General features: G+C 45.8%; 7 protein-coding genes across 15 annotated transcripts in view; 4 read left to right on the top strand and 3 right to left on the bottom strand.

Moving 5' to 3' along the window:
• Positions 1-244, bottom strand: part of NDUFA2 (NADH:ubiquinone oxidoreductase subunit A2) — a 4,034-nt gene extending 3,790 nt beyond the window's left edge. Inside the window, exon 1 of the mRNA XM_023752163.1 lies at positions 92-244. Coding sequence (XP_023607931.1) covers positions 92-202 — 111 coding nt within the window. The 5' untranslated portion in view covers positions 203-244. The remainder of the gene's footprint in view (positions 1-91) is intronic.
• Positions 245-339: 95 nt separating this feature from the next.
• On the top strand, positions 340-14,176 carry IK (IK cytokine). The gene is made up of 20 exons (XM_023752162.1): positions 340-492; positions 1,053-1,119; positions 4,005-4,097; positions 4,758-4,817; positions 6,118-6,285; positions 6,443-6,569; positions 7,610-7,683; positions 7,788-7,834; positions 8,689-8,852; positions 9,928-10,036; positions 10,364-10,403; positions 10,569-10,788; positions 11,037-11,055; positions 11,525-11,603; positions 11,879-11,959; positions 12,209-12,266; positions 13,309-13,397; positions 13,599-13,707; positions 13,876-13,910; positions 13,998-14,176. Exons 1-20 carry the CDS (start codon positions 477-479, stop codon positions 14,023-14,025), a joined length of 1,683 nt encoding a protein of 560 aa, XP_023607930.1. The 5' UTR covers positions 340-476; the 3' UTR covers positions 14,026-14,176.
• A 3,468-nt stretch (positions 14,177-17,644) lies between these two features.
• On the top strand, positions 17,645-22,746 carry WDR55 (WD repeat domain 55). Its single transcript, XM_006086484.3, is given in 8 exon segments — positions 17,645-17,929; positions 19,673-19,773; positions 19,859-19,946; positions 20,066-20,245; positions 20,335-20,434; positions 20,521-20,595; positions 20,597-20,691; positions 20,775-22,746. Coding segments are annotated over 8 exon segments (1,137 nt in total). The 5' UTR covers positions 17,645-17,738; the 3' UTR covers positions 21,082-22,746.
• Positions 21,752-24,065, bottom strand: DND1 (DND microRNA-mediated repression inhibitor 1). Its single transcript, XM_006086478.3, has 4 exons — positions 23,933-24,065; positions 23,683-23,800; positions 22,867-23,328; positions 21,752-22,251 (listed from the first exon to the last, which is right to left on the bottom strand). Exons 1-4 carry the CDS (start codon positions 23,954-23,956, stop codon positions 21,752-21,754), a joined length of 1,104 nt encoding a protein of 367 aa, XP_006086540.1. The 5' UTR covers positions 23,957-24,065.
• Positions 24,066-24,331: 266 nt separating this feature from the next.
• HARS (histidyl-tRNA synthetase) lies at positions 24,332-37,159 on the bottom strand. Of its 2 annotated transcripts, XM_006086479.3 has the most exons (13): positions 36,986-37,158; positions 36,620-36,709; positions 32,089-32,208; positions 29,911-30,006; positions 29,121-29,246; positions 28,369-28,476; positions 28,133-28,231; positions 27,801-27,894; positions 27,433-27,560; positions 27,098-27,340; positions 25,400-25,516; positions 25,067-25,213; positions 24,332-24,735 (listed from the first exon to the last, which is right to left on the bottom strand). In XM_006086479.3, exons 1-13 carry the CDS (start codon positions 37,073-37,075, stop codon positions 24,664-24,666), a joined length of 1,530 nt encoding a protein of 509 aa, XP_006086541.1. In that variant the 5' UTR covers positions 37,076-37,158; the 3' UTR covers positions 24,332-24,663. The 2 variants fall into 2 exon arrangements, with proteins under 2 accessions (XP_006086541.1, XP_014309303.1); XM_014453817.2 differs by lacking the exon at positions 25,067-25,213 and having other exon boundaries at positions 36,986-37,159.
• A 56-nt stretch (positions 37,160-37,215) lies between these two features.
• Positions 37,216-49,447, top strand: HARS2 (histidyl-tRNA synthetase 2, mitochondrial). Of its 8 annotated transcripts, XR_002828648.1 has the most exons (15): positions 37,217-37,506; positions 38,914-38,988; positions 39,254-39,373; positions 39,498-39,593; positions 40,854-41,009; positions 41,112-41,219; positions 41,674-41,772; positions 42,086-42,179; positions 42,747-42,874; positions 42,968-43,210; positions 43,660-43,776; positions 44,530-44,676; positions 45,092-45,343; positions 47,645-47,738; positions 49,425-49,447. XR_002828648.1 is itself a non-coding variant. In XM_023752064.1 (13 exons), the coding sequence occupies exons 1-13, from the start codon at positions 37,399-37,401 to the stop codon at positions 45,100-45,102; spliced, it is 1,443 nt and encodes a 480-aa protein (XP_023607832.1). In that variant the 5' UTR covers positions 37,217-37,398; the 3' UTR covers positions 45,103-45,896. The 8 variants fall into 8 exon arrangements, 6 of the variants coding, with proteins under 6 accessions (XP_023607835.1, XP_023607832.1, XP_023607831.1 ...); XR_002828649.1 differs by lacking the exons at positions 47,645-47,738; positions 49,425-49,447 and having other exon boundaries at positions 42,968-43,221; positions 44,530-44,617; positions 45,092-45,145; XM_023752064.1 differs by lacking the exons at positions 47,645-47,738; positions 49,425-49,447 and having other exon boundaries at positions 44,530-44,617; positions 45,092-45,896.
• ZMAT2 (zinc finger matrin-type 2) lies at positions 47,226-54,395 on the top strand. The gene is made up of 6 exons (XM_006086476.3): positions 47,226-47,348; positions 47,645-47,738; positions 49,425-49,548; positions 51,228-51,301; positions 52,085-52,230; positions 53,372-54,395. The coding sequence occupies exons 1-6, from the start codon at positions 47,331-47,333 to the stop codon at positions 53,513-53,515; spliced, it is 600 nt and encodes a 199-aa protein (XP_006086538.1). The 5' UTR covers positions 47,226-47,330; the 3' UTR covers positions 53,516-54,395.
• Positions 54,396-66,843: the final 12,448 nt, after the last annotated feature.

The raw sequence follows: 66,843 nt of genomic DNA, 5'->3' as shown, positions 1-66,843 counted from the left end.
TCGGTGTGGGCGCGGGTTTCTCAAACGCCCGGGAGGTCGAGGTCGTGACCCCGAAGCCCCGAAGCCCGCCCGCCCACTACGCTGCGACTCACCTGACGCCCTGGCTGCCAGGCGAGCGCTGGCATAAGTGGATGCGAATCTCCCGTAGACCCAGCTTGGCCCCGACGCCCCGACTCGCCGCCGCCGCTGCCGCCGCCGCCATCTCCGCTGGTACCCAAGCCCCTGCCAGGCCTTCCGGCCAAGTTCTCCAGACCGACCAATCGCGGACCTCCAGTCCCGCGATAGCTGGGCTGACGTAAGGGGCGGGGCCACGTGTAGCTACTGTAGGGCGCCCCGGTGTCCTCCAGTTTCCTGGCGAGAGTGTGGAGCGCAAGGCACTGTGGGTTGTTTGCGGAGGTGCATTGTGGGGAGAAGGCTGTCGCTGCTCTGTTGTTGTTGGAGACTGAGTGCTTCGTGGCGTTGAGACCGCCGACAATATGCCGGAGCGGGATAGTAAGTATCGGATTATCTGCCCTTTCTCCGCTGAGGAACTCGGGACACTTGGCGGGTTCTTTTGGCTTTAAACCGGGCGTGTGTTCGGGTGGGTGGAGAAGGGCCGGAGTGACGCCTGGAGCCGGGGAAGCCGTTGGGCCCCGAGTGAGGCTGGGCAGCCCAGACTGTCTCTAAGTCTCGTCTTTGCCCCAGGTTACGGCAGATAGAGCTGATCCGTGAACTTTTCTCCCCTTCTCCCCAACCCGGTATCACTTAATTTGGGTTGAGCCAATTTGTCTCTTACGTGGCATCTTAGATGTTATCCCGAGGAAGTCTTTGCTGATCCTCCCGCGCTGGTTTAGGGGTCCCCTCCTCTGGGCCCCTACAACCCTTTGTATTTTTTCCACTTCATTACTTACTGCATTGGATTGTTACTGTGGTTCTTGCCTTTTCTTCCTCACTAGATTGTGAGCAATTTGACAGGAAAGCAAATTTGTATTGTTCACTGTTAAATCCCCGACTTTTGCACAGGACCTGACACAAAAGAGATTGATTGAATTTATGCTAATTCTTTTTCTTAGGTGAACCGTTCTCCAACCCTTTGGCCCCAGATGGCCACGATGTGGATGATCCTCACTCCTTCCACCAGTGAGTGTTTTGACCTAGGACCATGGGGAAAAGGTGGACAATGAGCAGGGTGGAGGTGGAGGTGGTGGTGGTGATGGTCAAAGAATCCTGAGTGTCTTGTCAGCAAGGATGGTCAAAAAATTGTACCCCTTGCCCCTTTAATAGGATCCCTGCAGGCCAGGCCTCTAGTATGCATATAAGATCTTTGGTTAATCACTTCCCGCCCTCCCCCTCTCCCCTTCCCTCTGAGATTCATCAGTCTGTTCCCTGTTTTCCTGCCTGTGTATTGAGTGTCTGCCCCCTGGTAGTCATTGCACGTCATAGCTGTTGGACGGTCGCTTAGGCTTTTATATATATAGTAGAGGCCCAGTGCACAAAATTCATGCATTGGGGGGGGGTCCCTCAGCATGGCCTGCACCCTCTCGCAATCTGGGACCCCTGGCCCCTAACCACTTGCCTGCCTGATCGCCCCTAACTGCCTCGGCCCCCACCACCGTGGCTTTGTCCGGAAGGTCATTTGGCTGTCTGGTCTAATTAGCATATTATACTTTTATTATAGATAGATGCTAGTAATTGGCCATATATAGACGAATGGAATTGTTTGGTCATAGGATGTACACATTTAAACCTATAATAATAAAAGCGTAATATGCAAATCGACCTAATGACTGAACAGCAGAACAACCGTCTGATCTTCCAGACAACCACGCTATGACATGCACTGGCACCAGGCCAGCCAAGGCGGGTGCGATGCAATTGGTTGGGGGGCCCCACCATCGCCCCATGACCGCCCCGCAGAGGGAGACCCAGGCCACCCTCTGTGGGGCGATTGATGGGGGTGGCTCCATGATCGATCACCCTGCAGAGGGAGACCCAAGCCACCAGCCAGCGGGGCGATTGGGAGGAAAGCGGGGGGCAATCGCAGAGCCCCGTGATCCAGTCGCCCCAAAGAGGGAGGCCCAGGCTACCCAGCTGGCAGCTCTGCGGTGTGTGGGCAGGGGCCTCCCTCTGCACAGTGATCAATTGTGGAGCCCCGGCTGGGTGGGCAGGGCCCACCAGCCAGCGATGCTGTGGTGGGTGTGCAGGGCCAGCCAGCGATTGCCCCACAGAGGGAGACCCAGGCCAGCCAAGCAATCGTACCCCATGCCTGTCTCCTGCAGAGGGAGATCAGTGGCAGGGGAGTGGGGGCACTGCCGCACAGATGGCAAGCAGTGGCAGTGGTGGGGGTGGGGCCAGCTACTAGCAGGGTGGGAGTTGGGGAGGTGGGGCGGGGGAAGGAAAGCCCCAATAGGCCCTGATCGCCGGCCAGGCCTAGGGACCCTACCCAAAGGGTCCTGGATTGCAAGAGGGTGCAGGCCGGGCTGAGGGACACACACACACACACACCCCCACACCCCGTGCACAAGTTTCATGCAATGGGCCTCTAGTTTTAATATATACTGTCAGATTGCCCTCCAAATAGATTCTAGTTACATTTTATCAGCAGTGTATGAAACTATCCACTTTTCAAATTCTCTCTCATAGTTAATTTATCAAATGTTTTTAAAAATTAACACTGAAAAATAAATAAAAATTAGCACTCTGGCCCTAGCTGTTTTGGCTCAGTGGATAGAGTGTTGGCCGGGAATTGAAGAGTCCCAGGTTCGATTACAGTCAAGGGCACATGCCTGAGTTGTGGGCTTGATCCCCAGTAGGGGGTGTGCAAGAGGCAGCCAGTTAGTGAGTCTCTCATCATTGATGTTTCTATCTCTCTCCCCTCTCCCTTCCTCTCTGAAATCAATGAAAATATATTTTAAAAAAAGTCAGAAGAGATTAAGTCTAAGATTAGAAATCAACTCTTTGAGGAAATAAGATAATAGTTTTTTTTAAAAATATATATTTTACTGATTTTTTACAGAGAGGAAGGGAGAGGGATAGAGAGTTAGAAACATTGATGAGAGAGAAACATTGATCAGCTGCTTCCTGCACACCCCCTATTGGGGATGTGCCCGCAACCCAGGTACATGCCCTTGACCGGAATCGAACCTGGGACCTTTCAGTCCGCAGGCCGACGCTCTATCCACTGAGCCAAACCGGTTTCGGCAAGATAATAGTTTTTTAAAAAATTAGCACTCTGATGCATTAGAAGTGGCATGTTTCTTTGTTTGGTTAATTCTCTCCTGAGGATTTTTTCCGTTGATTTTTAAAAAATATATATTTTTATTGATTTCAGAGAGGAAGCGAGAGGGAGAGAGATAGAAACATCAATAGTGAGAGAGAATCATTGATCAGCTGCCTCCTGCAGGCCCCATACTAGGGATCCAGCCCATAACCCAGGCATGCACCCTGACTGGAAATTGAACCATGACCTCCTGGTTCATGGGTCTCATAGCTTGACACTCAACCACTGAGCAATGCCGGCTGGGCTTGCCATTTACTTTTTTAGAGAGAGTGGAAAAGAAGGAGAGAGAGAGAAAAAAAAAAATCCATGTGAAAAAGACACATAGATTGGTTGCCTCCTGAACATGCCCCAATGGGGCTGGGGATTGAACCTGCAACCCAGGTACATGCCCTTGATTGGGAATTGAACCTGAGACCCTTTGGTGCTTGAACTGATGCTCTAAGCAAAACTGGACAGGGTATGGCATGTTTTTTCTTTTTTATTGTTTAGTGATTTGAGAGATAGAACAATATTGATCTGTTGTTCTACTTATTTATGCATTCATTGGTTGATTCTTGCATGACCAGGCATGGAACCTGCATCCTTGGCCTATTGGGATGGTGCTCTAATCAACTGAGCTACCTCATCAGATGGCATGTTTTTGTTTTAAGTTGTATTTTCTTATTTCCAGTAAAATTAGCCATTTTTTTGCATATTTTTTTCCAAATCTTATTGGATACTAATGTTTAAAATCTTTGCTTTCTAGATCAAAACTCACTAATGAAGACTTCAGGAAACTTCTCATGACCCCAAGGGCTGCACCTACCTCTGCACCACCCTCGAAGTCACGTCACCATGAGTAAGCTCTGGGGTGATCCAACCTGTCTCCCATCTCCTTCCTACAGAAAACCTACTGATCTAGGTGTCTTAGGAACTGGAAGGCTAGTTCTTTTTGAACAAAGCCTGTGGTTCTGATTCTTTCTTTCTGGAGATTGAAGCTCCGTGGAGCCTGGCATGCTCTGGGATTCCCTTCTTCTCAGAATATGTTCCATGAACCACTTGTACTAGAGTTGCTGCTGGTGCTTAAATAGGCAGATTTCTGGGCCCATTCTAGCCCCATGGACTCAGATTTGGAGGCAAATATTTTGGGGTACATAATTTTAATAGTCCTTTAAGTGGTTACAATCCTCTCTAAAGTGAGAACCACTCACCTACAAATATTAACATGGATCTTTTCTGATTGAAACTCTTGCTTTGGCCAGTGTTCTAGACCAGCGGTCGCCAACCAGGTGTTGTACGGACCACTGGTGGTCCATGAGGTCCAAAAGGTTGGCGACTGCTGGTTTAAGGAAACCTTTGGAGCAGCGGTTGCCAACCGGTGGTCCACAGACCACTGGTGGTCTCTGAGGTCCGAAAGTTGGCGATGGATGTTCTAGACCTTTCTTCACCCCTCACGGCCACTTAGGGTTTCTGGGGCTGTGGTAATATTTTGCTATCAGTGAGTTTCTTTCTCTTCTAGGATGCCAAGGGAGTACAATGAGGATGAAGACCCAGCTGCACGACGGAGAAAAAAGAAAAGGTGAAGGAAGGATGGAGGAGTGTGGGTTTTTTTGTTTGTTTTTGGTAAATCTTCATGAGGATATTTTTTCCCATTGATTTGTAGAGAGTGTGGAAGGGAGACAGAGAGAGACATCGATTGGTTGCCTCCCACGTGCGCTCCAACCGGGGCCAGGGATTGAACTTGCAACCCAGGTATATGCCCTTGACTGGGAATCGAACCCACAGTCATTCAGTGCAAGGGCTGACACTCTATCCATTGAGCGACACTGGCCAGGGCAGTCTTGGGTTTTAATTTGGTCAGTGTCACATGGGTGTTTCTCTCTCTTTCTCCCCCTCGCTCCCTCCCTCCCACTCTCTCTTAAAAGACTAGAGACTGAGGTTTTCCTTTTCATAAGACTGCTTTCATGGTGGAGAGGAGTGATATGTGGAGTGGTAGTTTAGGGTTTTGGAGTCAGCCTGTGGTGTTTTAATCTCCTCTTTACCAGTTTCTAGCAGAATAACCTTAGCATTTTGTTTAACCTTTCTAATCCTCAATATTATGGGGAGAATAGAGCTAGTGATAAAAACTTTTATCAGGTTGTCATGAGGATCAACTGTGGTAATACATGTAAACACAGTATCAGTGCCTGGCATATAGTAACCACCCAATAAATCTTGGCTGCCATCATCATCATCATTATTTACATGATACTAAACTTTCTGGACCTATACTTTGCTTTCCTCTCTTCTGGGGGAGGACCAGCAAGGACTGATTTATTTTCTGTTGAAATTTGGAAGGAGATAATAATTGGGATGACTTCATGGTTGCCCTATAGAGATTCAGTGATATAGAGTTGGGTGGCATTAAAGAATTCTAAAGTGACAGATGGAGTGTCCTGAGGTGGTAGATGGAACAGTGTTATATATGAGGTGGAAGGTGCTGTAGTTGTGATTTTGAGGACTATCAAGAGGTGACCAGCAGTTCTATCACCATAAATGAGCTTTCACTATAGAGAGTTGGATAAAGGTATAGGGCAGTGATGGCGAACCTTTTGAGCTTGGCGTGTCAGCATTTTGAAAAACCCTAACTTAACTCTGGTGCCGTGTCACATACAGAAATTTTTTGATATTTGCAACCATAGTAAAACAAAGATTTATATTTTTGATATTTATTTTATATATTTAAATGCCATTTAACAAAAATCAACCAAAAAAATGAGTTCAGAGGTGACACGCGTGTCATAGGTTTGCCATCACTGGTATAGGGAAACAGGAATAGTACTATTGATGTTGGGATAGCAGCTGGTAAGCTTTACACATTTGCCTTTCTCTGGTCATAGTTATTATGCCAAGCTTCGTCAACAAGAAATTGAGAGAGAGAGAGAACTAGCAGAGAAGTACCGGGACCGAGCCAAGGAACGGCGAGATGGCGTGAATAAAGACTATGAGGAAACTGAGCTGATCAGCACCACAGCTAACTACAGGGCTGTGGGCCCCACTGCTGAGGCGTGAGTACCATGGGGGCCAGGGTATGGTTTCCTCGGCACCCCAGAGTCATATATTCTTCCTCACACTTTCCTTGCTATTGAGCCCACATCAAGCCATTTCAAAAGGCATTTGCCACCCAGAAAGGACTGTTCTAATGTGGCCTCTTTCATTATATAGGGACAAATCAGCTGCAGAAAAGAGAAGACAGTTGATCCAGGAGTCCAAATTCTTGGGTGGTGACATGGAACACACCCATTTGGTGAAAGGCTTGGATTTTGCTCTGCTTCAAAAGGTGAGTCTTGGTGTGAGTGAGTGGAGAGTGATACTAGAATGGTGAATGCTCTTGTATGGGCCTTCCAAGGTGAGAAGGGAGACTACTGTTAGTTCAGACTCTCTAGAACAGTGGTTCTCAACCTTCTGGCCCTTTAAATACTATTCTTGGGGGGGAAAGGGGTGTGGGGGATGCGGGAAGAGACTGGACAAAAATCGTGCACCTATGGATGAGGACAGTGGGGAGCAGGGTGAGGGCGGAGGGGGGGGTGGCAACCGGGTGGAGGGGAGCTATGGAGGGGGAAAAACAGGAACAACTGTAATAATCTGAACAATAAATATTTAATTAAAAAAATAAATAAATAAATACAGTTCCTCATGTTGTGACCCAACCATAAAATTATTTTCATTACTACTTCATAACTGTAATGTTGCTACTGTTATGAATCGTAATGTAAATATCTGATATGCAGGATGGTCTTAGGCGACCCCTGTGAAAGGGTCCTTCGACTGCCAAAGGGGTCGCGACCCACAGGTTGAGAACCGCTGCTCTAGAAGATGGCCCCTCTGTAGGACTAATTGCTATTTATTCTTCAAGTCTCAGTTTCAATTTTCTTTTCTTGGGGAAACCTTCCTTGGTCACCGAAGTATGGTTAAATTCCTCCACTCTTTACCTCCCACTTCCTGCACCCTTGCATACCTCTTCTGTTTCACTTTTTGCAGTTATCACACTTTGTTGTTTAATTGTTAAATTTGGGGTCAGGTTCGATTTCGGTCAAGGGCACGTGCCTGGATTGTGGGCTCAATCCCCAGTAGGGAGCGTGCAGGAGGCAGCCGATTACGTGCCTGGATTGTGGGCTCAATCCCCAGTAGGGAGCGTGCAGGAGGCAGCCGATTAATGATTCTTTCCCATCATTGATGTTTCTATCTCTCTCCCTCTCCCTTCCTCTATAAGCTGCATTAGGGCAAGGATTATATTGTCTTGTTTAGTATTGAGTTCTTGGTTCCTGGGGCAGAGGATTATATTGTCTTGTTTAGTATTGAGTTCTTGGTTCCTGGGGCAGTGTGGTATAGTGTAAATATAGTGTAATTGCCAGCAAAGAGAAAGAGGAGGAAGAACTAATGGAAAAGCCCCAGAAGGAAACCAAGTATGTAAATATCAGGGAGAACTTGAGGGTTTAGATAGGTGGGACATAAAGTACGAACACATTTGGCCAAAAAAAAAAAAATTTTTTTTTTTCTTTCTTTTCAGGAAAGATGAAGATCCTGAAAATAAAATTGAATTTAAAACACGTTTGGGTGAGTACAGAATTTCTACACTAGTGGCTCTGCATTCTGGATGAATTGTAGGGCATTTAGTGCTCTGGGAGGATATGCTTCCCCGTTCCCTCAGCTTATTTTCCTCTTTTGTTGCCCCTAAGCCAGCTACTTCCAATAAAATACTCTAATAGAATTCAGACTTGGACTTAGGTATTTCATATGTTATTAATGCCTCCTTAGTTAGGTTGGAAGCTCTTTCAGATTAGGGCTTATACTTTAAGGGAGGTAGCATTATTGCTGATTACAAATTCAGAATTTGCAATCTGAGAGAACTGGGTTTGAATCCTGATGATGACACCACACTAGGCAGGTGATTTTTGGCATCTGTGTTCATTTCTCAGTGTCTGTTTGTCCATGGCAAAATGGGTTAATGTTCATCTCATGGGATTATTGGGATGAAGAGAAGTAATATAGGCAACATGCCTACTAAGAGCTGGTTTTTCATTCATCATCAGTATCACTTTAAACCTCATTCTTATTCCTCACAGGGCCCAATACAATGATAGGCTTATAGTGCCCTTGAGAAGACAATGGGGAAAAGTGGATAGGAGCTCAGGCTTTGGAGTTAGACTGCCTGAATTTCATTCTTTGCTTTGCCACTTGGTAGCTATATGACTTTCAGTAAATCACTTAACTCTCAGCCTTCGTGTTCTCATCAGTTAAAGGTGATAATAATGTCCGCCTCACGGGGCTGTTGTGAAAATTGAATGAAGCAAAGCAAAGCATGCATAGCACTTGGCATGATGACAGGCACAGAGTGAGCACTCAATAAATGGCAGCTGCTCTTATAGAAGGTTCTCATTGGCTCTTTGCTGCTCTTCCTCTTTCCATAGGCCGCAATGTATACCGCATGCTCTTCAAAAGCAAGGCATATGAGAGGAATGAGCTGTTCCTGCCGGGTCGCATGGCCTATGTGGTAGACCTGGATGATGAGTATGCTGACACAGACATCCCTACCACTCTTATCCGCAGCAAAGCTGACTGCCCCACCATGGAGGTGAGTAACCCAAATCCTGAAAGCCTTGCACATGAGTCTCAAACCTGGAAATTAGCTTTAATTCTGCCTCAGCCTCATGGACCACATTTAACCCATCACCAAGTCCTGTTTACTTTTCATCTCCTAAATTTCAATTGAATCTATTCACTTTTCTCCATCTTCACCAATAACATTCTAGTCTAAGCCATCATCTCTTGCTGGAACTGTTAAAAGTGGCTCTTGGCAGGCACCCGGCCACAAAAAAAAAAAAAAAGTGGCTCTTGCCCTTGCCCGGTGCTCAGTTGGTTGGAGCGTTGTCTCACACACCAAAAGGTTGTGGGTTCAGTTCCTGGTCAGGGTGTGTATTGGAGGCAGCTGATCAATGTTTCCTCCCCCCCCCCCTTCCTCTTTCTCTAAAATTAATAAACATAACCTCGGGTGAGAATTTTTTAAAAAGGCTCCTAATTGGTTTCATTTCCACTCTGGTTTCCTTCTAATATTTTATTTATTTTTAATTATTACTGAGATGAAATTCACATGCCATACAATTTGCCTTTTTAAAGTGTACAGTTCAATGGCTTTTAGTATATTCATAATATTGTGCTACTATTATCCCAATTTTAAAACATTTTTATCACCCCCAAAAGAAACCCTGTACTTTGTAGCCATCACCTTCCACCACCTCAATCTCTCCATCCCCATTTTACACATGGCCACAGGAATCATCAAAACAGGAATTTTTGTCTCACCACAGTTTCAAAGCTTCCATTGACTTCTCACTGTTAGAATAAAGAGCAAAATTTTTATTGTGGCCTATGAGCCTTTGCATCTTTTGGTCTTTCCAGCCTTTTTCACCTTGCTTCCCTGTTGTTGGTTTTCCAGTCATCCTGGATTTCTTGAATGTGCTAGAATCACTTTTGACCCAGGCCTTTGTGCATGTTGTTTCATCTCTTTGGAATGTCCTCTCACAGCACCTCCTTTCCTAGTCTTTACCTACCTAATTCTAACTCATCCTTTAATTTGTTTAGTGAGTGAATGAAAAAGTGAAGTGATTCCTGCTCAGTGGAATAACTTTCTTGTTTCTTGGGGTTTTCAGGCTCAAACCACGCTTACTACAAATGACATTGTCATCAGCAAGCTCACCCAGATTCTTTCCTACTTGAGGCAGGGTACTCGCAACAAGAAGCTCAAGAAGAAGGATAAAGGTAACCTGACGGGTTAGGAAGAGAAACCTTACCCCTGGAGGGGCATTTGAGGATGGAACCAAGGTCTCCTGGAGCCTCTGTCTCCAGAACATTGGGAGGCTCCTGGGAACAGAGGAAAATGAGAGCAATGGAGCATCTATGCATCCAGTTTCTGTCTGTCTGACCCACTCAGGAGGCAGTGGTTAACTCTGAGGCATGAGAAGGGAAAGTCTGGGTAGTGTTTGTTGTCCCACCTTCTAAACAGGTGTTTAAAAGGGCATTGAGAATTAGAGAGCATGGTGGGGCTGAGTGGGGATTAATGAGTCTTTCTCATTCTTCACATTTTAGGGAAACTGGAAGAGAAGAAACCCCCTGAGGCTGACATGAAGTATGTATCCTAGCCCATCATCTGATCTGAGGGAGGGAGGGAGGGGGCTATGTGCTTCGTGTCTTCAGCATTTTGGGGAGGCCTTGTTGTGAGAATCTAGAGAAATGGCCAGGGAAAGTGGAATTAATTGTGTGTGATTTTGACAGCTAATCTCTGTTTTCCTAGTATATTCGAAGACATTGGGGATTATGTGCCCTCCACAACCAAGACACCTCGGGACAAGGAGAGGGAACGATATCGGGAACGGGAGCGTGATCGGGATAGAGACAGAGACCGGGACAGAGAGCGGGAGCGAGAACGAGATCGGGAGCGGGAACGGGACCGAGAGAGAGAGGAAGAGAAGAAGAGGCACAGCTACTTTGAGAAGCCAAAAGTGGATGATGAGGTGAGATGTGGCCCCTAGTACCAGGTGATAGTGCTGCCTATCTCTGCCTGCCCGGCCGGCACAGGACCTCTCTGTTATATAGGCACCTCATGGCTTCATGGAAGCAACTGGGGGTCAACTAATCCAGGATAGGAACCATCCTGGAAATGGGGACAGCGGAGGGTAGGGAATTGATTCAGACTTGGGGGTAGAGGAGGAGTGGGAATCCCTCATGGTGATACTGACCTCAGTTTCTATTTTCTTTCCAGCCCATGGACGTTGACAAAGGTAAGTTGTGTCCAAGGCATCTGCATTAGCTCCAGCAGTCCTGCTTTCCCCTGGGCTAAGAGTTGGACCTAGAGCTCATAGCTGGCAAGGGTGGGATTGGGGGACTTTCTGGTCCTGGGTTCTCATAAGATTCCTGGCTTGCTATATGGAGTAGACAGAAGATAAGTCTGGAGTTCCCTCCATCTTGCTGGGCAGTGACAGGGCATATCTGCTCTATTAGATATAAATTCTTCAGCTGTGGAGTCTTGATATGATGTGAGGCAGGTTGAATGGGCAATATTCTGAGCACACTACCCCAACTCAACCAGAGTAGTTCATTATTATTTGGGATTTGATTAACATTTTGATAGCAAAAAGATTCTATTGCTTAAAAACTGTTTTTATGAAAGCTATAGGTTGAAAGGGTGTTATAGGGAAGAGGCTGAAATTCCTCGTTTCAGTGTCTTAATAGAATTCTCTTTTCCCCCAGGACCTGGATCTGCCAAGGAGTTGATCAAATCAATCAATGAAAAGTTTGCTGGTTCTGCTGGCTGGGAAGGCACTGAATCATATCCTTTATTTCAATATGTTTTGGGTTTCAGAGAATTGTTCTCTTTTCATTCCAACTCTACCTGCTTCCCTACTTTCTCACCATCCCACTCCTTCCCTTTTGTGTTGAATTTTGACCAGGATGAACTCACTGTGACTTTCCCCTTTCTCAGAGAACCCATTCAAGTTCACAGTTATCTCCTTAGAGTTTTCATGTTGAGGCTTTTAGTCCTTGGCCCTTCCTGGTTGAAGCTTTTCTGCTACAGGCAGAATTATTTTCTTTAACATAGCATATGCTGAAGAAGCCCGAGGACAAGAAGCAGCTGGGAGATTTCTTTGGCATGTCCAACAGTTATGCTGAGTGCTACCCAGCCACGTACGTAACAAAGAAGGGAGGCCGGGATGATTAGAGAAGAAGTTAGAGTGGAGGGGTTGGGTGAGGTAGAAATTTGATTTGCTGGGATCCAGGGGTACTTCCTACTTGGATGAACTATTCTCTTTGGCTCTGAGTAGGAGGTCTAGGGGGTGGTCATTCCTGGCATATAGTCTCTTACTTGAGTAGGTGCTCAGATGAAGCATTGGAGTCTGGGTCAGCACCATCTGTTCAACTGTTGGTTCTCTTTAGGATGGATGACATGGCTGTAGACAGTGACGAGGAGGTTGATTACAGCAAAATGGACCAGGTATGGAGTTTGAAGCATGGGTGAGGGGTCTTGGGCAGTTACTCTTTAGTACATGTCCCTTTCCCCATTCCCAAAAGATCTGTGTTTCATTAACTGGTCCTCACTTCTCAGCTGCAGTAATAGGAGCACCAGCATTGTGGGGTCATGGACAGCTTAACTATTTCAAAGTGTTTCTACAAAAATAAAATGAGATAGAGCCAAAAATATAGTTCTTTTTATTTCCTACAAAGTGCCAGGCTTTGATTTCTATTCTAGGCAGTAAGCAGGTTTTTAGTGCACAAGAAGAAAGGGCTAAAGAAATTGCAGTCTTTTGAAAAATGACTGATTTTATTCTAACCAGCCAGTGTTGGAATTTTCTTCCAACTCTTAAAACCCAGCAAACACCATTAATGGTAAAGAAATTTCATCTACTTTTTCCTTATTCTCCCTGCACTACAATGGTTAAGACCGTTGGTTAATTCCATCTTGGAACCTTGCTTAACCCTGACTCTGCCATTTATTAGTTTTGTGGCTATGTCAATTTATTTTACTGTGTATGCCTCAATTTCATCATCAGGAAAATAGAAATATATTTTCTCTTAATAGAGTTTTTGAGAGAATTAACACTCCGGTGTGGGGTGAATTTCCCGCCAAAATATAAGATGGCTCTGTCTTTTGGTTTTGTTCCATCCACCAAAAGGGTGGATTACAAACAAATATTTGGTAATACGCAGTTACAATCGGCCCGAGTTTACACGTTTCCCGCACTCCACCGCAAATCTATATGAACCGAGTTAAAGACGGCTCCCGCGGAGTACGCGCAATTCACGCGAGCCGACTTAACTCGTTTCCCCCACTCCAAGTGTTAAATAAGATAGGTATTTAGTATTCAGAAAAATGCCTGGCACATAATAAGTACATAGCAAGCATTTATTATTTATTAGGGTAGAATTTATAAATGATGAAATCAGAGACTATGGAAGAACCTGGCTTAATCAGGGACTAAAATTCCATTTCCACTGACATCTCTTCCTTCTCCCTTTGCCATTTTGTCCTGCAACAGGGTAACAAGAAGGGCCCCTTGGGCCGCTGGGACTTCGATACCCAGGAAGAATACAGCGAGTATATGAACAACAAGGAAGCTTTGCCCAAGTGAGTTGGTACTAAATACAGCCAGGATGTGAGGAGAGGGATGGCGATGGGTGGGCTAGCTCACACCAGGTTGGAGGGTGTGGTCTGGCTGAGACATTTTCAAATAGCTTTCTGCTCACAGGCCCTCTGGGAACACCTTGCTACTGCTATGCAAACTAATGTCTCTGTTGTCTTCCCTCAACTGCCCTTTTTTCCCCTCAGGGCTGCATTCCAGTATGGCATCAAAATGTCTGAGGGGAGGAAAACCAGGCGCTTCAAAGAAACCAATGACAAAGCAGAGCTGGATCGCCAGTGGAAAAAGATTAGTGCAGTAAGTGGGACTGCCTCTCTGGTGGGAGGGGTTCAGCTGGGAGTAGACACTGGTCCATCAATCCAGGAATAGGCCAGGGGCTGGAGAGCCATGGAAGTAGAGAGATCAGCCTTGAGCCTCAGTTGGACTTAAAGTGGCAGTGTAACTATCGACTGTAACTTCTTGCAGATCATTGAGAAGAGGAAGAAGATGGAAGCTGATGGGTGAGCAGCCTTATTCATTCTCTATGGGACTGGGGAATTGCTTACTTTATTTGATCTTAGGCTGACTCATTTATTCTATTACTGCAGGGTTGAAGTGAAAAGACCAAAATACTGATCTCCAGTTCCAACTCCAAGAGTCTTTACAAGGACATGCTTCCCACTGCTTGCTTTCTACAATTCCCAAAAAAGTTGCAAGGTGTTTGTTTGTTTCTGATGTATATATTATTGTTTAATCACTTGGTTCCATTAAAATTGGTTAACCTGCAGTCTTTTCTATATTGTGCACCCTCCACTCCAGGGCCCCTGAGGCACCAAGAAGGATATTAATTTTACTGATTATAGAAAATCACATGCAGAAAGTCAGCTCAGTCCTTTCCTGAGCTATGGTTCTAGATATCTTGACAGTAAGAATGTTTACTAGCTAGGTGCCCAGAGGAGAATGGATAAGAGATAGATGGTTGGTCTCAAATGTCAGACCCATTCAGGCCCATTTGGGGCCCGACTCTTAGGGCAGAGATTCCCTGGGAATTAGGGTGAGCCCAGTGGGCTGCCAGTCTAATCGCAAAGTTTGCACAGCTGAGTGCTAGGTGAAGGCATCTGATGAGAATCACTGGTGGGAACAAAAATCTTTTATGCAATTATGTCCTCCTGGGAGCTTTAATTTCAAGCACACATCACTGCTGCCCTGGCTGAAGGGATACCTTGGGGAATCCCTGTGCTAGGCCATTTTGATGTGCCCGTCAACACCCTGAGAGGTTTACTAAGGCCAGATGGGCTCCCTGGTCTCCAAATCAACTCCATCCCCACATTTTTCCTTCTCTCTGCTCATTGCCAACACTTTCATCTGGTACTTACAAATAAAGGTCACCACTTTCGGACTGGATCCCTACCTGCCACTGCTTATTCTAAGCCTAAAATTTGTGGGCTCACCAGGTCCAAAGAAAGATAAAGGGCCATCTTAGCCATTGCCTTTATTCTTGATAGGGCAGGGGCACTTAAGAGATTGAAATTGAGCCTTGTCTGCAATAGCACCTAGAATGACTAATTTCAGACAGTGACACCCAGCTTTCATGGTTGTAGGCAGTGGTCCTAATTAGGAAAAAAGACAGAGACCTGGCTCAAAATAAGATACCTAGAGTATCACTAAGATAAGACCTGGGGGTTGGTCCTAGCCGGTTTGGCTCAGTGGATAGAGTGTTGGCCTGTGGACAAGGGTCCCAGGTTGAATTCTGGTCAAGGGCACATACCCGGGTTGTGGGCTCGGTCCCCAGTAGGGGGTGTGCAGGAGGCAGTTGATCAATGATTCTCCCTCATTGATGTTTCTCTCCCTCTTCCTTCCTCTCTGAAATTAATAAAGATGTATTTTTTTAAAAAGACCTGGGGGTTGACTGTCAGTGTAAAATCAGTTTTTGCAAGTACTACCAATCTTCATGGAAGTGACTGGTTGACAACACAGTGACAAGGACTTCCAACACACACAGAAACTTCCAGTCGCACAGAGGGCATGCAGTCTCTCTGAGGTCCCTAACCTCACTCCTTCGGCTTCTCTTTAAAAAGGTTGGGAAATCAGCATATCAGATGTCTTAGAAGGCTTCATACCACAGTGATGTGAGGACGTTCTCTTCAGCCACAGGAGTTCCTTCTCATCTGCCCCACCATAATGGGTAGTCACACCCTGGCCATATAACTTTTTATTTTTCCAGGCAAATATTTTTTAGCAACTTCCTCCCCTAAAGCACAGTGTGCTCCTCTTTGTGGAACCTTTGTTAACTGGGATGTCCAAAACAACTGCTGTGCCCATTTTCCTCTTCAGCAACTGCCTGCTCTGAGCACAGCTGGCCCGGCCCACTGAAGGTCTGCAGCCTAGCTATAGGAATGGGCAGGGCGCTGTTCAGCCATGAAGATGTCGCGCACAGAGGGCAGCAACTTAGGCATATGCACACGGGCTGCCTGCCCTCCACGACCCACCGTGTGAAATTCTTGTGGCATAGGCTTTTGCTGCTTCCTGACCAACCTGGCTGACACTGGTCATGGTCTTGGATTTCACCACGCTATGAATGACTGGAGTGTGTCTCTGATCCCGAAGGCATTAAGTCCTTAAGGTTGTGTGACGTGAACAAAAAATTAGGTTCTATTGAAAGTAACCTCACAGGGTCATCTGATCATAAATGGGCAGGTCATAATGGGTAGTCACACCCTGGTCATATAACTTTTTTTCCCAGGAAAATATATTTTTAGCAACTTCCCTAAAGTATTTCAGGAGCCGATGAAGCTCTCCTGTTCTTTTTTTTTCAATTAACTAATAAATACTTGATTAGAACCTTTGATAACTTACATCTTACCAGCACCCCTTCTGCCCGGCTCCTCCAAGGCTCTGAGAGAGGGAGGCTCTCTCATCTGCTTCCTTTCACCCCGACTTTCCCAGTACCCTCTGCCCTGGGTCCCATTCGGGCTGAGTGACACTGACACACAATGACGTCAGGGGAGGTGGCACACTGACTCAGTTCCAGGGGCCCAGGTCGGGGTGCTCCCAGTCCTGCGCCGAGTTTGCCTGGGTTTGATTTGGTCCTGGGGTGATTCCAGCCTTGCTTCTAGGCTTGCTGGGCAGAAACAGCACTAGTCTCCTGAACATCTCCAAGGAGGGGAGCCTGGTCAAGCGCATGCCCACAGGAGTTGTGTGCCAAGCCCAGGAAGGGGCCTGGGAGAGCCCTCTGTGCACTGGAGTGAGGAGGAAATAGCACTGGGTGACCTGCCCTGTGGCCCTGCTGGCGATGCCGGCAGGGCTAATGTTATTGTGTCTGCACCCGAGGGAGGGGGGCCAAGGTATAGGGTGCCGGTTCTAGGTTCCTGGGGTACACCAGCGAGCTGGTACCCGGTAGAGAGGCATAGCATAACTGAATTTGAAAAGCCTGGTGTGGTTTTCAGAGGCGAAGAATTAGCCTCCGGGTGGTGGCCAGGCTCACATTCCAACAGCCTCGGACAGCAGAGAGCGAGGTGGCACCAGCCAGGTCAGACCTGCCTAGCAGCTGCCTGAGAATCGGAGGGGCTCCCCGTGAGTGCAGGAGAGGGGGGCTGTTTTCCCAGATAAGCGGTCACAGCAGAGTTTGGAGGACCAGCCAAAGGCTGGGATTCAGCTGGGGCTGCACCGGATGGAGGTCCTGGTCCTGGATGGACGTCTGGGCCCCAGGATGGAGATCTGGGACCCGGGTTGACGTCTGTGCCCTGGATGGAGTTCTGAGTCCTGGAAAGAAAGTCTGGGTATGGGATGGTCTGGTTCCCAGATGGAGACCTGGGTTCTTCAATGGACATCTGGGTTCTGGGATGGAAGTCTAAGCCCAAGATGGAGGTCTAGGTTACGAGTGAGGTCTGGGCCCCGGATGGAGATCTGAGCCCTGAATGGAGGACTGGGTCCTGGCAGTGAGGTCTGGCCCCGGATGGACGTCTGGGTCCTGGCAGGGAAGTCTGGGCCCTGATGGACTTCTGGGGCCTGGATGTAGACTGAGCCCTGAATGGCGGTCTGCATGGGTCAGGATAAGGGGGAAGGAGAAATGCGACTAGAGAGGGGATTGATGGTCTTCGGCCATCTAGCTGGTCTAGGTATCAGTGGCGTCAACACAGGAGCTCAGGGGACCTTGGGAACCTGGCCCCTAGAGTCCGCCCCGCCCACAACAGCTGCGGAGACCCGCCTTTTCCTGGTTACGGAGACGCCCCGGCGCCACTTCCTGTCCCGCCCCCCCAGGCGGAAGCGGTGCACCGGGCTGCTTACTCCTGCGGGTTGACGGCTTGGCACGCTAGTCAACTGCGAGGCGGCTCGGAACCCCCCGGTGCATGGATCACACGTGCGACGAGAGGGCCACGGAGGATAGGAGCGACGAGGAGGACTCCGACTCCCCGGAAGTCCCGGCCCGGACCCGGGACACCCCTGAAGACATCGTTTTGGAAGCGCCGGCCAGTGGGCTGGCGTTCCACCCGTCCCGCGACCTCCTGGCGGCGGGGGACGTGGACGGGGACGTGTTCGTGTAAGTGCGCGCCGGGGCCGGGGCGCGGTGGGCTCGGGGGCTGGCAGCTCCCCTGGAATGGAGCTGGCGGAGAGAAGAGTGCAGGGAGAGAAAGAAAGTTTGCAAGACTCATCTGGTCTGATTCGTTCATTAACATTTGGCTTTAAACAAGTTAGCACACAAATCTCTGAAAAGAGCTGAAAGGAAGGTGAAATGGCTGTAATGTCGTGACGGAGCCCAGAGACAGTAAGTAGCAGGATAAGGCTTTCAGGACAGATTATTATACTGAGCCTGAAACAAGCTCAACAGGGTCCCCTTCTTGAGCTTCTTGCTTTAATTGCTCTTTTGAAAACACAAATCCTTAAATAGTTTACCGTTGCTTTTAGGATTAGGTCTAAACTGATTGACCCTCTGGCCCTTGCTCGCTTTCCCCTTTGCTTTCTATGCTCATTCATCCTTATCTTTATAATGTATCTTGAAGCCTCAGCTCCTTTCCCCTCACTTGTACCTCCTATCTCTAAGTTCTCAGCATGTCTTCACTCTGTCCCCATGCCCCTGACTAAATCAGATTACTTACTAGGTGCTGCCTTGGCACCAGATGTCTTTTCCTCATAAACTTCATAATGGTTTGTAGTCAAACATAAGTTTGTATACTTATTTGAATGCTTGTCTCATTTACTTAAAAATGTGTCTATTAAGCAGCTTTTTCATGCTAGGCACTGGGATAGAGCAAACTTAGTAGAACCAGTTCTGCCCACCTGGAACTCACTGGCAATTAAGCACTTAATTCACTCGGCTGCTTTGAGGATCTGCTCTGAGCATCTGCACTGGGGATGCTCTCTGCACAGGTGCTTGCCTTGCTGAGTTTACAGGCTGGTGCTTCTCTGTTCCACCTGCATTTTGATCCTGGCTCTTTTTCAGTGTGCAGTCACAATGTGCCAGAATTAATTTTGGATCTCCAGCTCCTACAGAACTGGAGTGCAAGATCCCTGTTTTACTGATTTTTACATTTCCAACTTCTGGGGCTGCCCTTCCGTTATTAATTTAACGAATATTTCTGGGCCTTCACAGTGGTCCATACCTAATCTTTCCCCAGGCTGGGGCTTGCAAGGATGATTTAAGAAGGGTGGGGTGACATCACAAAGTTGCAAGCAAATATCTATCAAATGAGAAAAAGATTTCCAAATATTTGAAGCTCATTGAAAATGGAAAAAATGGGATGGTAAGCTGTTACGGCCAAAGGTGATCCTGAGTGGCGGGGTGAAAGGATTGAGAAAAGACAGACAAGAGAATAATAGCTGGGTCTCGGTGGGACGCTGCTCCCTGAAGAGGAGACAACGCCAGCGCCCACAAGCCGTGTCTTTATTTTATAGCAGATGCCACGAGGCAAAGTAGGGGCGTGATCAAGTCATTTACAGTATTCTCGTGTTTCAACCCTACTCAACTACATGCACCTGAACTCTATCACAAGGCACGTGGGGCTACGTGTTCGGACCATAGGTTCAAGCTTACAACCATAGCTGTTGGCTATGATTGTGCTGGGAGGGCCCTGCCCTCCAGCTGGGACTTGCACGTGGCAATGAGAGGACCCTGTCCTTTCATTAGTCCGAGGCCTGAACCTGGCCAAAACACCGTAACCGCGCCCCACAGTAAGCTCCTTGGGCTTAGGGGTGTACTAGCAGGAACTCCTAGGTAGGTGGAAGGTTGACTAGTTGGTACACCCCAGGCAGGGTCTGGGGTCATTCACTCTCCATCTCTCTCCAGCTTTTCTTACTCCTGTCAAGAGGGAGAAACCAAAGAGCTCTGGTCCTCAGGTCACCACCTCAAGTCCTGCCGTGCCGTGGTCTTCTCTGAAGATGGGCAGAGTGAGTATTGGGGAAGGCAGCCAGCAGTGTGATGGTGGGAGGGGAGCAGTGAGCAGCACCATGACCTGCGCACCTTTCCCCCCAGAACTTGTTACTGTCTCCAAGGACAAAGCCATCCACGTTCTAGACGTGGAACAGGGCCGACTGGAAAGACGCATTTCCAAGGCTCACGGGTAAGAGAAGGCAAATGTGTTGAGGCGAGGGTAAGACTAATTTTTTAGTCTTGGGTAAGGACTTGCAGCTCCCTATTGGGACAAAGATGCTCTAAGAACAACTGCATCTATGTCTCTAGTGCCCCTATCAACAGCCTGCTGCTAGTGGATATGAATGTTCTGGCCACTGGGGATGACACAGGTGGCATCCGGCTCTGGGACCAGCGGAAGGAAGGCCCCTTAATGGATATGCGGCAACATGAGGAGTACATTGCTGACATGGCTCTGGACCCAGCCAAGAAGCTGCTGCTGACAGCCAGGTACATCCTCAAAGCTGCCTTCCCTGTGCTAAATGTCTCCCCCTTAATGGCAGCTTCTGGCCAAGCCTGCTGCTCTGCTTTCTCTGTAGTGGAGATGGCTGCCTTGGTGTCTTCAATATTAAGCGACGCCGGTTTGAGCTGCTTTCAGAACCTCAGTCTGGAGACCTGACCTCTGTCACAATCATGAAAGTACGGCTGGGCACGGTGGGATGGGGTGTGCAAGGGACTTGGTCTGACAGAGCTCTGCAAACATGGTTTATCCTGTTTCCCTGCAGTGTGGGAGGAAGGTGGCCTGTGGCTCCAGTGAAGGCACCATCTATCTCTTCAATTGGAACGGCTTTGGGGCCTCACGGTGACCGCTTTGCCCTGAGAGCCGAGTCCATTGACTGCATGGTTCCAGTCACTGACAGTCTGCTGTGCACTGGGTCTACCGATGGAGTCATCAGGTGAGAGAAGCGGGGCGCTTAGGGGCACGGGAAGGGTAGGCGCCCCACCAGCCAATACCCAACACTCTTTTCTCTCCGTCCAGGGCTGTGAACATCCTGCCGAACCGAGTGGTGGGCAGTGTGGGCCAGCATGCCGGGGAGCCTGTGGAGGAGCTGGCCCTCTCCCACTGCGGCCGCTTCCTGGCCAGCAGTGGCCATGACCAGTGCCTCAAATTTTGGGACATGGCCCAATTGCGGGCTGTGGTGGTGGATGATTACCGTCGGCGCAAAAAAAAGGGAGGGCCGCTTCGGGCGCTGAGTAGCAAGGCTTGGAGCACCGATGACTTCTTTTCAGGACTGAGGGAAGAGGAAGAGAAGGAGGAAGAGGAGAGGGAGGATGACAGTGACTGAGGGGATGAGTTGAATCTCAAGACAGGTCCTCACTGGGCAAGAGTCTTGCTTCCTGGGCTGGATCCCCAGAGGCTATGAATCTGTCATACCCTCTTGTACAGCATAAGGAGATGGGCAAATAGAGGCTCAGGACTGTGGGGAAGTAGAGCTGCTCACTCTACCAGTGGAAGACAAGCCCACAGCTGGGGCAAGATAGCACGGACACAGGTGTACACCAACCAGGGGTTTAATATAAATACAACCAGCATAAACAAACAAACCAACAGTACACATACACCAAAACCAAAACACCAAGTGGTGGGGACAAAAGGCAGGTTTCTGACCCTTTGGCTCAGCCATCCCCCAAATAAAAACAAAGACAAATCAAGAAAATAAGTGAAGATTCGTGCTAAGCTGTGGGAGGAGACGGAGTGTGTGTGTCACACAGAGAAAGGCCAAGGGATACTCTGGGCTGGGAGAGAGAGGGCAAGGTCCCTCACCACAACTTAGCCAAATCTGAGCTGTCTCCAAGTGCACTGGGGCTGGGCCCCAGCTGGGAGGCTGTGTCAGGCCTAGGGCAGGGCCCATGCTCCTCCCGTTTTGGGGACCAGATGGTGGCTGCCCAGACCTGCTGGGTTGGGGACTGACACAGGCTCTGCTGACTTGTTCAGGCTGCCTGCAGAGGATGGGGTTACTGCTTAACCATGGTACCTGCCTCAGCTCCAGGAGACCACAGGGCGCTGGCCCCAGACTCGCTCACTGCCCCAGCACATGAAAGGAGGCTGGCCCCAGACTTGCTCAGTGCCTCCAGCAGCCGTGCAGACACAGCATCCTTGGCCACCTCATGCCCATCCTGCCCTTCCACGGTTAGCACAACCCAGATGAGGCCACTGAAGGGCACTGGATGCCCAGGGATCACCACCTGGTACCAGAAGTGGTGCCAGCCAGCAGGGCCCGTGCCCAAGCACTTGGTGAGGAACACTGGGCTACCCAGCTTCATCCGTTGGCACAGCAGCTGCAAGGCAGTTCGAGCCCCTTGGGACGCTAGCTTGTCCCTAGCGAGGGCCAACCCGCTGCCTTCTGGCTGTAGGCACCTCGGCGAGGGCCCCACAAGCTGCTGGCGGAGTCGGTGCTTCACGTCTGGCTTGAGCCACTCCACAGCCACCTGCTCTCCACAGAGGCGTGACTGCCCTGTAGGAAAAAGGCAGAGACAAGGACAGGTCTTAGCCCTGCACCCAAGCCCTGTGAGTCCTTAGGAGTCAAGTCACACAATTACCAGGTGATGTGACCTCTGGCAAAATAACAAGGCTTCATTGTGTTTGTAAAAAGGGTGCAGTAACAGCTACCTTCTAAGTTTTCTTGGAGGAGTACTGATTGGATGCTGGCTTTATCTACTGCAAAACCATAAAACTACCAACCTTTACTGTGAATACTTGCCAAGAATCAAGGAATGTGCTAAGCATCCAGCTTAATTCTCACAACAGACAACAGTCTCAGTTGGACTGCCTTGGGCAAGTCCCTTTCTTAAAACAATCTTCTCTAACGAGGGAGATGTTGTATATTTTTCATTGGAATGTTGAGGGTTAAGTTAGGAGATAACACATGGGAAGTATTAAATTTAGGTAAGTGGTAGTACCATTGGCAATTTTAAGAGCTGAGTTCAAATAAATAATATAAAGTTGCAAATTCGGGCATTCTTGGCCTTAAGATCTTTCTACTTTACCCGCCCTACTGACGTGTGGAGGTAAAGTTCCTGGCAGAATACTGTGGCTCCAACCAGCGGCCCCCAGCAGCCTCCGCCCCTACCTTCCATCAGGGCCTTTTTGGCCATGGCCGCTGCACGGTGCGAGCTGAACTTGAGCAGTGCCATCTGCGTGAGCGCCAGTCCGGGGCTGGGCAGCAGCAGCGCCTCCTGAAGGCCCGGACCCAGCGGCTGCAGCGCGAGCAGCAGCGCGCGGCGGGTCAGAGCCGGCGGCAGCCCGTCCACGCTCAGCTCGCACTTCTCGGTGCTGAGGCACACGAGCAGCGGGCAGGAGGGCCGCAGAGGGTGGTTGTGCAGCGTGGCGATGGCGGCCTGGGCCCCGCGCCGCGAGCTGTAGCGGGCGTAGGCAAAGCCCCGGTTCAGGCCGCTGAAAGTCATCATCAGGCGGAACTCGTAGAGGCGGCCCGCGCGCTGGAACAGTGGGATCAGCTGGTGCTCGTACACGTCCTGGGGCAGCCTACCGATAAACACCTCGGACCCGGGCGGCGGCGGGCTGCCCACCCAGCCTGGGGGGAGGGGGTGGGGGAGGCACCGTCACCCATCCGGGTGTTCCGGGCTTGGGCCCAGGAATCCGGCGCGGGTGGGACCGTGTGAGCATGCATCTGTGAAATGGGTACAACACCCGTACCCCGAGTCGTTGGGATAACTGGGTAACTGAATTAAAATGGGGCTGGCACAGAGTGAGTACACCTTAAAGCTGGCTCCTTGGAGGGGGCGGGCGGGTGGGGCACGTCTGCTGGGGGAGGGGTTAGCGGGTAGTTGGGGGTGTCTGGCTATGGAGACCCCGAGTGGGCGCCTCCCCCAAGGGGCTCGTCGAGGCCAGCGCAGCACCCCGGCAGGCGTCGGGCTGGACTGTGTACCTGGGGGTGGCCCGCCATACTTCCTCTGCCCGTTCACTTGCACCAGGCGGATACCCGTCTCCCTGACCCACGCCTCCAGCGCCGCCTTGTTCTCTGGATTCACCCTCTCACACCACAGCTGCTGGGGAAGGGGCAGGTCGGAATGGCGGATGGCCGTGCCCGCCCCCACCTCGCCTGCGGTGCTGGGGCCCCAGGGCCCCCACTCCCTGCGCAGGTGGTGCTCGTTCACCCCTCGTCGGCAAGCGCTTACCTCGTACTCCCGTTTGGGCTGCATGGCTCTGGCGTCGGTCTGGCGTCGGTCCCTTTTATAACCTCCTCCCTATCGGCCTCTGGAAGCTTCCCTACCCCTCCACCTCCCAAGCTCGCATTGGCTCCGAGCACGACCCCGCCTCCCACGGGGGGTGGGAGTATCCGCCGCACGTGCGCCGCGACCCTCAGGTGAAAGCTAGGAACCCTAGCGGTTGAGTTTGCAGGCAGACTCGGCTCCTGAGAAATGGCTGGCACCACGGAGGGAAGAAGGACGCAGGGGGCACCCTTCACCCCGGGCAAGAGCCTGCTGTCAGTCTTTCTCCCCATTTCCCACCGCTAAAGCGGCCAGACTCTGACAGGGCAGGAAGGGGCCACTAGGGCCATAGCGACACAGACGGGCTCCAGTGGTTGATATTTTATTGCACCTTTGGTGACGGGTGGTGGGGAGCAGTGCCTCCTCCTGGTGGAGGGCCTGCAGAGGGGGCCATCTCAGGCCCGGTCCTTGTAGCCTAGGGGCCAGACTGGATTGAGCCCTCAGGGCTTCCTATGGAAAATGGCACAGTAAAATTACCTGTGATTATCAATAAAATAATAATAAAAATAAAAAGTCTCTGTTTTGACTACTCTTCAGGTTTCCCACTGGAAGTGTGCGAAGAGGTTGAAGTATATAGGCAGAGTTTTGTCTTGGCCTTAAATAGTGCCCGTCCACTTTCCTCTGACAGTTCGCTCAATTCAGCAGATGCAAAGGGGCGGGCTTGTTCTCCTTTTGATTTCCTTCACAAGGTCTTCTCTTCGGACATCCACCTGGCCAGGATGGGGGAAGAAAGTGATATGAGCAGCTTCCACTCCACTGCTCCCTGAGTGCCCACTCCTCCCTCTGGTCATCAGGTTTGGCTCAGCTGAGAGCAGGAACCCAGAACATTCAGGGTGGACAGTGCTTCTTGGGGGAGCCAGAGACACAGGGTGTTTGTGGGCATGGAGTCTTACCCTACCAGGATCCTAAAAACAGGCCCTTACATCCTTTACAAGTGTGTACTTGCAAGAACACCAGGCTTTTGCAGGGTCTTGAATGGGCATTGGCCTGCTGAAATGGCATACATTCCCTGTCCCTCAGCCTTCCTGCCCACCTACTTACCTCTTCTCTGCTGGCCACTGAACGGAGCTTGATGACCCCGTCCTTGAGCTCCTGCTCACCGATGATGGCCACCAGTGGGATGCCTGCCTCCTCACAGTACTGCAGCTGGTTCAGTAACTTTGGGTTTTTCTTGTAAAGCAGCTCAGCCTGCAGGGGACCCGGGCAGAAGATGAAGGCTGACTTCTGCATTCCTCAGGATCAACCTCCTGGGGCCCAACCTGTCACCTAGCTCTGAGTTCCGCCCCAAGAAATCGCAGGATAGCAGGGTGAGCTTGTGTTTAGCCTGTGCCCAGCATTCCCGTTTGCTGCCACCCGGGGGCTTGCCTCCTGTACCTTGATCCCAGCATCCCACAGCTCTGAGACGAGCTTCAGTCTCTCCTCCAGCAGCTTCTTCTGTGCGGATGCCACAAGCACCTGTGTCTCTGTAGTCCGTACCTTCTCCTCCAATGCCTGGGGAAGGTGCAGATAAAAGTCAGAGAGCTGGGCTACCCTTCGTAACACCGTCAAAGAGCAAAGAGAGCAGGCCCTTGTCAGGATCCTGAGACCAAGCCCAACTCAGCCAGCTCCATCAGGGCAGGGGCCCAGTCTTCTCATCCAGCAACTGGGCATAAGGTAGCTCTTAGATCATATAAGAAGTAAATTGGCCCTAACCAGTTTGGCTCAGTGGATAGAGCATTGGCCTGTGGACTGAAGGGTCCCAGGTTCGATTCCAGTCAAGGGCATGTACCTTGGTTGTGGGCACTCCCCCAGTAGGGGGTGTGCAGGAGGCAGCTGGTCGATGTTTCTCTCTTATCGATGTTTCTAACTCTCTATCCCTCTCCCTTCCTCTCTGTAAAAAATCAATAAAAAATATATATTTTTAAAAAAGAAGTAAATTGACTGGGCCCAGCCAGTGTGGCTCAGTGGTTGAGCGTTGACCTATGAACCAGGGGGTCACAGTTCAGTTCCCAGTCAGGGCACATGCCTGGGTTTTGAACAGGAGGCAGCCAATCAATGATTCTCTGATATTTCTATCTCTCCCTTTCTCTCTGACATAAATAAAAATATATTAAAGAAAAAAATAAACTGACTAGCTTGTACATCTGACGTGCCAGAATAAATTACCTAGGGCGAGGGCAAAGGTAGCTTATTTATAGAAACTTCTAGCTTATTTCCATCTACCTTAAGGGCCCACAAGAACAGTAACACAGAAGTGATACTGTGAGCCCATCAGGCAATCCAATCAGCCCTAGCAGTTCTATTCCCACTTACTATCTGCCAGTTGAGAGGGTACAGCTCATCGGGTACAACCCAAGGTGTGTGTGGAGAGGGGGAAGGGAGGATGCTGCTGCTGCCCCTTGTCTTTTTCTGGAAAACTATTTTCATAGTTCCTACAACATAAGATGCCTGTTGGAACAGTGACCTTAAGTGGGAAACATGGGTGGTTTCCACCTAGAGAAAAGGATGGAGCAGTGGGAAGGTTACTGCCAGAGCTTTCTCCAGGGGATAAAATGCAACCAGCCAGTTAAGAGCAGCAGCAACAAAGGTGCACTTGAGGCCATGAGGGGTTTCCCTGGTGGTACTCCTGGTGCTAGAGTCAGGACAGCCATCTTAGGATCTCAGGGCCTCAGACACACGCTCCCCCCTCAGAGACTATCACAGCATGGTTAGGAGCAAGACTTTACAGTTAGACTGCCTGGATTCAAATGGACTCTGTCACTTAAAAGATTCATGACTTTGGGGTATTTAATCGAAAATCTTTAGTTCTCTAAAGATAGTAAAAGTAGCTACTTTCAGAAGGCTGTTGTAAAAATTTTACCACCTAGATTCCTGACAGCTCTGAGGGAAGAAGGGACCCAGAACAAGATATTTTGTGAAAAAAGAATGATCAGAAATCCATAAAGCTGTCCTATAATGGGGTGGGAGTCTGTGTAGTAGTGTCCATCTTTTCTCCATTTCTCTGCAAAGATGCTCCTTGCCCAAAGTGACCCCCCGGGGGATCAAAGAAGATAGCCCAGTTGCCACTGCCTGCCCAGATTGTCTTCTACTCACCTCTAGCCTCTGCTCCACGATGGAAAAGATCCGCTCCACACCAATGCTGAGCCCCACGCATGGCACCTTGCGCCCTTTGGGGTCAAACATGCCCACCAGGCCATCATAGCGGCCTCCAGCAGCCACACTGCCCACACCCAGGGGCTCTTCCCCTGCCTGGGCTGCGGCCTGTAGTAGCACCGCCTCATAGATCACTCCAGTATAGTAGTCCAGCCCTCGAGCAAGGCTCAGGTCGAAGGAGATCTGTGGGGACAAGAACATGTCAGTACCAGATGAGGATCAAGGACCTGAAGCCCCAGAGCACAGCGAGGGCTCCCATCCCCAACCTGACTCACCTTGTCAGCAATGCCAAACAGGGTCAAGTACTCAAACAGCAGCTTCAGGTCTCCCAGGCCCTCCAAGGCCTGCTTGTTTTGAGACAGTTTAGGATCCTGGAGCAGCTGTTCCACCAGGGATACCCCACCTGGGGAGACAGATTTGCAAGAATGATTGATCAGAAGAAAAAATTAGGGGCTGTATCTTTTTGCCTGGATTGTACATGTATGTGTGCTCCCCCCACTCCCCGCCCACTTCCCACTTCTCTGTCTCTCTCCCATTCCCTCTGTCTCTCTCTCCTACATATACACACACATGGAGAGAAGAGTTTCAGCTTTAGGATTTAGGGCAGTGGGATGGCTGATGGGAGGCAGGCTTCATTCCTCACCATGCTGCTGGACATAGTCCCCAATGCGGTCAGCCACCTCGGGTGCAAGGCCCTTCTCTCCCACCATCTCGTTCTTTACTTCCTCCCAGGGCACCTGGGCAGACAGAGAGCAGTCAGGGACCCTTGGGCACCTTCCCCACCACGGAACAAGTATGGGCCCTCCTCAGGGGCAGTCTTGGAGCAGAAGCTGCCCTTCAACCTACATCCTAAGGCTAATTTTTCCCTGGCGGGCACAGAGGCAGCCTCCCCCCGCCCCCCCCTTACTGTTGTTTTCCATTTGGCAAGGCAGGGTGGCATCTGGGAATAAAGGAGTCAGATGTTTGGGTCATTACCTTGTCCAGCTTGTCCACTGATGAGCAGATGGTACGGAACTTGCTATCAGGAACCCCACAGATCGCAAACATCCCATCTAGGATGCGCCGATCATTCACCTGCAGGGACCCAAAGCATCTCTTTACATGACCCTCCATAGCTTTGGTCACTTAGGCTACTGGTCCCTCTGCACAAAGACCTTCTCCTGTGAGAGGCCAGGCCCAACTTTGCCCTCCCAGCCTTGTTCAGCTCTGACCTTGACCAGGAAGTCACCTATCTGAAGTGAATTCAGGATCTCACACATGATCTTCAGGCACTCTGCATCAGGGATCATGGGGTCAAATTGCCCAGCAATGTCGAAATCCTGCAGGGAGAGAGGTAGAGGTCCTCGGGGGTTTCTTCAGAGGGGATTCTGGGGAGCTCTGCTCTTGCTCTCTCTGAAAGGCCAGTTTGCACTTATGCATAGACCACTTTTTTTTCATTCTCTGATCATTAGCCCAGAGGAAAACCCCAGCATTCTTGGGTCTCTCACTAGTACTGGTTTCCTTTCCATCTATTGGACTAGTATTCATCATCTCATTCATCTACTTTTGCTATTTCCTCCTACCACTAGAGGGCAACTATACAGCCTTAGTCCTAGTCATTTTCTCTATTCAGAAGCGCTGCCCACCAGTCTGGATTATTTCATACCTCAAATCCAATTTGCTCATCCTTTACTCGGATCCTATCACTGTGGTTTAATATGAAGAGCACTGGACCAAGAGTTTTAGTGCTGACTTTGCCTTTCCTATCCCTATGATCTCTTCATTCTGCTGAGAATCAAATTCACTCATATATAAAATGGGGAGAATAACCCCTGTTCTCCCCTCCCCTTTGTGAAATCTATAGGAAAATACCAAAGAAACCTCAGGGTTAGCATTATCTGGGGCACCCTGTTTGCTCAGGACACCATGAGTGCTCAGCAGATTCCACTGGCTTGAGGGAGGGCCAAGTTAGCCACATACTCACACACTGGTAGAATTCCCGATATCGGCCACGGGTCATGGCTGGGTTATCCCGCCGATATACTTTTGCTATGTGGTAGCGTTTAATGTTGGTCAGTTTATTCATTGCCAAATATCGAGCAAAAGGGACCTGATAACAAGAGTTAAGGAGAAAGCCCCTCCTAGCACAGTCTGGAAGTTGATTATCATCACCAACAGAAGCAAGGGTCTAGCCCCTCCCTGCGCAGGTAAAGCCAACACCCGTAAGATTAATAGCATTTCTGAACATTAAAAAAGAAACAACAACTTTGTGAACATAAGGGGCAGCTGACGTCTCAAAAAAGATTAAGGCTCCTTTCACTTTGGTAGTGTTTCCACCATGGGCTATGCTGAGCACAGCAGGGGCTGGGTACGTGGGTCAGGGAGCAGAAAAAGGGCCCCCGCGTGGGATCTCTGGGCAGATGATTTTCTGGCCTAGCTTGGAGATAAAGGAAATGCTACTGGTCAGTTAAGAACTTTGTCCACTGGACAGGGAAGGGGAGAGGTATTCTGGAACCAAGGCATTGCTGGTAGAGTTAAAACTGGGCCCTGACATAAAGCTGAGGTCTCACTCAGATTTCAGAAAACTTCTAAGGCTATGCTCTGTTTAGCCAAAGTCCTGCTCCTGGTTTAGAGAAATAATCCCCCTGATTGCCAAAGGCGTCATATTTGATCCCACTCATGTCTGGCTATCCCCAAACCTGAGCTAGAAATAGCCCCAGCCCAGTGAAGGCCAATCAACCCAAAGTGTCAAGAGCCCACATTTAGAAAGATACAGTGAGGTCATAGCGAAGGGACAGCAGCTCCCCACCCTGGTCTTTCAGGTCATAGATAAGCTTAGAGTCTTCCCCATACTTTCCAGTAAGTGTTTCCTGAAGAAAACATAAAGAAATGTGGTCACAATGATAAGTACAATTTAAAAGAAGTTTTGAAAACAAAAATTCACTTGTCTATATTTCCTCTGCCCTTTATCCCAATGGCTTATGTTTTTAAATTTAGTTATAATCAAAAGGAGCCCTAGCCAGTTTGGCTCAGTGGATAGAGCGTCAGCCTGCAGACTGAAGGGTCCCGGGTTCGATTCCAGGTCAAGGGCATGTACCTTGATTGCAGGGTACCTGGTCCAGCTCGTGCAGGAGGCAACCAATTGATGTGTTTCTCTCACATCAATATTTCTGTCTTTCCCACTCTCTCTAAAAATCAATGGAAAAATATCCTTGGGTGAGGATTAAGGAAAAAAGGAAACACCGATTTTGTCTTCTGCTTATCACTATTTCCATTTTGTGACAGCTGAAATTTTATTTTTAAAACCCGCATAATATTTCAGTGAGAAGCAGCTCTGTATTCCTTCCTAGGATTACACTGTTAGGTGTTTAGGTTATTCCAATTCTTTAATAAGTTCTATAACATTTAAATAAATATATTTGGGAACACATATTTTTTTCTGAGGGTAAACTAGGGGTGGGTTATTAAATCAATAATCATAAATGTTTTTATGACACCTGAGATTTCAACAATGTCAAAAGCAGTCCTTGCCCAGTAATATGTTCAATAACTTATTTCACCTTCTAATTGCCAAAGTTTAAAAAGCTTGAAAAGTCCGTGTTGTAGAAGCAGAAAAACTCGCACATTGGTTGGTCTTATAGGCTGAACTGTGTCCTCCACAAAATTCATATTTTAAAGTCCTATCCCCTAGTAACCTCAGAATGTGACTGTATTTGGAGACAGGGTCTTTAAAGAGGTAATTAAGCTAAAATGAAGTCATTAGGGTGGGCTCTAATTCAATATAACCGGTGTCTGTATAAAAAGAGGAAATGTGGACACAGAGGGAAGATGCTGTGAAGATACAGGGAAAAGACACCATCCACAAGCCATGGAGATTCCGGGAACAGATCCTCCTCTCACGGCTTCAGAAGGAAACATCTCATACTTTTAGCCGCCAGACAATAAATTCATGTTTTTTAAGCCACCCAGAGTATGATACTTTGTTATGGCAACCCTAGAAAACGAATACAGTTGGTAAAAATATAAATGAGTACAATCATTCTGCTCAGCATTCCATTTCTACGAATTTAGCCTGCAGATAAATGCCCACCGCAGATGTCTGTTCTTGAATAAGACAAAGGCAGTCCATGTCCTCATGGGTCTTCTATTTAAGTGAGAAGAAACCAGCAATACACTAATGCAAGAAAACAGGTAATTTCAGATAGTGATACCTGCTCTAAAGAAAACCAAACAGGTTGCTGTGATAGATAAGGGCTACTTTACGCAGGGGAGTTGCAGAGAATTACTGGACGAATGGCATTTTAATCTGTGATCTGAAGAGAAAATCTGCAATTTCTAATTTCTTTAAAACATCAATATATCAGTACTTTTTAAAAATTGATTTGAGATATATATATATATATATATATATCTGTTGTTCCACTTATTTATGCATTCATTGATTGATTCTTTTATGTGCCTGCAACCTCGGTGTATCAGAATGATGCTCTAATCAACTGAGCTACCTGGCCAGGGCTTGCCATCTCTAATTTTTTAAAAAAATATTTATATATATATATATATATTTATATTTTATTGATTTCTGAGAGGAAGGGAGAGGGAAAGAGAGAGAATCATTGATTGGCTGCCTCCTGCATGCCCCCTACTGTGGACAGAGCTCGCAAACCCAGCACGTGCCCTTGACTGGAATCAAACCCGGGACCCTTCAGATGCTCTATCCACTGAGCCAAACCAACTAGGGCTAGAAGGGTTCTCTTTTGAAAGCCGCTGGCCAAAACCAGGTAAATAAAAAGCAGGACCTCTTCCTCTAAGCCAGCCCCATCCCCTTTCTCACTGGAGAAAACAGTGGTCTTTGTCCACAACAGGAGAGAGACCTTTGGACCTCACTCTCTTGTAATCCTCTTGTTCACATACCCATTCTCCCACCATGCAATTTCTTACCCTTCGCTCACCTTTAGTTCAAACACAGGCGTATCAATGACTTCCGCACCGTGGCGTTTGAAGCAGCTGATGATTATATCAAACACCTTCTCCCGAACTGCCATCTGCCGGGGATTGTAGTCTCTTGTGCCCTTGGCGTCAAAATCAGCCGAAGAATCAGGATGGGATTTAAAAAAAAAAAAAAAAAAAAAAAAAGAACAATAAGATCTATAAATATAAAAGCATGACCTCAGCGATGACAAATGCAAATTTCAATTTTCCTACAGGCCACCGAGTTGTAAAACAAGTACAACAATTCCCTATTAATCACCACACCCATTTGCTATCACCCTTCCAAGTTCCATTTCCTTTTAAGCTTGGTTCTTTTTCCTAGGATTCTTAGGACTCTATTCTTTGAGTTTTCCTAAAAACTCTATTCCTGAGATAACATATTTCCTGCCTAGTAGAAAGCACCTACCTGCTGACAGGCACGTGGCCAACGCAAACTGGCTTAACTAGCTGAACTCCATATTTTACAAGTAACATCCTTTCCCAACATAAAACAATCCTAATGAATATTATTTGTTCTCTAATTTGCTTCTTTTTAAAAAATGTTTTTATTGATTTCAGAGAGAAGAAGGGAGGAGAGAGAGGTAAAAACATCAATGATGAGAGGCAATCATTGATCAATTGATCAGCTGCCTCCTGCACACCCACTGTCCTCCTCTCCACTCTCTACAAAAATCAATGGAAAAAATATCCTTGGGTGAGGATTAAAAAAAAAAAAAAGGCAAATTTTATGTTATGTATATTTTACTACAATTTAAAAAATATTTATTACTCTATCTTTTACTTTGAATGAATCTTTTATCCATCCATGATTTTATGACAGCACACACTGGTTATTGGAAAATATTGGTTCATTGATACTGGTTATACAGATCTTTCAAATATTGGTACACTCACTTCATCTACACTAATCTACACTAATAAAAGAGAAACATGCAAATTGGCGTCACTCTGCTACACCCACCAGCCAATCAGAGTGACTATGCAAATTAACCCAACAAAGATGGTGGTTAATTTGCATACGCAGGCGAGGAGTGAAGACTGAAGAGGCTTGGCTTCTCCGCTGTGGCCAGACCAAAAGCCTGGGTCCCGGGTGCCAGAGGAAAACCGGTGCCAGCAGCCAGGGGAAGGAAAGCCTATTGCACAAATCTTTGTGCAACGGGCTTCTAGTTATATAATATCAGAAAACCAGATTTGTTAATATTACCATAGATCTTAGCAGGAAGGTCTTTAAGTATTGGGAAGCTGTTAAGCTCAAGGTGGAAGTTAAAACTTTTCTAAAATCCTAACTTTCACATGATCACTTAAATTTTATCACTGGCAACAAATACAGTGGGGCCTTGACTTACGAGTGTCCCGACTAACGAGTTTTTTGAGATACCAGCTGTCTCTCAGCTGATTTTTTGCATTGAGCTGACAGAGTAATTTGAGTTAACGAGCTCCTTAATGAGCTCCTAAACGAGCTCAGTCTTGGAAGGAATTAAACTCTTAAGTCAAGGCCCCATTGTATTGTGAAATGTTTTCCTTGAAGTGACAAGGCTCACTTGGTTCATTTTTCTGAAAATGTCTTCTAAATACCCTCAATCTTTAAAGTAATAGTTTATGTTTCAGTTTTTCTTTCAAATAAAAATGGTGTCCTGTGAAAAAAGTAGCTAGTTCAGCTTACAACTCACCTAATGGCACAAGTGTTTTTTGTTTTGGAATGAGGTGGAAGGACTTCCCATTTCATCACACAGAATGTTTTAAAACGTACTCAAGCCCTGTGTTTCAGTGGTTAGAGCACCGGCCCACACACAGAAAGGTCACGGGTTCAATTCCCAGTCAAGGGCAAGTACTGGATTGCAGGTTGGATACCCAGCCCCAGTTGGAGTGTGTGCAGGAGGCAACTAATCGATGTGTCTCTCTCACATTGTTTTTTTTCCCTTTCTTTCTGTCTCCCCCTCTCCCCCCATTCCACTCGCTAAAAATCAATGGGAAAAATATTCTCGATGAGGATTAACAAAACAAAAAAAGTGTACTCAAGGGTTGAGATTCAAAAGAATTAATAATTTTTACTGTTTTGTGAAGGATGTTAAGTGAAACCGATTTTTTTTTTTTTGCTGTGAGTGTATTAAAGTAAAAAACAAAATGATGCCGAAACCGGTTTGGCTCGGTGGATAGAGCGTCGGCCTGCGGACTGAGGGGTCCCAGGTTCGATTCCGGGCGGGGGCATGTACCTGGGTTGCGGGCACATCCCCAGTGGGGAGTGTGCAGGAGGCAGCTGATAGATGTTTCTCTCTCATCGATGTTTCTAGCTCTCTATCTCCCTCCCTTCCTCTCTGTAAAAAATCAATAAAATATATTAAAAAAAAAACACAAAAAACAAAATGACTCGCCCTAACTGGTTTGGCTCAGTGGATAGAGCATCAGCCTGTGAACTCAAGGGTCCCAGGTTCGATTCCGGTCAAGGGCATGTACCTTGGTTGCAGGCACATACCCAGTAGGGAGTGTGCAGGAGGCAGCTGATTGGTGTTTCTCTCTCATTGGTATTTCTAACTCTCTATTCCTTTCTTCTTCTCTGTAAAAAAGTCAATAAACTATATTTAAAAAAACAACAACAACACACACAAAATGACTCTTAGTACAATTTAGTGCCAGTATTGTGATTTGTGCTAAGACACCACGAGCAGTTCTACTCACCAGTGCTTTTGCACCTTCATTGCAAATGAAGTAAAAAATGGCAAATAACATTATGAAAATAATTTTGACCAGAAAGAGCCCTTGCATCATCAATCCTACTGGGGATTAAGTAGCAACTCGGGCATGTTTCGTGACCGGGAATTGAACCAGCAACCTCTTGGTCCCTGGGTCCACACTCAGCTGCTGAGCCACACGAACTGGGCTCCTTCACTTTTTAAAAATATGTCATTTATTTGTTGAGGAAACTGAATCCTTTTGTCCTAAGGAATTGTTCACATTCTAGATTTAGTTACCAATATACTCAATGTGTCATTTAACATATTCGACCATCTCCCATATTTCCTGTAAACTGGTAGTTAGGTCTGAAGACCTGATTAGATTCAGGTTCAATTTTTCTTGGCAAGAAAACTTCATAGGTGGTGCTGTGTACTTCGTATTGCATCACTTAAGGAGGATGTCTCACTGTCCTACTTAGTGATGTTAGGATTAATCATTGCGTTTAAGTGAGGCCAGTTTGATCTTTCATAAATTCCCCATTTATCTTTTCACCTAATAGTTTGAATGACTATTGATGACCGCTGCCTTGAGATTTTACACTGTCTCCTTAACCTTTGAAATGAGGAATAGCTCAATGAATTTAGGAATGCAAAGAATTAACCTTAAAAGGGGACACCTCAACATAAGGAAGACAGATCATCTCCCCTCTCCTTTGGAGTTCAATTTCACATACATTCATTGAAGACCTATTTAGTTCCACGTGACCTTGTCTCAGCCTCTCATTGTAGATAAACTATGTGAATAACTAAGTTAGCAATAAATGCAACAACAGAGATATATGTAAAGTGCAAGGGAACCCAGATGAAGGGGTAAATAGTTCTCTTTATAGAAGTTACAGAAAGTGGGTTGCGGGCACATCCCCAGTGGGAGATGTGCAGGAGGCGGCTGATCGATGTTTCTCTCTCATCGATGTTTCTGACTCTCTATCTCTCTCCCTTCCTCTCTGTAAAAAATCAATAAAATATATTTTAAAAAAAATAAAGGTTAGCAATAAATGCAACAACAGAGATATATGTAAAGTGCAAGGGAACCCAGATGAAGGGGTAAATAGTTCTCTTTATAGAAGTTACAGAAAGTGGCATCTGAACTGAAATCCTGGAAGCTGAGCTAAGAACCTCCAATCTCATCCGACTCCTCCTCTAGTTTGGGTCTAGTCATACAGGTCTCTTCCAGTTCTTGGAAACTACCAAGGTTCTTTCTTGCTTCAGGGTTTCCATACGCTCCCTGGATCTATTTTCCTCATACTCTTCCCTTGGGTATCGCCCACTCATCTGTTAGGTCAGTTAGGATATCACTTCAGTGAAGCTTTCTCAGTCTCCCCAGTTCTCCCATATTTTTTTTTTAGAGCATCCTTATTATTTCTTTATGTCATTTATCACAATGTGTAATGACATTCCCATGTGTGGGATTATCTGCACTAACTGTTTCCTTCACTAGAATGTAAGCTCCATAAGGGCAAGCTATATTGTTCACCATGCTATACCCATTGGTTTGTACAGCGCTTGGCACATAGTTAACACTCAAGTATTTACTGAATGAAAGAAGGAGTAGCAGTAACAGACAGACTCCCCTTAGCACCTGGCTGGCTTAGTTTCTGGCATCACTTTGCCATCCCAGGATGACTCAGGTAGAGTCCAATCCAGCCTGGCACCAGCATTTCAGATAATTCTGTGACCTGGTTCAGGGAATCGGGCATATACGTCCGTGTGAGTGTAATTAGGGACCCTCTCACAGGCTCCCTAAAGAAATGACACTTACCTTGGGGGTTTTGAGCACAAACTTGTGTTTCCCTTCATCAGGGCCCAGCTGTGCCTTCAGTTTCAGTAATTTTGCCACTTCCTCCTCGATCTGTGCAGAAAAAGTAGGCGCTGGGCTGTCACATCTGCAGCTCACCTCCCCCCTCAACCATTCATTCAATATCCCTCCATCAGGATCTGGAACAGATCTCTCTCCCCAGCCTAGCTTTGCTTCTCTCGAGTCCTACCCGGCTACCTCACCACCTAGTTCGTCCTCCTCCCTACCAGCTGGAACCCTTCCTCCTCACACCCCAGTCCTCTACCGACCACCCCGCTCTACCTCCTCCCCGGCCTTGCTTTGGCCCCGCCCCTGCCGCCCGGGTCGCACCTGCTCAGCGCTGGCCTTCTGCTGTTTCAGTTCCCGCACACGCTCTCCCTGAAGTCGCACTAGTTCCTCCAGCGCCGCACGTTCTGCCATCCTGGCTGCAAGCTGGGGAGAACTGATGTCTAGGCCGGGTGGCAGCCGGCACCGCTTCAGCTCGGAGGACTTCCGGCTATCGAGTCGCTGGCCCCCCAGCCTAGAGAGCCTCCGCCGAGCGCAACACCACTTCCGACTCCGACAGGAAATGCCGAAGCCGAGAGGGAACCCGAGAGGACGGGACCCGGGTTGCGGGATTTGGCGTTGCTCACCTCCTTCCTTGGAGCTCGGGCATTGCCTCTGCAACGCTGTGCACGCTTCTTGGGGTCCGACCGGCTTCGTTCTCAGGTCTTTTGCCCGCTGTCCCGGCCTCCCGCCGCGCGATGCCCCAGCTCGGGCTCCTGCACCGGAGGGCTTGGGCTGCGCTGCTCGGCCAGCTCCTGCGGCCTCCCCGGGTTATGTGCCTGGGGGCGGCCCGTTCTCATAGCCAGGTGAGCCAGCCTGAGCAGCTCCTGTCCGTCGGGATAGGCTCCGCGGGTCTAAAGCTTGAGCTCGCGGCCGGTGCTCCAGGAGGAATACCATTGGTTTGTTACTGCGTGCCCACCATGGACTGAGCTAAGTGTTGTAGATGCTTTGTCATTTAATTCCATAGCCATCCTGAGAGGTTGGGGTTATTATTTCCATTTACAGTTGCGGAGTCAGAGACTGCACGGTCAAATGGTTTATCCGCGCACATAGGAAGGGAGCATTTTCATTTAGGTTCACTATTCCTTATTTGAGCCTATTGGAGTCAAACACATTAAAATTCCTTAAGCAAAAGATATGATTATTTCCACCGAGGTAATTAATGACCATAAGTAGACATTTCACATTAGAATTTACCTCAAAATGAGTCACAAACAAACAACCTACATAATCTTAGGTTTTCAGACATTTTTGGATTTGGGGATTGCAGGTTTGGACTTGAACTGCCTTCCCTTGGAGGAGAGAGCCACCAAAGTATAGAACTACCACACCCGCTATATTTCTGAAGGGCATACAGCCTGCTGGTAATAAACAAAGTCACTGATTCTGTTTCACATTAGGAAAGACTCTGTTGTCTTTATAGCAGATGCTTTGTGCTGTCATGAACAGGGTTTAGATCTTTTGTTACTAATTTTCAGTCACAGCATCGTACCAGTCTGGTTTTTTAGTTCAATTAGAAAATCCATTCCTGTTCGTTCTAAGACATGCTCTGTGTCCTTGGACTGGCTCTCTTCTGTCTTCCAAGTTTTTCCCTGTCTCCAAGCCTAATGACCATTGCTACCTTATTTTTTTAAAATATATTTTTATTGATTTCAGAGAGGAAGAGAGAGAGAGATAGAAACATGAATGATGAGAGAGAATCATTGATCGGCTACCTCTGCACACCCCACACTGGGGATCTAGGCTGAAACCCAGGCATATGCCCCGACTAGGAATTGAACCGTGACCTCCTGGTTCATAGATCTACGCTCAACCACTGAACCGTGCTGGCAGGACACCATTGCTACCTTACTAAAAATTCTTATTTTCACTCTTTGAATGGGAACTGAGAACTGGAAAAAATAATACTAATCCCTACCCCTGGATGGTTGTGGTGGGTTGTTCTTTACCTTCATTGTTCTTGGGTACTTACTTAAACTATTTTCAGACAGTTTGTATGGTAAAGACCCGACCTCAGGTGTATTACATATATATTGCAGACACAACATGGGTTTTTGCAGGGGGGACTGAGATTGGAGTAGATAAAATAGTGTTCAGGCTTCTTGTTACTCAGGACCAAAGCTCTTTGCAGGTTGGTGGTCCACGGGGCCAGCAATGTCACTGGGCTGGCCAGTCTTGAGAGGTGCCGCGTCTCACATTCCTTCTTCTGCCAGGTTGCAGAGGCAGTGCTAGCATCCCAACTGAAACCACATCAAGAGAAGTCAAATTTTATTCTCAAGACCCCAAAGGTAACTCGCTTTGCCCCACTTTGTCCCATTAAAGTGCCTTGGAGGACTGCCCTCTGTTCTGCTTTGTTTTACTATGGTTGCAAATATCAAAAAATTTCTATATGTGACACGGCACCAGAGTTAAGTTAGGGTTTTTCAAAATGCGTTATCTGAACTCAAAGGGATTTCAACTCCATGCCTTAGATTATAGATGTAGTTTAACTCTTTGTCTTAAATGGACTTGTTTCCTGTCTTTGTTTTCACTATGGCTACTTTTGGTTTCTAGGGCACCAGAGATTTTAGTCCCCAGCAGATGGCTGTGAGGGAGAAAATACTTGATACAATTGTTAGCTGCTTTAAACGTCATGGAGCAAAAGGGTTGGATACCCCAGCATTCGAGCTAAAGGTAAGTGGAGAAAAAAGTACCAGAACTCCATTTTTTTCACTTGCCTTCGGTTTCCCAAAGGGCTTCTAGCCTCCGTTCTGGAGTCCTCCTTTGAAGTGTGGCGCTTTCTGCTTGACCCCTGCAGGAGATGCTCACTGAGAAGTATGGAGAGGACTCCGGGCTCATCTATGATCTGAAGGATCAGGGTGGAGAGCTATTGTCCCTGCGCTATGACCTTACTGTATCCTTCTGAGTGCTGGAGCCTGACTTACCGCTTTCCAAACCCAGAGGGATGTCTGACAAAAGGGACAAGAGTGACTTTGGGACCCTAAAGGTCCGTTGGCAACAGGGTTTACTTCAGTTTCAACCAGAAAGCCGTTCTGCCAGCAGAGCCTGGCCTGGAGCACTATCATTTAACTTTAATGTGTATCAGAATCCCTTGAGGAAACTTGTAAAAACACAGGTTTCTGGCCCCCAGGCCCCCAATTCTGTAGCTGGTGCAGGGTTCAGCAGTCAGCATTTCTAACAGGCATCTGGGTAATGAAAATGCAGATGGTCCTTGACCTACACTTTAATAAATATTGACATAGAAATTATAGGCAAATTGAGGTTCTGAAGCTTGCTTATTTTGAGATGGTTAAGAATTGATCTGGCCGAAACCGGTTTGGCTCAGTGGATAGAGCGTCAGCCTGCGGACTGAAAGGTCCTGGGTTCGATTCCGGTCAAGGGCACGTACCTGGGTTGCGGGCACATCCCCAGTAGGAGATGTGCAGGAGGCAGCTGATCGATGTTTCTCTCTCATCGATGTTTCTAACTCTCTTATCTCTCTCCCTTCCTCTCTGTAAAAAATCAATAAAATATATTAAAAAAAAAAAAAGAATTGATCTGAATGGGAGGAAATGACCCAGACTTGAAGTTCTTGTGTCATTTTCTATCTGTTTCCCACCTAACTTGTAGTTTTGTTAGGTGGGATTCCTTCATTTGACACTATTCAATATATAAGTGTGGGCAAAAGTAGGTTTATAGTTACAGTACAAATAAATAATACAATAACTAATAAATAATAATATAAGAGCCCAGCTGGTGTGACTCAGTGGTTGAGTGTGGACCTATGAACCAGGAGGTCATGGTTCAGTTCCTGGTCAGGGCACATGCCCAGGTTGCAGGCTTGGTCTCCAGTAGGGGACATGCAGGAGGCAGCCAATCAATGATTCTCTCTCATCATTGATGTTTTTCTCTCTCCCTCTCCCTTCCTCTCTGAAAAAATATATTTTAAAAAAACATCAAAAGATGAAAAATCAAATACAAGAATAAACTATTTCATGTACTCACAACTGTAAACCTATTTTTGCTCACCCTGTATATTGAATGCCAAGTACTGCTAAGTCTTGGGATAGTGGGAAACAAGACAGACAAGGTGATTGTTCTGTGGATGGGATTCAATTGATAAAGGCCCAGTCTTCCCTGATGTCTTTACACTGAGCCTAAGCCTTGGATGCAGTGTCCTTTCTCCTTAACCTATTTATGTGAGGTTCCTTTTGCGCGTTATATGGCCATGAATAAACTGAAGAAGATGAAACGCTACCATGTTGGAAAGGTGTGGCGGCGGGAGAGCCCAACCATTGTCCAAGGCCGCTACAGGGAATTCTGCCAGTGTGTAAGTGGCCTGAAGGAGGCGGCATGGTTTGATAGTTCTGGGGGCCAGAACCTGGGAACTGAGTGGAGACTTTTTTTTCCCTTGTCTTCTTTTTTGCTGTAGGATTTTGACATTGCTGGTGATTTTGACCCCATGATCCCTGATGCTGAGTGTTTGAAGATCATCTGTGAAATCCTAACTGGATTGCAGCTGGGGGACTTTCTCATTAAGGTGAGGTCAGGGCTGGGGACTTAGGGGAAAAGTCTGGATTTGGCCTGATGTTGTCTTAAAACATAGGTGACCCAGACTTTAAGCCTGCAGCTGTAGGACGTTCTAAGTTCAGCTGTTGCATTTTATATATATATATATACACTAGAGGCCTGGTGCATGAAATTCGTGCAAGAGTAGGCCTTCCTTCCCACGGCTCTGGCTCCAGTTTCCCTCTGGCACCCGGGACCCGGGCTGCCCTCAGAGCCCCAGCTTCATCCGGAAGGTCGCCTGGGAGGATGTCCGGAAGGATGTCCAGTCTAATTAGCATTATTACACTTTTATTATTATAGATCTAAATGGTCATCCTGTGGACTTTTCCTTTCTATCTCTTATGACTCAGGAGAGTAGGGACTGTCATTGTTTTGAGAGAAAGGACATTGACAAGGCACTTGGGTTACTTCCATTGAGTTCACAGGTCAACGACCGGCGGATTTTGGATGGGATGTTTGCCATCTGTGGTGTTCCAGAAAGCAAGTTCCGTGCCATCTGCTCCTCCATAGACAAACTGGACAAGGTAAGAAAGAAGACATGTTTCAGTAGATCCTATCAGAGTTTCTGCCCTGCCCTTAAATCTATACCCTTAGAGGAAAAATAAGGAAATAGTGCCTGGAAGTGAGGGAGGTAAGGAGATATTCTGAAGCAAGATCTGAGTTTTGCTGTGCAGTGGGGATTATGGCTGGATTTACTGAGCTGCCTCTGACTTTGCTGACTTTTCTGAGTTTAGTTTTGCTACTTGTGACATACATACTGAATGAAAGGGAGATAGCCTTTTCTGGTTAGAGAAAGAAAGATCATGGGGCAGGGCTAATGTTTGAATATTTGTGCAGATATCTTGGAAAGATGTGAGACATGAGATGGTGACAGAGAAAGGCCTGGCTCCTGAAGTGGCTGACCGAATTGGGGACTATGTCCAATGTCATGGTAAGAACCAGAGTTTCCAAGCTATATGATAGAACCAGAGGGAGGGTGATAATGTGTACAACTTCTACCTCTGAAGAAGCTCCTTTCTGTAGATGTGCTAAGCTCTAGAGCCTGTCTGAATTTAATTCCCCCCCTTTTTTTTATTGTAACCACCTTATGTCTTCAGATGGCAAAGGTAGAAGCAGAGGAGGAGAGTCTGGTCATATGAGATCAGTATCTTTTTTTTAGTGAAAATGAGGAGCCCCCAGCTGGTGTGACTCAGTGGTTGAGTGTTGACCCATGGACCCAGAGGTCACCAGTTTGATTCCTGGTCAGGACACATGTCCGGGTTGTGGGCTCAATCCCCAGTACAGGGCATGCAGGAGGCAGCAGATTGATATTTCTCTCTCATTGATGTTTCTCTCTCTCTCTCCCTCTACCTTCCTCTTTCTCTCTCAAAATCAATAAAAACATTTAAAACATAAAAAGAAAATGAGGAGGACTACCTAGAACACACTAGAGATAAATTTGGATGAAATACATCTGGGTGAAGAGCACAGACCTTATTTCTCCCCACATGTCTCCCAGGTGGGCTGTCCTTGGTAGAGCAAATGTTCCAGGATCCCAGATTATCTCAGAGCAAGCAGGCCCTAGAGGGCCTGGGGGATCTAAAGCTGCTCTTTGAATATCTGACTCTATTTGGAATTGCAGAGAAGGTAAGCTGACTTGGGTATGGACCTCCTGCTGAGCTCTGGGGATCTCAGGGTCCTGAGTCTTGTCTAGGACTGACTGTAGCCTTGTTCCCACAGATCTGCTTTGATCTAAGCCTGGCTCGGGGCTTGGACTACTATACAGGAGTGATCTATGAAGCAGTGCTGCTGCAGACCCCAGCTCCTGCTGAGGAAGAGCCCTTGAATGTGGGCAGTGTGGCTGCTGGTGGGCGCTATGATGGGCTGGTGGGCATGTTTAACCCCAAAGGCCACAAGGTGCCGTGCGTGGGGCTCAGCATTGGGGTAGAGCGAATCTTCTCCATTGTGGAGCAGAGGATGAAGGTGGGTCCTAGGTAAGGGTGGAGTGGGACTGGAGGCCTAAAAACTCTCATGTTTCTGAAAGTGCAGTTGGACAGTTTTTCTTTAAAAAAAAATTTTTTTTTAATCCTCACTGGAGGATATTATTCCGATTGATTTTTAGAGAAAGTGAAAGGGAGGGAGGAGCAAGGTTTGGGGTGGGGGTGGGGTGGAGAGAGAGGCATTGATTGGTTACCCAGGGATCAAACCTGCAACCCAGGCACATGCACTTGATTGGGAATTGAACCCTTTCTTTGCGCAAGCCAAAACTCTATTCTTTGTGCAAGCCAAAACTCGAACCACTGAGCGATATCTGCCAGGGTTGGACTGTGTTTTTTTTTTGGACTGTGTTTCTTATGATTCTTTTTGTCCTGGTTTTTGGGAGTTAACTGGTGCAAAGGAAGTTTTTATTTTAGTTCTTTCTCTTTTATCAGACTTTTGGTGAGAAGATACGGACCACAGAGACCCAAGTGTTTGTGGCCACTCCACAGAAGAACTTTCTCCAAGAACGGTTGAAGCTAATTGCAGAGCTTTGGGATGCTGGGATCAAGGTATGGTGGAGCTAATTTCCAAACCATGTAGGTATATGTGGAATTTAGGCAGCAGGCCCATTTCTACTTTATGCTTAGGTGGAACTCAAGATCTTTCCAGTCTTCACTAGAGTGTCTTCTTTGGGTAGGAGGGCTAGCTACTTATTTCTTTGGAAATGCGCACTCCTGGGTGTTGTAAATGTTTCCCTCCACATCCCGCGTGTTCAGGTTTCAGGATCTGGAAGAGGAGCCGCACACAAATGAAAGAGAAGAGACAAGAGATAATTTGGAAATATTGGGGTGCCGGGGTCCAGGCCCAGTGGGCCAGGGGTTCCCAAAGGTGTTGATGGAGTCGGCAAAGAATGATTTACACGGAGACAGCGTTCATAGCTCTCTAGCACTCTTTAGTCTCTGTGGATCTTCCTGTGCCTGGCTGAGGCCACAGAGAGAGATCCACGAGGCAAGCTGAGCCTTTATTTTATAGTCAGAGATAAACAAGGTAGTGGTTACCATAGTTACACAGTTCTTGTGAGTTTCACTTGTTTTGGCCACTTCCTGCACTTCCCTCAGCCCATTAGCTTCCCAGATAAGATCTGGGGAGCGTTATAAGGTCAAGCCTAATTATGCTAAGAGGACTGTCCCCTCTAAGCTGGGACTTGTTTGTGACTTTGCCAACAGGTCAGTCCGAGGCTTAATCCTATATTGGCTCCCCACACCTGGGGTGGAGTGGTGTGGTCACTTCTAAATCCCATACTTTACCTTCATCCTTTTCAGGCAGAGCTGCTGTATAAGAACAACCCTAAATTACTAACGCAACTGCACTACTGTGAGAACATGGGCATTCCACTGGTAGTCATTATTGGTGAGCAAGAGCTGAAAGAAGGGGTCATCAAGCTCCGTTCAGTGGCCACCAGGGAGGAGGTGAGTGGGGCAGGCAAAAATAGAAGGGACCAGGTGTCTCTACCTTGTTAAGATTCTTTAAGAAATATATTTCTGGCTGAGGAAATATCTTCAGAGTTAATAGTGATAGAGATGAATGAAGACCCATCCTAGGCAACTGTTGTAGCCCATGATACTGGCTGGGTAAGCAGAAGAAGGACAGATGAAATTTCAATGGGTATTTTGAGACTAATTAACAAAATAGATGCAGACCAGGCATTTGAATCCCTTTGGTTTTGAGGACATACATTCTCTAGGTCAGCTTAAAGCCCACACTACTCCCTACTGCTTGCATAAGTAGTGGGGGTGATATAGAGTAACATGAATCTGGAAAATCAGTGGCTAAGGAGCTGTATCATTTTTTAGTTCGTCACATGAGGGTTCTCTTATGTTCCAGGTGGCCATTAAACGGGAAAATATTGTGGCTGAAATTCAGAAGCGACTATTCGAGTCTTGATCCTTTCCTGATTGCTATCTGCTGCTCTTGTAGAAAATGTTTCATCTAGAACTGAGTTCCTGATGGGCTTCTCAACAGCTGGCCAGGATGGGTGACAAGTGCCTCTGCCTCCTCCATCCTTCCTGGGTACAGAAAGCCCTGAGGACGCCTGGGCTATTGTGAGCAGCTATTCTGCATGGGCGCAGATGGCTGGTATGTGAAAGAGACATGCTCTAACTGCAGAGACAGATGACAGATTTCATGTACCATTGGAATGCTGCCAAGAGGTGCTAAGGTGCTTGCTGTGAGCAAGGCTCTGAGAAAGTCACCTCTGGCTGGGAGGATTCTGAACCATTGAGATCAGAAGTCAGATACTTAGCCTTCCACTGTGGCTTCTGAACCAGATTCTGGGAAATTTGTCCACTACCTGCTATTGGCCTGTCCAATTTTTGGGGAGACAACAGTGTATGGCAAATGGCTGCTGTCTACTTTGTTTGAGGACAGAGATGCTATCACAAGGGCATAGCAATGACAATATTGATGTGGTATGTCTCTAGCCCATCCACTGTTAACAATAGTAGGGTGAGGCTGTCTGTTTAATAATTTTGAATATTGAACTTAATAGATGACCTAACAAGATGGAGATTTGATCTTTTGAGGTTTGGGAGACCACTTCTTGTGCCAGAATCTCTGCTCTGTTTCATGTCCTGCCATGGAGGTGGCTATTCTAGAAGTGGTTAGATAATATATTAAATAAAATATTTAATGTAGTAGTTTGGGTAGTTTGTTATCAAGGGATTGTTTTGCATAGAACACAGAAAATGCTTGAGTGTACACTAAGAATTCTAAATCTTTTTTTGTTATTGTTAACCCTCACCTGAGGATATTTCCATTGAATTTTTTTAGAGAGAGTGGAGGGGAGGGGGAGAGACAGACAAAAACGTCGATGTAAGAGAGACACATCAATTGGTTGCCTTCCACATGCCCGTGGACCAGGGCCGGCAGGGATCGAGCCCTTGACAGGAAATGAACCCAGGGCCCTTCAGTCCGAAGGCGATGGGTCTATCCACTGAGTAAAACTGGCTAGGAAGAGAATTCTAACTCTTGAGCAAGGAGTAACCTCCCTGGGGTGATGCTCTGTATTCAGTGAAGGAAGCAGCCATAGTTCCTCCAACCCCCAACTTGGAGATACACTTATGTCACTAAATCAATAGTGAGCCATCTGCCAGAGTTCTTCACCCTAGAGCAGTGGTTTTCAACCTTCCTAATGCTGCGACCCTTTAATACAGTTCCTCATGTTGTGGTGACCCCCAACCATAAAATTATTTTTGTTGCTACTTCATAACTGTAATTTTGCTACTGTTATGAATCATAATGTAAATATCTGGTATGCAGGATGTATTTTCATTGTTACAAATTGAACATAATTAAAGCATAGTGATTAATCACAAAACAATATGTAATTATATATGTTTTCCGATGGTCTTAGGCGACCCCTGTGAAAGGGTCGTTCGACCCCCAAAGGGGTCGCGACCCACCGGTTGAGAACCGCTGCCCTAGAGTGGTGTTGCTAACTGACCTTCCCAAGTATAATTATGTTGATTAAATTTGACCATAGGTTGGCTGTAATCCTCAGTTGAGGGAAAGTGAGTTAACTATAGAGTGATAGCATTGCTTCAAGATAATGAGACAAAGGTACGAAAAGCACTTACATGTGTGCGCTGGGAAGGTGCAGCTTTTGCAAACACTTAGGTGTTGGGGAGGGGGCGGCATATCTTTAGTCCGTTCTGGTAAATAGGGCATCTGAAGCCTTTAATAACAGCGCTTCTGCCTTAAAGGTTCAGAAACTCTTGGCAATGTACGCAAGTTAATTAGACTAGAGGGCACGGATCCGCAGGTCCCTAGTTTGTAAAACAGATGAGTTGAACTTTCAGGGTTGTTTCCGAAGGCTAGAGCAAAAAAAAAAACAAAAAAAAAAACCTTTGCAGGCGCCCTTACTTCCGTATTGCTTCACAGTCCCCATGCGCATGCGCCATTTTATTGACGCGGAGGCGGGGCTTACAAGTCTATTTTAAAAGCCCTCCAGTCTTTAGCTGGTTTACAACGGGAGACGCTTAGCTTATTGGAGGGCAAGCTTGCTTTACGGCCTAAGGTCGCTTTTTACGACATTTTCCGGCTTCCCATTCACTTCGCGGTGAAGATGGCGTCGAGCAGTGGGGTAGGTGTTGTGTGTAGAAGGAGGCTTGCAGCGGGTGGAGGGTATGAGGTGGATTCTCAGCGCGGAATATACTGCACCGGACTGGCTTCCCCACACCTCCTTGCGATTTTGTGGCCCCGTAAGGCCCTGGCGTAGAGTGGAATCGCGGAGGTCTCTCGGGTTGGGGTCCTGAGGCCACTTCAGCCTCCCGGTGCGGTCCGGGGAGCCTTCGTTCTCTAGAGGTGCCGGGGCCGCCGTGCCGGTGATGACGTCCGACACGATTAGCAACGAATTCTGAGGGCTTTTTATCTCCACAGACAAAAAACTTGGACTTTCGCCGCAAGTGGGACAAAGATGAATATGAGAAGCTCGCTGAGAAGAGGCTCACGGAAGAGAGAGAGAAGAAGGATGGTGGGTGCCTGCTCCATCACGGGCTAAGGGTATCGTAGAGGCGATGCAGTGGCTTGGAGAGCCGGTGGGGAGTCGCAGTGCACTTTCCTCTTACCCTGTGTACGAGCCCTGCCTTCCTGGTCCTCAGTGTTTTGTGTTGTGTTTTTTTTTAAATGTATAAAATGAAGAAGGAGATGGACTGAAGTGATTTTGGGGTGCTTTCCAGCTCTGTTGTCCTGTGCTTCCTTGCCCTCCCTGTGCCGGTTCATGTTAGTACTTTCCTGAAAAGAGTGGGATCCTTAATAGTGACAGAAGTCAAGAGGGGTATTTTGCTGCTATGCTTTACTGTTACTGAAGACCCTCTCTTTCTGTTGAAATTACTTAAGGGGGAGAAGAACATTCCTGGCCCAATCTAAACCTTTTCCTGTAGTCTGAGAAGAGTAAGGGTACTAGACTGGGAAGGTTTGATGTTCCTGCGAGTGCTTAGTAGGGCTGTGTTCTGTGCCTTGTACAATGTCAGGGAATTGGCCCACCTCTCCTAGAATAGAGATTGCACTGTACAAAAAGAAATACTTGATTTTCCTCATCTGTTTTCAAACTTGTATGTTCTTCTTTCACTTTACCTCCAGCCACCTTTTAGTTTTTTGTTTTGTTTTTTTTAAAGATATATTTTATTGATTTTTTACAGAGAGGAAGGGAGAGGGATAGAGAGTTAGAAACATCGACCAGCTGCCTCCTGCACACTCCCTACTGGGGATGTGCCCGCAACCAGGGTACATGCCCTTGACCGGAATCGAACCTGGGACCCTTGAGTCCACAGGCTGACGCTCTATCCACTGAGCCAAACCAGTTAGGGCACACCTTTTAGTTTTTATGTAGCTTATATAATAATAGTGTTTGGCACGTAACAGGTAATTCCTAAATGTTAGTCCCCATTTTAAAGATTTCCCCAGCTTGCAGAAGATTCCATTCTGTGTTATGCTTGGGATATCTGAAAACATTATTGACTATCCTTGCTCTTTTTTTAAAAGGTTGCTTTTTGTGAAAATTCAGAACTTCTCCCTTCAATTCAGTTCATCAATGAGTAGAAAACATTGCTTTTTGACTTGTTAGCTATAAAGTGAAGAAATGCTGTAGTGAGTTAAGGATTGCTTATCTTTTTTCCTGTTCATACTCTCCCTATCTACTGCTAGAAGTACCTGTTGTGCCCCTTGCTTCAAGTTTCAAAAACAAAATGAGAGTAAACCTCTGGACTTTGAGTTTCATGCATATCTTTTCCTTTCTGGTTAAGGAGGTGCAATATATTTTTTTATTTAATATTTTGTTTTATTGCTTAAAGTATTATAAAGAGTATTACATATGTCTCCTTTTTCCCCCCCTTTGACATTCCCCCAGCCTCCCCTACCCCCCAGTGTCTTGTGTCCATTGGTTATGCTTATATGGATGCATACCAGTCCTTCCCACCCCCCAACCCTCCCTGGCCTTCCCGCTGTAGTTTGACAGTCTGTTCGATGCTGCTCTGCCTCTGTATCTATTTTTGTTCATCAGTTTATAATGGTCTTTATTATCCATAAATGAGTGAGATCATGTAGTATTTTTCTTTCATTGACTGGCTTATTTCACTTAGCATAATGCTCTCCAGTTCCATCCATGCTGGTGCAAGGGAGCTGCAATATTGAAGGGACTTCCTTCCCCATTATATTTCAGGAAAACCAGTGCAGCCAGTCAAGCGGGAGCTTCTCCGGCATAGGGACTACAAGGTGGACCTGGAATCCAAGCTTGGGAAGACCATTGTCATCACCAAGACCACCCCACAATCTGAGATGGGAGGGTGAGTGGCTTTTCATCTTTCACTGTAGGTCTAATAGACTATGTTGGTTTTAGGAAGTGTTGAGGAGGATTCCTGGGTCAGGATAACAATCTTGTTGCCTGTAATTCCATCCTTAGATTTATTTTTCTTTGTCTCCCAAGATCTCAGGTTAACATTATAATATCTCTTGGAGGGGTCACTCTGTATGCTGCTTCATATTAGCACTATAACTATTTAACATCTTAAAAGGGATAATTTGTTCTCCTGCTGGAAGGAAAGGACTACTGAGGAGATTTTTAGAGGAGAAATTAGGTGGAGCTAGAAGGGATGCTAGGAGCTATAAAGGGGGTTGAGGTTCCTGATTGGCTGTAAAGGTGGTAATATAGATGATCTGGTTGAGTACTTCCTTCCTAGACTAAGACTGTAACCTATAGGAAGACTTGTCCCACAAGAACTCATTTCTTCTGCTCATATTTTTGTCGAGTTAGGTTTTCCAGCAGGAGAGCAACACAGCAGAGTGACACTTCTCTGAGCTACTGTTGTCATTCTTCTCTATATTCGTAATCTATTGCTATGTAAATTAACAACCCCAAATTTAATTTGTTGCAGCATAAAACAACAAAGAGCTCGTAATTTCTGTGGGTAGGAATCTGAGAGACTTACTTAGGTGGTTCTGGCTTAGGCTCTCTCACAAAGGTGCAGTTAAGGTGTGTGCTGGGTCTGTGTTCATCCAAGATATAAGTGGAGCTGAAGGCTGTACTTCCAGCCTCTGCCACATGGCTGTGGTTTGGCAGCCTTAGTTCTTCCTTGCATGGGCCTCTCCATAGTCCTTATCACAACAAAGTAAATGGCTTCCCCAGAGCAAGTGATCCATATGGACAGACTAAGATAGAAGCCATGATTTAAAAAATTTGTTATAACCTAATGTTGGAAGTGAAATAGCATCACTTAAAAAAATTTTTTTTTAATCCTCACCTAAGGATATTTTTTTTATTGATTTCTTTCTTTTTTTAGAGAGAGAGCGTGGAAGGGAGAGAGAAGAGGTTTAGATAGTGACATGAAGGTGAGAGGCACACTGATTGGCTGCCCTCCCCACGTGCCTGGATCAGGGACCAGGGCCGGGGATGGAAATGAAACCGAGGTACATGCCTTGACCAAGAATCTAACCCTGAGACCCTTCATTCTGAGGGCCGACACTTCATCCACTGAGCCAACTGGCCAGGGCTGCATCACTTAAAAAAAAAAAAAAAAAAAAAGCCTTTATTGATTTGAGAGAGAGAAAGAGATAAATATTGATCAGTTGCCTCCTGTACCCTGACCAGGGATGGAACCTGAAACATGGGTATGTGCTCTAACTGGTATTGAACTGGTGACCTTTCGGTGCATGGGATGATGCTCAACCAGCTGAGCCACACTGGCCAGGGCAACATCACTTTTGATATATTCTGTTGGTTACACAGACCAGCCCTGGTATAAATTGAGAGGGGACTACACAGTTTAGAAATATTAGGAGGGTGGGGATCATTGTGGGGCCATCTCGGAGGTTAGTTACCACAATTTTCCAAGAGCTAAGGCTTTATGGAAATGAGAAGTGCCTCCTTCTAAAAAGACTTTTTACCTAAAAATATTAGTTTCTTGATTGAAAACAGTGCAATCCTTACAAACAGATTTGACTCATGCTGTTTCTTTCTGTTTGCTAGATATTACTGCAATGTCTGTGACTGTGTTGTGAAGGACTCCATCAACTTCCTGGATCACATTAATGGAAAGAAACGTAAGGCTTGGAGTTGGTTTGTGGCTGGGGCTGGAATCAGGCTTTGGAGTCGGGGATGGGGTAAGGGTGGTTTCTGTTCGGTCTTTCCTTTAATGCCTGGGGAACTCTCCAGTTGCCTCAGCACAAGTTCTGTTACTTCATTATTTAATGTTTCTGGAGGCCGTGAAGTGAGACACTGTTCTAGGCTCTCGACAAGCCAAACCATGGTTTTCTGGGTTAAGGTGTCCCCACTGACATGCATCTGCTTTAAGGAAATATATTGTTTTAAATATATTTTATTGATTTTTTACAGAGAGGAAGGGAGAGAGAGAGAGAGTCAGAAACATCGATGAGAGAGAAACATCGATCAGCTGCCTCCTGCACACCTCCCACTGGGGATGTGCCCGCAACCCAGGTACATGCCCCTGACCGGAATCGAACCCAGGACCCCTCAGTCCGCAGGCCGACGCTCTATCCACTGAGCCAAACCGGTTCTGGCTGCTTTAAGGGAAGTTTAAAGCCATTTGCATCCTATTAATCTGGGACTGCAGCTTTTGGAATCAAGTAAAGCCAAGGGAGTTTTGTTTTTGTTTTAGCTATAATTATTTTTGCTGTGTGTTTTATGAGAAGATGTTAAAAAAATGTCAGCAGGAAGCATGTGAGATCTTGCTCCCTGGCATATGTTGTCAAATTGACCCAAATAAACTCTTTAAAAATTTCTTAAAGGAAAAAATATTATCAGGAAAAGACTTGAGGGGCTGAGGATGTTATTACCTTACCTTCTTCACTGTTGACCCCACCCAGATCAGCGAAACCTGGGCATGTCTATGCGTGTGGAGCGTTCCACCTTGGATCAGGTGAAGAAACGTTTTGAAGTCAATAAGAAGAAGATGGAAGAGAAACAAAAGGATTATGATTTTGAGGAAAGGATGAAGGAGCTCAGAGAAGAAGTAAGGCTCTCCTGTCCTTCCATCTTCCTTCCCCCAGCTTTGAATAGTATGTTAGGAATCGTGGGGAGGCTGATTTTCTCTGTCTCTCTTTAATTGATTCAAAAGTGAGAGGAAGTGGGAGGGGGGGTGGGGGGGAGAAACATCCATCAGTTGCCTCCCGTATGCACCCTGACTGGGGATCGAACCCAAAACCTGGGTATGTTTCCTGACCTGGAATCAAACTGGTGACCTTTTGGTGTACGGGACAACAGTACAGCTAGCCAGAGGAAGGCTGACTTTCTCATTCCACTGCCACCCCCAGGGTATTAGTCCTATCTCTTGAATTTCTGTATATCAGGGGAAACATTGATTGCCCTTATTTGAAACTCTCAGGAATTGAAGGAAATGGCTCTAAACCTGTCCTTTTTTAAAAAAAATAAGTATATTTTTATTGATTTCAGAGAGAAAGGGAGAGGGAGAGAGAGAGAGGAACATCAATGATGAGAGAGATTCATTGATAGGCTACCTCCTTCATGCTTCCCACTGGGAATTGAGCCTGCACCCCAGGCATGTGCCCTTAACCAGAACCAAACCCAGGACCCCTCAGTCCGCAGGCCAACGCTCTATCTACTTAACCTATCCTTTTTTTTTTTTTTTTCCTGGATTTTGTGGGCCATATTGTTTATACTACATTAAATAAATGTACCTGGTCTCCAAGAGGTTGGGGAACTACACTGGGTGGATCAGAATTCTGTTTCCACCACTTATGGCTAAAAATCTTGGGCAAGTTATATAAACTGTGCTTCAGTTTCCTCCGATTAGATATCTTAATATATAATATACTTAAAGCACTTAGACCAGTTCCTGGCATGTACTACATTCCTCAGGATGTTAGTTGCTATTAAATGGTTTTGCTTTTATAACTGTATTAACTGGAGATGAACTGGAATGTAGGATTGAGAAGTGTTCTCCACAGGCTAAAATTTCTCTTGTCCTTTATACTCTTTACTGTGGCTTTTCCTCTGCTTTTGAAATTTTACTTGTCTTTAACTATTTTCTCCTAAAAATAGAAAGGAATCTTGAAGCTCATCTGTCTTTTTCAACAATGTTTGGCTCAGGAGCCTGAACTGATTCTGAGTGGTTTCCCCCCTCACCCCTCCAGGAGGAAAAGGCCAAAGCCTACAAGAAAGAGAAACAGAAGGAGAAGAAAAGGAAGGCTGAGGAGGACTTGGCATTTGAGGAGGATGATGAAATGGCAGCTGTGATGGGCTTCTCTGGCTTTGGTTCCACCAAGAAGAGTTACTGAGGCTTTCTATGCTTGGCCCTTTGCTGGGCTTAACTTTGAGTGTGGGCGGGGTCATTTTTTGGGGGAGTACTTGGGAAAGTCCTTAAGTGGCAGTGGGTGGGTGTTTATGCTTTCCCTCGACCTTGAGAGAAAGCACAGGAGGCAGAGGTAATGCTGGGGCATATTCCTTTAGCCTCAGTGTATCACCCGCGTCACAGGCCCTCTGCCCATCTGCGTTCCCAATAAAAAACCTTCTGAGGCTGCTTTCCCAAATCTTCCCCTGCATCTTCCCCTCTTCATCTATCCCGTCTTCTCTGAGCATCCTACATTTATCCTGTGTTCTGCCTTTGTTTTAATTTTGGCTCTTGCTTGGCCTGCCACAGAAAGGTTCTCTGGGCCCCCAGTTTCCAGTTGATACCATATCCTTGACCAGCCACTCCCCACCCCCTTTCCTCATCCCCCACTGTGGTTCTCTGGCCACCTGTGCATGCATGTGTACTTTTGCCTGGGTCAGTAGTATGTGCGGATGTGTGTGCATGAATCTGTCACATAGAGGGAGCCTGAACTAGAACCTCAGAGCGTTACTGCTTTGGGGCCTGATGTTCTTGGTTTCCTCAGTGCATGAAACAGGAAATTAAATGGGATGAGTGTTTGGTGTGGATTTTGTCTGTTGAGTTTTTTAACCTTTGTTTTTCATATGTAGACTGTTAAGCTATTCCTGTTTGTTTTATTTTATTGAGGATTACTCGTTTTTGTCTTCCTTGTGAGCAGGCTCTTGGAAGAACCTGTTTGATGCAAAAAAGAAAACGGAAAAAAACAGCAACTCATATGGGAGCCTTTGTGTCTCAGAGGCTGTTCAACATGTATAATAAATGGCATTGACTGGGCCTATTTCACATTTGGTGGGAACATTCCATATTTTTCCCTGTGTATTTTTTTTCTTCCCACGCTGAGGATTTTCCATATACAGTGTATTCTTCTCCCTTCATTTGAGCCCTGTTGCTTTTTCCCCCTTGGTTCCTTCAGCATGAGTTGTATTTTCCTCTAATGGGTTCTCTGTCCAGATGACTCTGAACAGAATTTTCCTATAATTTTTAGCCTCCTTTGATGGTGTTTTAGGAACAGCAGAGCTTCTTGTTGAACTGAGGGTTTCTTTACTACTGCAATTAGGCTAGGCGCAGGGTTACTTACTCTTGGCACTGTTGACAATTTGGGCTGTACAGTTCTGTGTTGTGTGAGCTCCCTTGTGCATTGTAGGGTGTTTAGCAGTATCCCTAGCCTCTACTCAGTAGATGCTAATAGCACCCCTTCCCAAAATTATAACTAAAAATGTCTGTCCCCAGGAGTGGGGGAGAAATCCTTCCAGTCAGCTCCATTGAGAAGCTGTCTTCCCTGCTTTGTTCTAACTTGAGAATTAAATGATATAGAGTGGTTAACTAAAGGAAAAACAATTTTGATATTCCCTGGATCAGGTACTGTGCCAAGTCCCATGGATGCAAAGGGGGAAAAAATCAGTCTTTTAAAACAAAAGTTATATAAACATCAAGCAGGTGAATTCTATAATAACTTCAGCTGGTTCTATACCACAAAAAGCAGGCTCTATTTGGCTTAAGGCTGTCACCATAGGGCTTGATTACATTCTCTGCCCCATGTAGTTCTCTGAAATCCTTAATGTAGTATCAGAACCATCTGTGAGCCCCCAAAGTACCATACTCTTTTCTTTGGACTTCTATACAAAATTCCCTTGCTGTTCAGAATGATTTTTGCCTATATTACTTTTGTTAATCCTCACTGGAGGATATTTTTCCATTGATATTTGGAGAGTGGAAGAGAGGGAGAGAGAGAAACAAATACTGGTTGCATCCTGCACACACCCCAACCAGGGCCAGGGATCAAGCCTGCAACTGAGGTACGTGCCTTTGACCAGAATTGAACATGGGACCCTTCAGTCCCTAGGCTGACCGACACTCTCCACTGAGGCAAACTAGCAGGACTGTTTTTTGCCTATATTATTTCTAATGCTGAATCTTGCCACTGTGAATGTGTCTCAAGGCCTGGCTGAAAGTTTGACACAGTGTTTGTTGCCCAATGGCAGGCTGATTAGTGGGTGCCTTCCTTGTCATGATTATATACTATACAGGTCCTTGTATAAGAATCTACCCTAGTGGACTCGACCCTTTTGCTTCCCCATTCAAGTCAGGCTGAAGAAGATTATCAGTGAGCTGACAACCTTCCATTGTTCACACTTCATTTTTCAGGAAACTAATTCAAGTTGGCTTCAAATCATTTCCCTTCCTCTTTGGTACAGTGGAATCTTACCTTTGGCCACCTCTACTAAAAACTATTCTAAATTCCAGGTTCTCTTAAATTCTCTAGGGACTGGCAAGTGGTTTGAGTCTCCAAGGGGCCTGTCTAGGTCATGGGTATTTGGAGGAACTCAATGTGGTATGTTGGAGAAGGGGAGGAAGGAGAAAGGATGGAAATTTAGGAGCCCAGAGCAATCCCAGAGAACTCAGAAATCTCTGGAAGAGGAACTTCATTAATATTTGTTTTCTAAAATCCATGGGAGGGAACTGCATTCTGGTTGAGGAATATGCCTGTGACTGGCCTACTTGTGTTCATTTGTTCAATGTATGCTGAGATGTTGAGTATGTTCCAGGTCCTGGTAATATCTTCTGGGGCAAGGCATCAAAGCTCCAACTGTTGTGGAATTTATATTTTTTGAAATGTCTATTTACAGTATTTGGGGAACAAAAGCAGTATGGCTCCAAATAATTCTGTGGCTTCAGGCACCTCCCATAATCCCTCCAGAAATTTAAATGTGAAGAATCTTTAGCAAGTCTAAAGTATCCTAAAAACATACTTGTTTACTGAAGCTTTGTTTTTATAACAGTGAAGCATCTAAAATAAAACTGGTTCAGCCCAGCTGGCATGGCTCAGTAGTTTAGCGTCAACCTATGAACCATGAGGTGAGGGTTCCATTCCTGGTCAGGGCATATGCTCGGATCATGGGCTGGATCCCCGCTATGGGGCATGCAGGAGGCACCCCATCAATGATTCTCATCACTGATGAGATGTTTGTATTTCTCCCTCTGAAATCAAAGTATTTAAAAACATGTAAAATAAAAACTGGTACATTTATACTTGACTATAAAGCAGCTATTGCAATATATATTAGATCTATATTTACTGACAAAGATCTCCAAGACATACTGTTAAGTAAACAAGCACAGAAATTGCCCAACAAACTGATCCCCAATAAGCACCCCAATCATGAAACCAAATTGTGTACAGTAAAATATATAGGTTGAGGGAAAGGACTGGAGGGATGTACACTGAAATCCTAACTGGTTAACTGAAGAAAAGTAGGAACTGTGGGAGAGAAGGGTTAGCTACTTACACTATACATAAAAGGGGTTTCATGTGGGATTTAAAATAATTTTAAAAACTAGTAGCAGAATAAGCAATGCTCTATTAACACCTGGGAGAGGAGCTGTAGGATTTATCTGGTTTAGCTGCAAAGATCAAGAAAAGGCCTGAAATACAATTTGAAGCTTGTGAAGCAAGAGTGAATTCCTGATTAGGCACTGTGAAAGTTGATTTGATCACAGAATGACCCCGTGTGGTGGCCTGCAGGAGCGCAGACTGGTGGATCAGGTGACCGCTCATAGTAGGAGAGAAGAAACCCAGAAGCAACTATGGAAGAGCTCACTGGAGAATAGGGGAGACCTGAGTCACTGCTGAGTGTTCTCAGACGGGCACGGGGTGGGGTGGGGGTTGCGGCGACAGCGGATTGGACAGTCTTTCGGTTGGTAAATTATCCTGGATCACTTTTGGTTTGGTCGATTTATTATGACGTATTTCCTTCTTAACAGTGAAATGAATTTAATCAGAGGGCCACGCCTGGGCTGGCTTTAGCTCAGCGGTTCCTTCGCATACAGAACTTCCTACTCGCAGTTGCTCACTTGAGCGACAGCGGTTCGAGACCCGCGGGCGCTCTCCAGCCCTTTTGCTGCTGTCTCAGCTTTTATTTTCCCAGTAATTAGTCTTGATTATTTGTTTTGAGATTCCTCCCATGCCCAAAGAATCAAAGCAACTGTGTTTCCAAACGACTTTCAGTTCCCTTTGGAGCAGAAACCAGGACTCCTTGGAGAAATGCCATTATTGAGGCAGGAAATGCAGAGATGAACTCCAGAGTATCTTATAGTGCTGGAAACTAAGGAAGTGCTAACAAACAAACAAACAAACAAAAAACCCAAGGCCAAACAAAAAAACCTTACTTTTAAAATTAATTGTGGTGTTTAGTAATGCTTGGGCTTTTGTTCCAATAGTTACTATATGATTGTATCTTTTCAAATGTCCTCAAATTCCTTTTCCTTACTGGGGTTATATTATTTTGTCAGCTATATCTTGACTCCCTTCGATTTATTACTTATATTCAGTTATTTTCTTTTCTCCTTTCTCTCCTCACTTCTGTTTTAGTCATATTGTTTTTACAAAAAAATTTCTGTACTATTTTTCTACCCTTGTCATTACTTTTATTTTAGTTGGAGATCTACAACTTAATATATTTAATGCTCACCATCATAATGCTGTCTGCGTTTTCCCCCTTCCCCCATTAAATTCTTAGTTGGATGAGCCCATTCTCTAGTAAATCCTCAAGAGAGGCTTCTGGGCACAGTGTTTTGAGTTCTTGAATATTTATGTATTTATTTAGTCTCTTTCCCTTCCCCCTTAATATCTAATCAAGTTTCTCTTACTAATTTTCCATCCATTAATTACTACCCTCTGCTCTTGGTTTTTGTTTTTAGTACAATTCTGGGACAGGAGTTTTAAAAAATTAATTCATTAATTTTATCATGCCCCCACCTCTCCCTCCTTTGGCAATCATCAGCTTGTTCTCTATATCTATGGCTCTGTTTTGTTTATTCATTTGTTTTGGTGATGGTGGTGTTTTTTATTCCACCTATAAGTGAAATCATATGGTGTTCATCTTTCTCTGTCTGACTTATCTCACTTAGCATAATATCCTCAAAGGTCCATCCATGTTGTGAATGATAAGATTTAATTCTTTTAAAAAACATTTTTTTATTGCTGAGTTATATTCCATTGTATATATATACCACATCTCCCTTATCTATTCATCTAGGTTGCTTCCATATCTTGGCTATTAAAAATAATGCAGCAATGAACACAGGTGCATATATCTTTTCGAATTAGTGTTTTTGTTTTCATGGATAAGTACCCAGAAGTGGGATTGCTGGATTGTATGGCAGCTCCATTTTAATATTTTGAGGAATAGCCATACTGTTTTCCATAGGGCTGCACCAATTTATAACCCAACCAACAATGTATGAGTTTCCTTTTCTACATGTCCTTGCCAGCACTTGTTTGTTTGTTTATTTATTTTCAAACTGTAAGAAAGTTTACTTAGAAAGCCAAAGAGGTAGAAGTGAGTGGTAGAAGAAATGGGCTCAGGAAATAAGTTACAGAGGCAAAAAAAGGGGCCCCTTGGAGCTTAAGGGAGAAAAGAGTAAAGGTAAGGGGCCTAAGGGGAAGAGGAGGAGGAGGGGAAAGGACCAGCGTGCTCCAGGGAGGGAGAGCACCTATTGATTTATTGATGATAGCCATTCTGACAGGTGTGAGATGGTATCTCACTGTGGTTTTAATTTGCATAATGCTGATGGTTAGTGATGTTGAGCATGTTTTCATGCTTTTTGGCCATCTGTATGTTCTCTTTGGAGAAATGTCTATTCAAGTCCTTTGTACATTTTCTAGTTGAATTGTTTTTTGTTGTTGTTGTCTGTATGTGTGTGTTTGTTTTTGTGTTAAGTTGTATGAGTTTTTAATATATTTTGGATATTAACCCTTTGTTGATAGATCATTTGGAAATATCTTCTCCCATTTATTAGGCTGTCCTTTTGCTTTGTTAATAGTTTCCTTCTCTGTGCAAAAACTTTTTAGTTTGATGTGGTCCCATTTGCTTATTTTTGTTGCCCTTGCCTAAGGAGACATATCCAAAAAGATACTGCTAAGATAGATTGCAGAGAGTTGATTGCCTATGTTTTGTTTTCTAGGATTTTGATGGTTTTAGGTCTTACTTTTAAGTCCTAAATGAGTTTTGAGTTTATTTTTTTTATATGGTACTAGAGGCCTGAATCTTTTCGTGCAATAGGCCTTCCCTTCCCTTGGCTGCCGGCACCGGTTTTCCTCCGGCACCCGGGACCCAGGCCTTTGCTCCGGCTGGAGGCGACTCCAAGCGCCTCCAAGCCCCTCACGGCTCCGGTGGCCAGAGCCACCTTCAGTCTTCGCTCCGCTGCTTTGCGCCTATGTATGCAAATGAACCGCCATCTTTGTTGGTGGTTAATTTGCATATCTCGCTGATTAGCCAATGGGAGGCGTAGCGAAGGCACAGTCAATTTCAATCTTTGTCTATTATTAGATAGGATAAGAAAGTGGTTCAATTTCTTTCTTTTTTTTCATATATCTTTCTAGTTTTCCCACCATCACTTATTGAAGAGGCTGTCTTTACCCCACTGTATATCCTTGCCTCTTTTGTCATAGATTAATTGACCATATAAGTGAGGATTTATTTCTGGGCTAGTTCTTGCATATTTGAAACTGATTTTCTATAGCCTTGGAATTTAAAGGATGGATTGCCTGGATTTAAAATCTTGATTCACATTTATTTTCCTTGAGTTTTTAAAAACATTTTTGTTGCCCTGGCTGGTTTTACTCAGTGATTAGAGATGGGTCCAGGGCTTGATTCCTGGTCTGGGGCATGTACCTGTGTTGCAGGTTTGCTCTTTGCTCCTGTCGGGGGTGTGTGCAGGAGGCAACCAGTGGATATGTCTCTCTCACATCGATGTTTCTCTCTGTCTCTCTCTCCTTCCCTCCTCCTTTCTCCTTTCCACTCTCTCTAAAAAAAATCAATGGAAAAATATTCTCAGGTGAGGATTATTAAAAGCATTTTTGCTGCCTTTCTATGTTGTTGTTGGAACTTGATACCAACCTGATTTTCTTTCATAAATGATTTGGTCTTTTTGTCCAAGGCCTAGAGGATTTTTCTTTCAAATCTAATTGGTTTTCTAAGATATATCTCAGAGTTGACTATTCCATATCAATTTTCCTAGGTTCATGGAAGACTCTTTTAATGTGTAGTTTCAAATTTTATTTCTGGAAATAAAATTATTATAATTTTGAATATTACATTTGTTCCATTATATTGTTTTTCTTCTTCAGGGACTATATAATATATGTTGGACCTTCTCTGTATCTAGCACTTTCTATCTGATCCTTCTTCCTGTTTCTTGATTTTATTTTCATTTTCCTGCCTATTTTAAATCTTTCCTCAACACCAGTGATTATATTTTAAGTAAGATCTCTTCAGTGATTATATTTTAAATAAACTTTCTTCCTCATGGACATCTTATAATTTACTCCTTTTTTGTCCTGAGATGATTTGTATTTTTCTTCAGTTTCTCCTGATTTGACAAATTGTTGTCTTTGATCTTTGTGGTTTTTAAAATTTTATTTACAGTATTTTTTCATATCACCAAATGACTGTTTAAGGTTATTTAATCCAGGCTGGAGTGTGTGTTCCAGTTTTCCTGTTTCATGGTTAGTTTTAAAAATAGTTATTCTCATTTTTTTGTTATCTTTATGTAATATTATGTTGCTATTTTCTGTTCACTTTGAAGTGTCTTTATTTTCCAGTTCCAGCAATTGCAAATGAAGCAGGCAGTTGGGTGCTAGAATGAAGTGCATTTTTTCCAACTAGAAGGCATTTTTGGGATGGAACCCAAGTTGATATGTGTTCTGATTTTGTAGCACTCAAGCACGGGCTCTCTGTTTCTGGTGCTGATCTTATCTGTCTTCCATTCTTACTAGGCTCCTGCTGCTAAGTAGGAGACGAGAGAGAGAGAGAGAGAGAGAGAGAGAGAGAGAGAGAGAGAAGAGAGAAGAGAGAGCGGAGAGAGGGGAGAGAGGGGAGAGAGGGGAGAGAGGGGAGAGAGGGGAGAGAGGGGAGAGAGGGGAGAGAGAGGAGAGAGATCGGGACCAGGATCAAACCCACAACCTTTCGGTATACAGGAGGATGCTCCAACCAAGTGGGCCACAGTGGCCAGAGCTAATCTCAAGTCTTTCCTACATCATCTTGGGATCTCTTGTATAGCATGGCTTTGAAACTACATCTGCTGGTCTGGGATATATACTTAACTGTTTATATGTAAAACTAGAGGCCCAGTGCACAAAAATTTGTGCACTCGGGGGGGAGAGGGGGTCCCTCAGCCCGTCCTGTGTCCTCTCACAGTCTGGGACCCCTCGGGAGATAATGACCTGCTGGCTTAGGCCTGCTCCCGGGTGGCAGAGGGCAGGCCCAATCCCTAGGTGCAGCCCCTGGTCGGGCTCAGAGCAGGGCCGATTGGGGAGTTGGGGCGCCGCCCCCTGTCACACTCAAGGCAGGGCCGATTGGGGAGTTGGGGCACCGCCCCCTGTCACACTCAAGGCAGGGGCGATAGGGAAGTTGCGGCACCACCCCCTGTCACACACAGAGCAGGGCCGATCAGGGGGTTGGGGCGTTGCCCCCTGTAACACACAGAGCAGGGCCGATCAGGGGGTTGGGGAGCTCCCCCCGTCACACTCAGGGCAGGGCCGATGGGGAAGTTATGGCTCTACCCCATCACACACAGAGCAGGGCCCTTGGGGGGGGGGGGGTTGGGGCGCTGCACCCTGTCACACACAGAGCAGGGTGGATAGGGAGGTTGTGGCCCCGCCCCTGTCACACACAGAGCCGCAGGGCGATCAGGGGGTTTGGGCGCTGCCCCCTGTCATGCTGATCCCGGTGCCGGGAGGCCTCACTGCTCCGCTGATCCCGGTGCTGGGAGGCATATTACCCTTTTAGTATATTGGATAGAGGCCTGGTGCACGGGTGGGGGCCGGCTGGTTTGCTCTGAAGGGTGTCCTGGATCAGGGTGGGGGTCCCCACTGGGGTGCCTGGCCAGCCTGGGTGAGGGGATGATGGCTGTTTGCAGCTGGTCACACATCCTTCAGGGTGGGGGTCCCCACTGGGGTGCCTGGCCAGTCTGGCTGAGGGGCTGAGGGCCGTTTTCAGGCTGCCGGGTGACTGAAGCTCCCAACCGCTCCTTTTTTTCTTTCTTTTTTTAAATTCTGGGCCAGCTTTAGCTCTGAGGCCTCGGCTGCTGAAAGCAGGTTTCTGGCCTTTGTTTACCTTCTGTATTTGAAACAATGTTGTGGTCCGGCTGGCTGAAGCCTGGCTGACTAAAGCAGGTTTCTGGGGTTTGTTTAGCTTCTATATTTGTTACAATGTTGCTTAGAGTTGCAGCTCAGAGGCCGGCAAGGCAGGCGGGGAACCTGGCTTCCTCCGTCACTGGAGCAAGCAAGCGTCCCTGTTTGCGTCTGCTGCCTGGCTTCCGGCCGCCATCTTGGTTGGTAGTTAATTTGCATATCTCCCTGATTAGCCAATGGGAAGGGTAGTGGAGGTATGGCTAATTACCATGTTTCTCTTTTATTAGATAGGATGATATAATATTCTCTGTCTCCAAATTATGCTGTAGCCATAGGAGGTTTTATTAGCTTTATTTTTTGTTTGTTTTTAGGATGGGTGGGAAAAAATCAAATTTAGGTGGCTGGCATTATTTCATGGGAATCTGGAAGTCAGCTCATTATTTTTTTCTTTTTCTTTTTAAAAATATATTTTTATTGATTTCAGAGAGGAAGGGAGAGGGAGAAAGAGACAGAAACATCAATGATGAGAGAGAATCATTGATCAGCTGCCTCCTGCACGTCCCCTACTGGGGATTGAGCCCACAACCCAGCTGTGTGCCCTTGACCTGAATCAAACCCAGGACCCTTCAGTTCACAGGCTGATGCTATATCCACTGAGCCAAACCAGGTAGGGCTTATTATTTTTTCTTAAAAATTTTTTAATTGTGGTGAAATATGCACAACATTAAATTTATCATTTTTAAAAGTACAGTCAGTAGTCTTAAGTATATTAACATTGTCATGCAACTATCACCACTACCTAGCTCCAGAACTCTTTTCATCAATGCAAAGTGAAATTCTATATCTATTAAATAATAACCCCCACCCAGTCCCTAGCAATCACCATTATACTTTCTGTCTCTATGAACTTGGGGTACTCTAGGTACCTCATATTAGTAACAAGTGGAATCATACAGTGTTTGTCTTTTTGTGACTTGTATATTTCACTTAGCATAATATGCTCAAGGTTAATCCATGTTGTAGCATGAGACAGGATTTTTTTCCTTCTTAAGGCTGAATAATACTCTGTATATACCATAGACTAAAATATCTATATATCATATTTTGTTTATTCATGTATTGATGGAAAATCTACCTCTTGGCCATTGTAGATGTACTGCTATGAAGATGGGTGCACAATATCTTGTCACGATCCTGCTTTCAATTCTTTTGGATATATACCCAAACAAGAAATGTTTTCCAGTTGCTCAAATCGACTCTTGTATTTTTCAGAAGTGCATTAAATTTTTCCATACTTGAGATTTTTTTGCACATTTCTTGATAACTTTTAAGAATTTATCTATTTTTTTATAAGTAGGATCTTATGTTTCATAAGTAACTTGCTATTGTTTATGGATATGAAGATTGTTGATTTTTGTGTATAAATTTTGTCCTGGTACCTTACGAGCTGTTTTGTACTTTTCCAATTTATATACTTGTATGTTTTTCTTTCTCTGATTGCATTGAATAATTCCTCCAATGCAATGTTAAATAGTGGTAGAAATAGAAAGCCTTGTTCCTGAACTTTATTGTTTCCCTATTAAGTAAGATGAGTCCCTAACATGCATATATATATATATATATGAAATATGAAAAAATATAAGTGTAATGTAATGTACATATACTTAACTAGGTTAGAGATATAGCCATCAGTTCCTATTTTGATTTTTTAAAATACCTGGAATATTATTGTTGAATATTATTGAAGGACCTTTTATCACATGTAGAAAGAATTATGACTTTTCTTCTGAGAGCTATTGATTTGGTGAATTATACTAATTCAATTTCTAATATTTCATTTTTACATATGTGGGATAAATTCCACTTAGTTTTGATATCTTATTTTTATGTGTTATTGGATTTTGTTTGCTAACATATTACGTTGATGCTCTTTTTTTGTTTGTTTGAAGTTGATGCTCTTTTTTTGTTTGTTTGTTTTATATCCTATCCTCACTAGAGGATATTTTTAGAGAGATTGGGAGCATGAAAAGGGAGGGAAGAAAGAAGGGAGGGAGGGGCAGAAAGGAGAAAGAGAGAGAGAGAGAGAGAGAGAGAGAGAGAGAGAGAGAGAGAACATCGATATAAGAGACACATCAATTTGGTCAAACCTGAAACCCAAGTACTAGTATGTGCCCTTGATTAGGAATCAAATCCTCAACCCTTCAGTGTGCTCTAACCAAGGAGCCGCATCAGTCAGGGCTGTTGATGCTATTTAAAAATAGAAGTTATTTTTAGAGCAGTTTTAGGTTTTATAGAAGATTTCTTTGGATAATATAGAGAGTACCTATATGCCCTCTCTTCCTACACCTGCAGCTTTCTTTTATTAACATCTTACATTAGTATGGTACATTTGTTATAATTGATTAGCCAATACTGATACATTATTATTAACTAAAATCCATAGTTTATATTAGGGTTTTACAGTTCTGAGGTTTTTGACAAATGCATAATATCATGTTTCCACTGTTAGAATATCATACACAATAGTTTCATTGCTCTAAAAAATGCTGTGCTCTACCTATTAATCCAATCCTCACCCCAAATTGAACTTCTGGTAATCACTCATCTTTTTATTGTGTCCATAATTGTAATAATATAATATGTAGTTTTTTCTCTCTATTTTTTAAATTCTCACCTAAGGATATTTTTCCATTGATTTAAAAAAATTTTTAATTTATCTTTATTGTTGGAAGTATTACATATGTCCCCCTTTTTCCCATTGACCCACTCCACTCCCTCTGCTCCATCCTAGTCCATTGACTTTTTGAGAGTGGGAGGGAGGAACATTGATGTGAGAGAGATACATCAACTGGTTGCCTCAACTGGGGCATGGGATCAAACCTGCAACCCAGGTATGCCAGCAAAGCCGTGGTGGCCATTTACTCAATGTGCTATTCCATACATAACCCTATACTATATACTTTGTGAATCAATAAAAAAATTTACAATTTTTAACTATAAACCTGTGTTTTTTTAATCAAAATTACTTCTTGCATGAATTTTGGGACACCCTATATATTTTATTGATTTTTTACAGAGAGGAAGAGAGAGGGATAGTTAGAAACATCGATCAGCTGCCTTCTGCACGCCCCCTACCCCTACTGGGGATGTGCCCGCAACCCAGGTACATGCCCTTGACCGGAATTGAACCTGGGACCCTTCAGTTCCTTTGGCCGATGCTCTACTATCCACTGAGCCAAACAGGTTAGGGCAGAAGTGGTGTTTTTAGAGATTCACACCCTTCCACTGTTGGCTGTAAAGCCGTGGCCACACCCTGCTTAGACATTATTAAACTCTTCTGCGCTGGATCAAGGCAGTTATGAATTAAAGACCATAGTGTGAATGTAGGAATAGGAACCTTCTGCTGTGTATCCGTCACGCAACTGCTTTCCAACCTTTTCCCAGGTTTGAAAGTTGACGGTTCCCTCTTCAGGAAACCAAGGGCAAGTTTCATTAACAAACTTAAGAAATCAAGAATTTGACTATGCTTAAGAGAGTATCCTCAAGCTTTAAGCATAGTTTTAAGCATCTGAGAGTAGAGATCTCTTTCCTGAGACCCTGAATAAAACACCATTCTCTTAAAACACCACTTCCCCCCTCTGCACCACCTCCTCCTCTGCCCTCTGCTCCTGTCACCGCAGTCAAAAGCCCACCTAATAAAGATTTACCTTGTAATTATGAGTGGGAGCTAGAGTTTGAGGTGGAGCGGGACAAGCGTCACCATGATTGGGGTGACTCGGATGATAAGAAAGGTTTTGCTTGCAGCCACCCAGCCTTTTTTTTTTTTTTTAATATATTTTATTGAATTTTTACAGAGAAGAAGGGAGAGGGATAGAGAGTTAGAAACATCAATGAGAGAGATCGATCAGCTGCCTCCTGCACAGCCCCCAGTAGGGATGTGCCCGCAACCCAGGTACATGCCCTTGACCGGAATCGAACCTGGGACCCTTGAGTCCGCAGGCTGACGCTCTATCCACTGAGCCAAACCGGTTCGCCCACCCAGCCCTTACAGCTGGATGCAGGCGCTCTCTGAAGTGAAGCGACTTCATATTTCATTTTGCTGA

The sequence above is a fragment of the Myotis lucifugus genome, unplaced genomic scaffold (genome assembly GCF_000147115.1).
Source record: "Myotis lucifugus unplaced genomic scaffold, Myoluc2.0 scaffold_28, whole genome shotgun sequence".
Taxonomy (NCBI): domain Eukaryota; kingdom Metazoa; phylum Chordata; class Mammalia; order Chiroptera; family Vespertilionidae; genus Myotis; species Myotis lucifugus.
The sequence above is the reverse complement of the archived record's forward strand: the minus strand, read 5'-3'. Positions and strand labels throughout refer to the sequence as shown.

Excerpts from the sequence above, each read along its gene's own strand:
- IK (XM_023752162.1), top strand. Across the intron at positions 10,037-10,363 it reads GCTCAAGAAGAAGGATAAAG|GGAAACTGGAAGAGAAGAAA; the intron begins GTAACCTGACGG and ends TTCACATTTTAG. Across the intron at positions 12,267-13,308 it reads ATTACAGCAAAATGGACCAG|GGTAACAAGAAGGGCCCCTT; the intron begins GTATGGAGTTTG and ends GTCCTGCAACAG.
- DND1 (XM_006086478.3), bottom strand. The coding sequence starts at position 23,956 with ATGCAGCCCAAACGGGAGTACGAG. Across the intron at positions 23,801-23,932 it reads AGCCCAAACGGGAGTACGAG|CTGTGGTGTGAGAGGGTGAA; the intron begins GTAAGCGCTTGC and ends CTTCCCCAGCAG. Across the intron at positions 22,252-22,866 it reads CAAAAAGGCCCTGATGGAAG|GGCAGTCACGCCTCTGTGGA; the intron begins GTAGGGGCGGAG and ends TTTTTCCTACAG.
- HARS (XM_006086479.3), bottom strand. The coding sequence starts at position 37,075 with ATGGCAGAACGTGCGGCGCTGGAGGAACTAGTGCGACTTCAGGGAGAG. Across the intron at positions 32,209-36,619 it reads TTGTGCTCAAAACCCCCAAG|GGCACAAGAGACTACAATCC; the intron begins GTAAGTGTCATT and ends TTTGACGCCAAG. Across the intron at positions 25,214-25,399 it reads TGTGGGATGCTGGGATCAAG|GCTGAGCTGCTTTACAAGAA; the intron begins GTACAGGAGGCA and ends GGTCCCCTGCAG.
- HARS2 (XM_023752063.1), top strand. The coding sequence starts at position 37,399 with ATGCCCCAGCTCGGGCTCCTGCACCGGAGGGCTTGGGCTGCGCTGCTC. Across the intron at positions 38,989-39,253 it reads TTATTCTCAAGACCCCAAAG|GGCACCAGAGATTTTAGTCC; the intron begins GTAACTCGCTTT and ends TTTGGTTTCTAG. Across the intron at positions 42,875-42,967 it reads TATTTGGAATTGCAGAGAAG|ATCTGCTTTGATCTAAGCCT; the intron begins GTAAGCTGACTT and ends TTGTTCCCACAG.
- ZMAT2 (XM_006086476.3), top strand. Across the intron at positions 51,302-52,084 it reads TCACATTAATGGAAAGAAAC|ATCAGCGAAACCTGGGCATG; the intron begins GTAAGGCTTGGA and ends GACCCCACCCAG. Across the intron at positions 52,231-53,371 it reads TGAAGGAGCTCAGAGAAGAA|GAGGAAAAGGCCAAAGCCTA; the intron begins GTAAGGCTCTCC and ends TCACCCCTCCAG.